A 72,089-nucleotide genomic window follows, 5' to 3' on the forward strand; every position below is an offset into this window, starting at 1 on the left:
GGATGAACTTTATCATGAATCATTTTTAATTAATGATGATTATTATAAACTTATTTTAATATCACATTGAATATTTTTCATTAAAACCTTAATTCATAGAAACAAAACTACAAAAGTCAAGATATATAAATGGATTACTAAACTTAGCTAGCCAATTAAGTTAGGTAGTCCATATAATTTCTTAGACCGCATTTCATTTTAGAGATAGATTTTAATTTGTAGGGAATTAATTAATCAGCCGCATGCTAAGAGATTAATGCATGAATCTGCCAACTACTATCAAAACTCTTACTAGTTCCCATAAGATTTTTCAACTCCTGAATTTATTATTTCATCTGAAATATTTTGAAAGAACAAAACAAAACGTCACTAAACATTGCCGCATTGTTTAGACTGATAAGGATAATAACCATTTGATGACGCGGTCTATATACTACGGAGTGTATGTAATTTAGGGACGGAGGGAGTATTGTACTCGTATCATTGACATCTATCAAAGTAAACTATTTCACCAGAAACTAACCCAACAATCCTACCAACTGTAACACACGCGTGTTATTACAACAGAAAAGGGGCAATAACTAAAACCTCATACGTAGTATACACTTATTCTGATTTTAGTAACTTACGAGTTAAGACAATTAGGGTCAATTACCCATAAATCATAGTCATCTAGGTCTAAATCGTCTAATGTGTCATAATGTTATGGCATATTGTAATTGCGTAATAGAGACATTGCTATACACACGATATGATATAGTTACAATCATAAGATGTGAAACGTTGACTACGACTCTAATGACAAATGAATGTTATATACTTCGAATAAAAGACAGTGATGTTGTCAATAGACACTTAATTATTTATGCTCCTTTCCCTTCAGCTTAATCTAGATGATGTAAATAATCCCGTTGTTTTACTAAGGAATATGTAATTTTTTTGCATTGTATTACACACATATAACTTTCTAGGTCAAAATGTATCAACTTTGACTATATCTTTGTGTAAATTTTTTTTGTATAGATAAAATAATCTATGATTTGATTAAACATCAATAATAAATATTGTTAGAAAAAGTATCAATTTTTTTTTAATACTTTTATTACTCGTACGTAATTATGTGTATACCATAAAAGTTATTTGAACAAAGGGAATACAGACTCTACAAAACTAATATGGATTAATTTAACTTGACTTGGGTTGAGCTTTTTCAAAATCATTGATTGATCTATTATTTACTCCCTCCGTCCCAAAAAGAACGACCCATTTGATCAAAACTTTGTCCCAAAAAGAATGACTCATTTGCATTAAAACACCTACCAATTTGCTACTCCCTCCGTCCCAAAAAGAACGACCCATTTGGGTTGATTACGCGGGTATTAAGGAAGTTAAGTAAAAATAAGTAAAAGTATATTGGAAAGATAAATTTACATAGGGTTTGTAAAAAAATAGAGAGAAAAAGTAATAAAATAACATGAAAAATCAAATTTTTATATGGGGAAGCTAATTTTGCACAAATATTGTAGCAAATTGGTGGCTGTTTTAATGCAAATGGGTCATTCTTTTTGGGACAAAGTTTTGGCCAAATGGGTCGTTTTTTTTGGGACAGAGGGAGTACAATATTTGTGCAAAATTAGCTTCCCCATATAAAAATTTGATTTTCTATGTTATTTTATTACTTTCTCTCTCTATTTTTTTACAAACCCCATGTAAATTTATCTTTCTAATATACTTTTACTTCTTTTTACTTAACTTCCTTAATACCCGCGTAATCAACCCAAATTGGTCGTTCTTTTTGGGACGGAGGGAGTATAAAAAAGCTACCTAATCAATAATGTATTCGTCCAAATATGACCTAAATGGCCGAAAGGACTTGATTTGCTGATGAATTAACTTTCTGTCTATCCTACTTAATGATCTAAATTTAAAATTTCAATTGTTTATGTTTTGTTCTCCTTGATCGCTAACTCAGCTTATATATTTATTTATGTGCATAGTAAACTTATTTATTGAACTTTTGTTTAACTAGACTCATATTATATTTTACAAAGGTTAACTATTTACTAAAACTTATTTAAGTAATGTGAAAATAAATAACATACATAACTCCGTCCCCTTTTGATAGTCCCTTATGAACATTTTTCACGGGAATTAATAAACACAAATAATAATAGTAAAAGTACATTGAAAAAGTAGATTAACATTGGGTATGCAAAAAAGTAGAGAGAGAAAGTAATAAAAGTACATGGGAAAACAAAATTTATATAGGAAAGTTAAATTTGCGCAAATATTGTTGCAAATTGGAGGGAATTTTGGTAAAAAATTAATATTAAGGAAATTTTGATTTTTACCACCTTCAAATAACGACTTACGACCAGCCCCGCCACCTAACCGCTACGACCAGCCCCCACCATCTAACCGCTACCAGCCCCCATCACCTAACCGCTAAGACCAACCTCACCACCTAACAGTTACCACCGCACCGCACATCCACAACCACCGCACCATTTCGACCCCCTTTCCACCAATTTCCGACCTCAAAACCCTAGCCACCACCTAACCGCTACGACCAACCCACCACCTAACCACTACCACCGCACCGCACCTGCCAAAGGACCCCTGAAACCCCCCAATCGCACCGCACAGCCACAGACACCGCATCGATTTCGACCCCCCTCTCCACCAATTTTCGACCTCAAAACCCTAGCCACCAAATTCCGACCACCCATACAGCCCCCCCTAATTCCAACAACTCTTAAAACCCTAGCCACCACCAATCCGCACTCCTAAAACCCTAACCACCACCTAATTCCGACCACCTCCCTAGTCTACACCAAATTCCGACCCCTCCCTTTCCCCCACACGAAATTCCGACCAACCACAGTGAGTTAATTTCGTTGTTGACTGGGTTGATATGGAAATCGGGGAAGATGAAGAAGAAACATCAAAAAGGTGGGCCCTACTAACGGATTCATGGACGGAATCCGTTAGTTGGTGGTAAAATCAAAGTTTTGGAATTTTTGTTGTTGGTAAAGTAAATCTTTTTTTTTTTGGAGTTGGTAAATTCAATTAAGTGGTTATTTGAAGGTGGTAAAAGTCAAAATTCCCTAATATTAATGGTTGTTGGAAAAAGCAAAATGGGGTGAATATTTTGGGACTAAAATTTGCCCATAAAGGACTATCAAAAGGGGACGGAGGGAGGGTACTACATTGATAAAAGGTATTGAATTAAATGGATGTTGATAGGTATATATGGGTCTTCAATTTAATACAGAGTAAAATTATTATATTTGTGTATAAACATCTATGCTGATGAAACATCACAATTCTATCCATCAACATCAAAACACTCGTCTATATCAAATAAGTAACATTAACTAACATTACAATTAACTATGTTAGTTGACAAATTAAGTACTGTGATAATTGATAAGAGAAAATTAATTAATGAATCAATCTCCCAACCGTTTGATTGAGATTTTAATAAATTTTATAATCTGATAGACACCCTTTGATTGAGATTGTTTGCCGAATTTCTTTCACAAGCTTCTTAAATTAATTCTATGAATCGAACTTAATTAAGTGAGCTGGAAAAAGAGGGTGGAAGTTTCATGTCCCTTTGCATGGAGGACATTAGGACAACGTACGTGTTGCATGATATAGTAATAATGAATATACTACCACTTCTTGTAGTAAATTTTTAATAAATACGAGTACATTATAATTAAGCAAGAAGCTGATAGAAGAATAGGTAGGTGTGATTAAAAATCGCTAATTAATGTTGCTAACTTTTTTTTTTTTTTGACAGGAATTAATGTTGCTAATTACTTGGCTCTACATGTGTCGTTTTAATTGTTTTAAGCTTGAACAGTTCATCGATTTTATTTTGACCATATTTAGTTGCAGTTGTGTAAATTTATAGGATCTTACTAATGAACACCCTGGGGCGTCATATTAATGTTTATTTCAAGTAAATATTTCTATTTTTTGTTATATTATCCAACACCCAGAAGATTCTGTAGCTTTAATTTTGTCTAAATAATATTGTGGGGTGTTGTTGAATTTTATACCATAAAATAACTACGAGTAGCTATTATAAATTTTAAATATGAACTTTTGATAGTACGTATAAGTGTTTAGTTAACCTTAGAAATGAATTTAATGATTAAAAATGAAATATGGACACGTGACCCTAAAAAATGAGGCAAAGAGTTTGAGATCATTTGTGTTTAGGCTACGTCCAGTATTGGACTGAGTTTTTCTAATCTATTTTGAATTGATTTCAAATTTAATTTAACATTAACATTATTGATACATTTGTTCTTAAAATAAATAACTCTCCCTCTCTCAAAGAAAATAAATATCAATTGATATATGTCATTAGTATTAATGTGTAATTTTTCATGAATGGGGATAAATACTATGAATAAATAAACAAATAAAATTGATTTAATATGATATGATGTGGTTTGATTTGATTAGACGATTAATACAATACACAAATTAATATATGTGGCGGGTCACACCTTGCATGTGACTAGCCATTATGGGTATTACCTCGTTAGTGTTATCTCATTAGTGTTACTTATAGGGGTTACTCAGCCACTGTTATAGAATTACTCGGTCAGTGTTATAAGGATTATTTTGTTCTTTTACAAGCAGCTACATAACGTAGTTAGCTGCACGTGCTATATAAAATAAGCAAATTAAATGCGTATTTCATATTTTCTTTAATAAACTGAATGGAACATATTTTTGTTATAATATCCGTATTTTTAACAAGTGCATGTCCATGAACACTTGTCAAGCTATCTCTTAGCTTAAACATTTCAAAAATAAAGAAATTAAATTTTTTTCTTTATGAACCACTCTTTCTTTTATGGTTTTATTTAATTTTGTTAGCCACAAAAACATACTTGGATCACAACAAGTGCCCATAAACTAATTTTGTATATACACGGAGTGCATAGTACATCTAACTAAATCAAGATTTATTATCAAAATGAGAATAAAATACCCATGGATACATCGTGTAACTAGATGCATATATATATATATATATATATATATATATATATATATATATATATATATATATATATATATATATATATATATATATATATATATATATATATATATATATATATAATCTATCACCATAAACAAACGTTCGAAAGACTGTATTGATATAATTGTATCATTTAATGCTGACAATCTTCAAATTAGGGATGAACTTAAATAGAAGCCTAAGCGGCTAAGCATATAGATTCCTTGATTTAAGGCAGTCCAACGTGTTTTACCTGCAAATAAAATACCTTATACAATAATAAATGTAACAATAATACTCAAGACCTAACTAATTAATGGCGGCTTTGATCTTAATTACTACAGTACGAGTATAAGTTTTTTCACCTAACTAATCAGCTACCATTGCTAAATTCCATAATGCTATGGGGTATATTTTTTTTTTTTTTTTTTTTTTTTTTTTTTTTTTTTTGCTATGGGGTATATAATGCGCTACTAATATTTTTCTTTAATAATTTTTTTTTTTTTTTTTTTTTTTTTTTTTTTTTTTTTTTTTTTGTTGAATAGATAATCCTTATTTTTTCCTGCTTTGATTTTACACTTTTAGGACCTGTTCTGATTTATTAAACTAAGTTTAACTGAATAATTTATGAGAGGAGGAAATTAGGAACTGAACTGAAGCTGAAGGGAACACACCCTTAGGGCCTGTTCTCATACGTTGAAATTTAGTTCAGTTCAATTCAGCTCATTTCAGTTCAACTCAGCTCATTTAAGTTCAGTTCAGCTCCTAAATTCCTTCTCTTATAAAATATTCATTTCACTTCAGTTCAGCTCAATTCATTTCAGTTCAGCTGAGTTCAGTCAATAAGAACAGACCCTTAGTGTCTTACAAAAAGATTCAAGATGAGAAGAATAAAGAATTGGATGAATTACGGTTAACGGTTTGAGTATTTTTTTTTTTTAATGGCTAGGTTTTTTTTAACTTAAGTCTTGCTCTAAAATTGTCTTTTTTTTATTACTTGTATATTTTTTAGAGGTGAAGTGGTGAACAGTTGAGTAATTAAGCTAAGTTTTATTTTCGACACAACACATAAGGCCTTCTCACCGTGAGTCTAGAAGTTAATTAATGTAAATCAACGCTTAAATTTTTTTTATTAATTGTAAAAGTCTTTAAATTAAAGGTATCTGAACCTCCTTTTCATTCTATTTACGAATACAAGTAGTAAAAAGGTATGGAGAAAAACTATAAATTTCTTGTCACTATTTATTCAAGGCATTACATTTAAAAAAAAAAAAAAAAAAAAAAAAATTCAAGGCATAGTGATTATGGTATTTTGGTGATTTGAAATTTAATTATGATAGCACTGGACCAATTAATCAATGTATCTCATTTGAAATTTAGAGGGAATTTATAAACTTATATGTAGCTTTCAAGGTCGTTTATGACCCTACTACTTAAATACCGAAACAAACAACTCGTACATGGTCTTATATGCATGACAATATGACATTGACACACAACACCACCACCATTGCGTAGTTCATGCCTAATATCATAAATTTTGCATGTGTAACTAACTCTTTCAATGACGTTAGAAATTATTCGTGAAAACTGGAAAAAGTTCTCTATGCCCTAATAAGCATCCTTTGTGAAATTTTGCAATTACCTCAACAAGCCTTCATTCATAATTGTAGTTGTTGTACTTTATACATGAAAATGATTTGATGCTTGCATGAGCTGTAATATTCGGTGAAAGATCTCATCATCATATTATTTTTAAACCTATATATCGTAAGATGTAATTTATATTTTTTATTACTTGATTCAGTAATACAGAGCATATTAATCCTGAATGCTCTAATAATATTGTGCATGATTAAATCGTACTAATCTTTATTTTCTCTCTCCTCAATCGCTCACATGCATGAGAATTCTTTGTATGAGTTGTCATTTGACAAATTAAAGACCAAATAAATTATCTAGCTAAGCTAGTCCATTTCAAACATCAATACAAGACCAAAATGACCAATTTCAATCCCAACCTATCCACAATTTGAACTACAAACTATAAAGTCAATCTCTCTAACTATAAATGGACATATAGTCCATGTTTTTTCAAAACTCCATAATTACATTGTCAATGACTATGAATATTGACTAAGGGCCTGTTCACATTTACTTAATTTCAGTTCAGTTCAGCTCCAATCAGTTCAGTTCAGTTCAGTTCAGCTCTAATCAGTTCAGTTCAGTTCTTAATTTCCCTCTCTCATAAAATATTCATTTCAGCTCAATTCAGTTCAGTTCCAATCAGTTCAGTTCAGTTCAGTTCAGCTCCAATCAGTTCAGTTCAGCCCAGCTCAGTTTAGTAAATGTGAACAGGCCCTAATTGGTATTCCTTGCTTTTTTTTTTTTTTTATAACAAAACGTATTATTAAAGAAAAACAGAATTACAACCTAATACTAACTAAAACAAAAACACTCAACAACCTACACACACTAAGTACCAGTACACGAAGATCGAAGAGAACCAAACATTGAAATGGTCTTGCAACAAACCAACAGCTGCAGAGCCCGGACCACCATAAGAACCGAACCAAGAGAAGCCAAATGAACCGAAGCACTCGAGATGAACCAAAAGCGAGATTACACAAAGTTTCGGGATATAACGGCACAAGATAACTAGTACGTGGCCTACTACATACTAGTTTGCTACCAAATGGCAGTTCGATCAAATTTGTGTGTCCATTATCATAACGTAGAAACATTTTAAATGGTAAAATAAATTGTCACAATATCTCAACCTCAGTTCAAATTAATCGTCACACATCATAGTAACTTATATGGTCGTCAATCAATTTAGGGCCTGTTCACATTTACTGAACTGAACTGAACTGATTGGAGCTGAACTGAACTGAACTGAACTGAATTGAGCTGAAATGAATATAATATGTGAGAGGGAAATTAAAAGCTAAACTGAACTGAACTGATTGGAGCTGAACTGAACTGATTGTAACTAAACTGAACTGAAATCTATTAATCCAAGAGTAGTTAAAAGTAAATTATTTTTACATTTTAGGCTTTTGTATGAGGTTACCAAAAAAAACTAGTTGTACTAGCTAGGGTGTGATACTGTAATGTAGCACAATCTTCATGAAAGAAAATTAAAACAGTTGGATTTATACACTTAAATTTTTTTTCGATTAAAATAGAGTAAGGGTCCGTTCTCATTGACTGAACTCAGCTGAACTGAACTGAACTCAGCTGAATTGAACTGAAATGAATATTTTATAAGAGAAGGAAATTAGGAGCTGAACTGAACTGAACTCAGCTGAACTGAACTGAATTTCAACATAAGAGAACATGTCCTAATAGCTACACATGATGACCACATTGATTAATATTTCAAATAGAGTAATAAAAATTTTTTTTTTCATTTTTTTTATTTTAATGATAGACTAATATGTGATAATTGCATACGCTTTTTTTTTTTTAATAAAGATTTGAGTCAACACATGCACATACACAACAATATTTGCACATTTCAAAACTCTGGCATACACCAATATACAAGAAATTTTTTTATCTGAGGTACTTGTTTAGATAAAGTTTTTACGGCGTTGTGATAAAAGATCAATGCATATGATTGTACGTGCAATGCCATTTCATACAATTGTCTAGCCCTTCACAATTCATCCATCAGAACGAAAAAAATCCAATATCCATATATAAATCGAATTTTTATATTTGAGTGCACTCAAGAAAATGCGAGAAGCACAAGTGTAACATGTAATACATGTAATTTGACATATTCATATCGTTTTTTTAACATTATACATACTTAGGGCCTGTTCTCTTACGTTGAAATTCAGTTCAGTTCAGTTCAATTCAATTCAGTTCAGTTCAGCTCAATTCAGTTCAGCTCCTAATTTCCTTCTCTTATAAAATATTCATTTCAGTTCAGTTCAGCTGATTTCAGTTCAGTTCAGCTGATTTCCGTTTAGTTCAGTTCAGTTCAGCTGAGTTCAGTCAATAAAAACAGGCCCTTAGCTTATATAATGAGCATTGTACACTCGTCTTGTCCATAGTTCAAGAGTTGCGTGATGACATTTGTTTTGGAGTCTTCTTAACTTGAAAAAAGGAATAATTAAATATTAAGTGATTGAGGACAAAGTTGGACCTTATCTCTAATAGCTCAATAACTTTGTTAGGGACAAAGTTGGTGACATTAAAAGAGGAGAGGTGTAGTTTGAACTCCTCACAAAATCCTTTCCTTCACTTCTACAAAATTTATGTCTCCAAAGTGTTTCAAAATGGACATAAAGTGTATCTAAATTAATTTGGAGAATGAAAAATGAGTGTAGATTAAAGGTGGTTATAAAGTTGGTACATTATTTTGTAGGGCAGTTTTATTGTCATGCATCAAATGAAGCTTAATAAACAATATTATTTGTAAGGTCATTTAGCTAGCTAGCTAAGCAGGTGGTGCCCTCAAAGTTAATATGATCTGATTTCATGTTATATTATCGATAGATGTTCTAAGAATAACTAATGCAGCATTGCAGCCTGTCTCAAAAAAAAAAAAAAAAAAAACAAAAAAAACTAATGCAATGTTGCAGTGGTTTCTGAAATTAGATTTAATGTGTTAAAATAGACCATTAGAATTTTATACGAAGTACGAAATGTCGAAATGTATGTTAAACTTGGTCAGGCAAAAAGTGTACTGTATTCTTTCTAGCTATAGATCTATAGTTTATTCCCTTAAAAAAAAAAAAAAAATCTATAGATTATTTACACAGTACATTGTAGAGCTGTCAATTCGGGTAAATGAACAGGGTAAGTTTGGGTCGGGTCAACTCATGTCGGGTTAATGTCGTAACCTATGCGGGTCGGGTTGGGTTATCGGGTTTGGGTCGGGTTTAGGTTGGGTTAACAGATCGAGTTACATTCGGGTCGGGTGAACAATAGATCGGGTTAAATTCAGGTTAAAACGGGTTAGGGTCATTCTCGGGTTTGAGTCGGGTTCGGTTAAAGTCGATAATTTGCGAGTTATATCAGGTCGGGTCATTCTCGGGTTTAAGTCGGGTTCGGTTCAAATCAATAATTTGCGGGTTATGTTTAGGTCGGGTCATTTTCAAGTCGAGTCATTCTTGGGTTCTAGTCAGGTTTGGTTCAAGTAAATAATTTGTGGGTTCAGTTCAAGTAAAGATAAAATACATTCAATATTAACATAGAGTAGTTTTAGCCTTATGAAGTTATGACTTAGTAGATTACATTTTATCTAGCATATATCTTTATTTAGCTAGTCAATATCTACAGTAATAAAGATGTATAAATAATAAGTCGAGTTGATTTCGAGTCAGGTCAATAACAAGTCGCATTGATTTCGGGTCGGGTTTGTAACAGATTGGGTTAAATTTAGTAAAAGGTCGGATTAAATTCGGGTCGGGCTAGGAACAGGTCGGGTTGAATTCAAGTCAGGTTAGTAACTGGTCGGATTAAATTTGGGTTTTGACGGGTTAAAATGGGTATGGGACAATTTCGGTTCAGGTCGGGGTCGATTTAGGTCAATAATTTACGGGTTATATTCGGGTCGGGTCATCTCTAGGTCGGTTCATGTTCGGGTTTCAAATACTCGGGTTAACTTGGGTCTAGGTTGGTTTCAGGTCAGGTCAGATCTGGTTCGGGTCACCATTTTTCCGGGTTCAGACGGGTCGGTTAATAATCGGGTTTGGGTCAGTATTTCGGGTTGGGTCAGCTTTTGACAGCTCTAAGTACACGTACTATGTATATTTGGAGATAAATTAAAACAGAAGTTTGAACAAAAAAATTAGCTAAAATAGAAACGAGTATTTCTACACTAGAAATATTTTATTGAAATACTCGAATGATTGAAAGAACATTATTATATACACAATACACCTAGATGTAAGGTGCATCCAAGATTACAATCATTTGATGATTGAAATATGAGCAAAAATTATCAAATTGAGTAATAAATACACTTGAATACAACTTATATGCGAGTGTATATGAAAATCTCCCAACACTTAAATCATGCATTTAATTTAAAGCAATAATTGAGAAGGTGAGATTTGTGAGAAGCTTCCTACACAAGTATCTCCAACTATATCGTTCAATTTAGCAGGTATCGTTGGACTTAGACATAACCTGTATATTGAGACATGTATTTGGCTATGTTCGACTATGCTACTGTAACTTTCAAGAGACAACATAAATAATCATATTATACTCCCTCCGTCCCCGGAAGAACGACCCATTTGGGTTGATTTCGCGGGTATTAATAAAATTAAATAAAAAGAAGTAAAAGTACATTGGAAAGATAAATTTACATGGGGTTTATAAAAAAGTAGAAAGAAATACTCCCTCCGTCCCAAAAAGAACGACCCATTTGGGTTGATTACGCGGGTATTAAGGAAGTTAAGTAAAAAGAAGTAAAAGTATATTGAAAAGATAAATTTACATGGGGTTTGTAAAAAAAATAGAGAGAGAAAGTAATAAAATAACATGGAAAATCAAATTTTTATATGGGGAAGCTAATTTTGCACAAATATTGTAGCAATTTGGTGGGTGGTTTAATGCAAATGGGTCATTCTTTTTGGGACAAAGTTTTGGCCAAATGGATCGTTCTTTTTGGGACGGAGGGTAGTAATAAAAGTACATGGAAAAACAAAATTTTATATGGAAAAGCTAATTTTGCACAAATATTGTTGCAAATTGGTGGATTAATGCTAATGGGTCATTCTTTCTGGGACTAAAATTAGGTCAAATGGGTCGTTCTTTCAGGGACGGAGGGAGTACATGCATGGTGCACTAAAAAAAATGTACAAAAGGGTGTTTTAAAATCCGTAATTAACCTCTTGGATCAATCTATGTAATACTCCATCTTAATTTAAAAAAAATATCCGGGTTATAAACATTGATTTGAGTAGAATATTAAAGAACGAAAGGTGTAAAATAAAGGGGAGATCTCCTTTTGGTAATCTTGATAATTTGGATTTGTCCGGCCTAGGCATCAACTATTCTTTCTTCACTTAATAAGGCAAGAATTTTTATGGAGGACCATATCACTAACATTTAGGCACAATAAAAATAAAGAAAGTGATGTTTGTTCTTGAAGATTGATATGTTACCAATAAATTACTGATTCCTCAATACCTTTTGTTCTTTGGAATAGCAAAAAGGGTTATACAATGACAAGATAGTAACACAAAGAGTGCCTCTTTATTTTTTTTGTCTACAGAAACGTAAATTACACTGATATATCACATTCAGATTAGATGATAATTAATCTAATTTATTACTAGTTAGATTATTATGGAACATTGATCTACTTCATTCGTATAATTATTGGGTCAACTCGCCGTTTGGGCTTGGTCAGCTTTGGCCCTAGCCATAATTTGGTTATCCACTTCGGCTGCACTTCAAGGTTGGACAGGCCGGGTTCATTATAGTAAAGTCGGTTATAATTGTAAAAGTTAAAACCAATGTTGTTGTATGATCAAATATCAAAACCTAAACGCTTTTAGATTATAGTAACAAACGATGGGATTAATCCTTAACTTTACTTTATATGGTTAGTCACTAATTACTGTTAAGATTTGGAAGACCCAATTTTAGATACTAAAACAGAACTTGCACAAATACACTTTTTAAAGTGAAAAATAAATATAATAAAGCAAAAGTTTCCTAATGTAATACTGTGATCTTTCAGCAATGCCACTAGCTATATACCTTACCCCTTGTTGGATGAAATCTTACAATGAAAAACTCTACACTTTGTTTAATTATCTTTATCTTATTTTACTTATCACTATGTTCTCCCAAAACAGCAACCCAATTTTAATTAGAAGCAGCAGAGCATAGATACCATACCTACATGTCACTTAATAAACTCGGTACATAAGTCGTAGTCACTGGCTGATGGCCTTGAGCTACCTCTACGGCGAAAGTTTTCACATAGAGTCCTCATCCTATTCAGAGCAAGACGTCCTCATCAAGAAGATCCTTATCATGCATGATCCAGATGGACGCGAACTTGATTCAGAGATGTTGCTTCGAGTCATTGAAACAATCATGCATCGCGCTACTGCATCACAAGTAAATTTTAGCTCTCTTCTTTCTAGCAATTTCTTTCAGTGGTTAAGATAACTTACACCTGCTTATTTTAGGACTAAGGCTTTGTTGTTGTTGTTGTACTGCTTGCCAAATTAATTATTCATGTGTCCACTTAATTAGTTTACTTCTTTTGCTGCCACACATTTGTGCCTATGCTGTATCAAGAAACATTAAACATAGACATTAACAATACTAAGCATATATGACTGTTAGTTCCATCATCCAAATGACGCACAGAAAGGGCGAAAAGAGCTAAAAAAAAAAACTTATGATACATTGATACAAGTATAGCTGTAACTAAGCCTGGTGTCACGGGCAGGTGTTTGTTCAGCAGCAGGATCCCCTAGATCTGATTACCGCGGTAGAAGAATCACAAGATCTACTAGAAGATTCAATATATAAGATATCAAGCGAGGTTTTTCTCTTCAAACTCACATCTCCTCACCTTCTTTACTTCCTACGTCCCAAAATGAACTATGCACTTCCTATTTATGGGTGTTGCAAAAAGAACTCACATTTCACTTTTCCACTTCCTAGTGTGAAGTTCAATTTGGGGCGAAGGGAATCCTGTTATTTAGGTGATTAACGTGGTGAATATACAAAATGACAGATACTCTGCAAGTGCTATGGAGATGAAAATGTGCACGAAAGAACATTAAGTGTATTTGACTTACTTGGGAACTATAGATGGGATGCAAAACTGCTTCTAGCTCTTTCAGCTTTAGCAACAGTCTTTGGCGAATTCTGGATCATAATGCAGTCGCAGAACAAGAATCTGTTAGCTGCGTCGATTGCATTACTTAAGCATTTTCCAGACAGCAACATTTTTGAGCCAATCTTTAAAGCATTGACCTCATTAGTTAAAACAATAGTAGAAGTCATTAGGCGTGTTTCACAGTTTGAAGGTCTACCAATAACCCATGTAGAACTGCAGGGTGATACTGTTACAACAACAAAATCGTTAATGTATGTTGCTGCTTATTGGATCATCAGGAGCATTATTGTCAGCATTTCTATCGTCACAAATTTGAGAGCCATCGAAGATGATCAAGTGCACCCTCTTTCCTTTCAGTTATGCAGTTCATATTTATTTCTACCAGCGCTTATATTTCAAGTTTTGCAACAAGAATATACAGAAAAAAACATTCTATGCCAAACTTTTGGAAAATAAGACTGACTGTTAAGCCTGATTTTTGACTTCAGGGATCCATATTCAATATCAAGTGCTGTATGGGAGATCGCAAGCTTAAGAAGCAAGATTAACGGCATTGGCTCTCAGCTTAGAACACAGGTAGATGCCTGCCAACAACAGACAGGTATGTAAATTAGTAGTTACAAGTATGAAATAGTCTCTAGAATACATTCAGTAAGAAATTGACTGTCAATTAGAATATATGTAAATTAGTAATTACAAGTATAAAATAGTCAAATTGATAGTGTAATTTAAACTAATAGTGTGACAACTAGATCCAGACCGAGGTAGTACTCTTATCTTAATGACTATTGGTCCATTATCTGGCTCAAAATGCAGAGCAGAAGATGCACAGGAAGCTTATGAATGAATTACAGGAGCCGCACATTGATAACCAAGAGATCCTTCGGATGTTGTTTGGACTGAGGAATAACTTTCCACTAAAGCAATCATCTTTGCAAGCAAAGGTTTCCTATCTTTTAAATTACTATTCCCAAAATTTCAGCAAAAGAAAAATATATTCTTCTTGTACCTTAGACTTGCTGGTGATCTATATTCTATGTAGTCTAAGTAACCAAGAATATATGTAATATGACCACATAAGATTAAACTTAATAATGAAACTTATCATGCATACTAATCCAAGCTGAGACCAAGAGTATTCAGAAGATACAGGTACACAAACATCATAGAGAGTATTGATTTATTATGAACGAAAAGAATTGAAAGATTACAAATCATAATTTTAAGTTAATTACAAGAAAAGGTTCAGAGAGCTACTTCAAAATTTTCATGATAACCTGAGGATAACTTAATTAACTTTCAACTAAAGACTAACTGTTATATTTCGTATTTAGCTTCTTTGTGGGCTAAAGCAGCAGTGAAAATCCAAGAGTTAAGAGAATAAATGTCCTCCATTCTTGTACTTACTGCTACTTGATCGGAGCAATATAATATCAACTATTTTCCAAGGGATTTCAATAGGGTTTTACCTTCTTGTGACAGGTTGGAATCACCTCACTGAAGAACAAGGTGGTTGTTCTGCTGTTTTCAAAGCCAGAACTCCTGCCCGTACATGAATTGTTTTTACTGGTTCAGCAGACATACGATCATCCTCTACATGATAAGCAAGATAGAAGCTATGATATCCTGTGGATCCCCATATCAACTTCCGAAAATTGGAGCAACAATGAAGTCACCATCTTCAATATTTTATCAAACTCCTTGCCATGGTACTCAATTCGACAACCTTGGTTACTCAGCTCAACTACAATCTACTATGCAAAAAAGGAATGGAAATTCGATGAAAAGCCTATTATGGTTGCCTTGGACCCTACAGGTATGATAACTAATATCGATGCTGCTGACATGGTATGGATTTGGGGTGCCGAAGCATACCCCTTTTCAGCTTCAATAGAACAGGAACTGTGGAGAACAGAAAAATGGAACCTGAGACTCTTACTCGACAGTATTGACCCTTTGTTCACCATGTGGGTATGATCTTTGCTCTGAAATTTTGAACGCTGTTCTGATATGATTGCTGTTAACTTGAACACTGACTGTGATCTAATAATAATGTCAGGTAGAAAAAGGAAGAACAATTTGCATTTACGGAAGCAGTAAGCTTGAGTGGGTAAGACAGTTTAGTGCAGAGATTAAAGATATTCAAAGCTTAGGTGCACAACTTGAGGTGATTTATGTTGGTAAGACAAATCAAAGTGTTCTAATAAGCAACATAGTCTCTTCCATAGAGAAAGAGAAGCTAAGTCACTCTCTTACTGTGTCCAAGATATCTTTGTTTTGGAAGCGCCTTGAAAGTATCAGACGATCAAAACTCAGGCTCCAACAGACCAGTACTGACACTGAAAATATTCTAGGAGAGGTAGAAGCATTGCTAGATACCTGTAAAGATGATCACGATGAAGAGTGGATGATATTTGGTAGGGGTTCTTCAGCAGATATTGTAAAGCTTCATGGTAACGAATGGACTCAGTTCTTGAGTAAATTCTCAACCTGGAAAAAGTATCTGCCAGAAATTGGTTTGGTAGATGCAATTAGACTTTCTCAGGAACCACCCCCAACTGAGCCATGCTCCCACTCAAGAATGACTAGATACAATAAAGAGCTTATGGAAGAAACTGTCATTTGTGGTAAGTGCAAGCGTCCAATGGAGAAGCTTATTGCCTATGATGTGGTGTAGGTTTTCCAAATAAGGATGATCGACTTTCTAACTGCTGTGGAAGTAACAATATTTGAAACTCCGTATTTAGGAAGATGTAGCTAATAAAAACCCACTCCGTATTGTTTAAGGTTAATTCAGTTCAATGTCTTGTCAAACATTCATTGCTACTAAAACCATAGATAGCTAACTAAGAATCATCCCCACAGATTCGATGAAGCCCATGAAGGTAGAATAGCTCCAAGCTGTTTCAAAAGGCAGCAATAAAGCCAATGCAGAGTAAAATTTCTATTTGTGCTTAGGTAATAGCTTAAAATACCTAGCTATACATACCTGGTAATATAGTAGATAGTGCAGACAACACAGTCCAGGTTTTTCCTGCTGCTTCAGCAGTACAGCTGTACAGCTGATGCATTCTTCATCCGCCTTTCTTCTGATAAAATGGTGATCATGCCATCAGTAGTAATTGGTGCATGAAACTAAATAACAAGCATGCTGAATGATACACTCTTCTAATAGAACTATGGACATTACAGATCATGTGATAAGATCCATATTTTTAGACAATGATTTAGACCAGCAGTAATTGAAAAACATTATCTTTTATCGCATACATGGATCCTTAATTAGGACTCTCATCACTAAATAGTACTTGTATCAGTTGTATGTCAGTTCATCCTCGGATTAAAGTAACATTGAGCAAGGATTTTATAAATGCTAGCAAAGATATTGTTTGAATGATCCTAAGGCTACTTTTTAATCAGTAAAAAGCTACAGCATAATAGACATCAAAAGCGCAAGCAAGCATGAGGTTTCAGAAAGCAATAAGATCCTTGTAGCAGCTAAGGCAGGGTAGATGATCCTCAGGGAACGGATTTTTAGTCCACTCTGATCTCAAGAACACTTATTTTAAGTAATTTTCAGCATAACTAGAAACATTTTCGGTTTCCTTACAAAAACAGATGGACATGTTGGGTGAAATTACTGAAATATGCTAGGATGGGAGAATCTTCTCTGCAGTTCACCTAAGTACCCTAGCAAATTTTCGTCTAAAACGGAGATAATTCACCACCACATAAAAAAATGAGTTAGCCTCAATAATTAGGTTCCTCTGAATATTCAACACTAATATTGGGCAAAGCCAATGGTCATGGAACAGGATATGCATGTTGTATTGCAATTTGACAAAAGAAACAGTACAATATTAATATGCAAAGCGTACTTTTAAGTGTACATAATATATCACAATTAGAAGCATAATACAGCAGCTTTAGAGATTGATCCTCGACATAAGAAATTCTCTTTTCAGTTATCTTCTCAGCTTTTTCGTTCTATAACCTAAATTAAATATAGCATGCTCATAACAAAAGGTAACCCACTATTATTGTGTATTTATTATGATCAAAAGCATGTTTTCTGATTATGCGTCTCCTAAGAGGAAAGAGTTGCTGCTTTGGAGATTCTAGTGTCATATTACAAGAAATATGCTGAAAAACCTATATGAAGTCTTTTGTTCAGGCTAAATAGTACAATTAAATTATGTGAAAGTTGTGATCAGTTAGATTTTCAGAATAAAGAGTCCTAGATTTCTCACAGTATAACCATCAAATTACAAACAAAAAGGGGAAATGGGTGTTCAAGACGAATCTATCTCAGGCAACAATAGTACCAAAACCATTCGAGTTTCCTAGCATAAGAATCTTCAGACTATCTATATTTAAAGCAAGGACAACTTACAAAGCCAGTCAAGTTCTTATCATAAAATTCTTAACCTTGCCAGTTGATCAAAAGTTTTGACTCTGTAACAAGCAAGGTAGTAGGTTCATTTGACCTTTATTCCAAAAACTAACCATCAGATGAAACTATAAAAGGTATAGAAGGAGAAATATAAAATCAGCAGCTCATTTATTAACATCCCATTTAAGCCAAAACAATGGCAAGTTCTACTGTACCTGGCAGGAAACATCGATTCAGGGGTGATAGACATTTGTTCTCGGCTTCTGATGACACAACAATGTTGAACCAACTTCGAGCCACACATTCCCCTGATGGCCGTGATATTGATGTGAAACCTCTACTTCACATTATTGAGGACATTTTTTACCGTGCTGCACCCACCGTCCCTGGCTCTCCTCAGGTACAGAATTTCATGTTATGCAACTCCATATATTATATTATCTGTGATACACATAAAGTTGGCTGCTTTGATTATAGAATTGTCTGCAATTGAACATGCAACAGGAAGATCAAGCACACATGGATGCTCTAGATGACAAGGCATTTCAAGCTGGCTATGGAGAGCTGATAGAACTATTGGCATTCACTATAAACAAAATCTCTAACGAGGTTAGTTAAAATCTCAAAAGCTGTTTAGCTAGAAACAAGAAAATCTCATATATTATGCAGATAACGAAAAGAGCAGCATATAGCAATGTATTAAAACATAGAGGATCCATATTGGAATTTGCTAAATAATTCGATTAAGTGTATCAGAACCAGTGGGTCTGCTCTTATAAAAACAAACTAGAATAAGACATCAACCGATAAGGATAAACCTAATATGGAGTAATATTCTTATTGCAGATAATTTGCAAGTGTTCTGGAAGTGGAGATGCACATTCAACAACTCTATCAATATTCAACATGGTCTCAAACTACTCTTGGGATGCAAAAGTGGCCCTTGCTCTCGCAGCCTTTGCTACATATTATGGTGATTTCTGGTTAATTGCCCAACTCTACACTGTAAACTCATTGGCAAAATCTGTTGCAATCCTTAAGCAACTTCCCGAGATAATGGAACACCCAGATAGCCTCAAACCCAAGTTTGAAGCAATTGGCAATTTAATCAGAGCCATGGTAAACGTTACCAAATGTATCGTGGAATTCAAGGAGCTCCCACCACAGTACATAACTGCAGATACACCGGTATATGAAAGTGCTGATGCTTTGATCCCGACAGCTGCTTACTGGATCATCAGGAGTATACTGGCCTGTGCATCACAAATTGCTGGTCTAATAAGCATGAGTAACGAGTATGTGATCCTCCCCTTGCTTTCATGAGTCCAATCTGTAACAACTACTCGATCATGATTTGAACATTTCTTAAGCTTTTATTAGAAGGAACATGCTAATTTATGCTCTCTTTTAGGATGAAGTAATTGAGGAAACCTACCATAATATCTATTTTAGATATGATGCTTATAAGCCATCATTGAAAAATCTATGAAGAGAACTATACATGCAGATAAACTATTCAGGAAGTGCTAAACAAGTCAGCAGACATTCAAACTTATAACAACATTTTGTTACCTGAAATCATACTTCACAGTTTTTGTTTTATCCATTTTTGCGTTTCATCTTGAAACTTCACAAGCAGTCAATATGCTAAAATAATGCTTGGATAAAATCAGGTATATATCGTCAACAACAGAGGCTTGGGAGCTGTCAAGCTTAGCTCATAAGGTCAGCAGCATATATGAGCATCTACGAAAGCAGCTAGATCTCTGCTACCAACACATTGGTAAGCTAAAGCTACATACTATATCTAAGTAATCTAATAGATATTACCTTTCACCAATTGTTGAGTAATATGCATTGAAACAATCACAATGCACATAAGGTATACTATGTACATATTATGCATGATTGCATGTACTCTGCACGACTAATTAAATTTTCTTGTGCAATGTAGATGAAAAGAAACACATAGAAGCATACCAGTTGCTTATTCGCACATTTGAGACACCCCATCTTGACAATATGAAAATTCTCAGGCTTCTGATTTATTCCAAGGACGATCAACTGCCCCTTTGGGATGGTTCTGCACATAAAAGGGTTTGCTTACTGTTTACTCCTCTGCTCCTATCTGTTGTTGCTATAACTAAACTTTATTTTACACAAAAGATTGCGAAGTTTATGATTAAGGTTACGAATTGAGCAGTTTATAGCTGAAAAAAGACTAGCTTAGCATTGCATTGACCTCAACACATTCCCATACAGGTAAGCATAGATGTATTGAGGAGAAGAAATGTTCTACTACTAATTACAGACCTGGACTTATCTCATGAAGAACTTTCAATTCTTGATCAAATGTACCAAGAATCAAGGCAACACCCAGCAAGGGTGGAAAGTCAATATGAAGTAGTGTGGCTCCCGGTGGTCGACAGATCTTCCCCTTGGGATGATGAAAAACAAAAAAAGTTTGAAACTCTACGATCAATGATGCCTTGGTACACTCTGTATCACCCTTCATTGATTGACCCTGCAGTTCTTAGGTACATAAAGGAGGTGTGGCACTTCAGCAAGAAACCCATGCTTGTCGTCCTGGATCCACAAGGTCGAGTCACTAACCCCAATGCTCTATACATGATGTGGATTTGGGGGAGTCTGGCATTTCCTTTCACCAGAACAAGGGAAGAAGCTCTTTGGGCAGAAGAGAAATGGAGGCTCGATTTGTTGGCAGATGCCATTGAACCAATGATCTTCCAATGGGTATGACAGTCCAATGCTTCCTTTTCTTAAATTCATGGTTTATCATTGTTTATAATAATGCTTATATTATAGTTCTATACTGTACAAGCAAAACCTCAACTTACAGATATATGACATGATTGACCAGCATCTATTATGCATGTACAATTGCATTTTTTATCAAGCAGATAAAAATGTAATGTAAAAGTGTAACGAATAGTCAGTCATGCAAACAATAAAGATTGAAGGATAGCTGTTAGTTTAATGCAGGACACCAAAAGCAAAGCTAATGTTGTAAGAGCATGAAATCTTCTTTTTTAATCAGCTCATGAGTCCTACTTTGTAACAGATGCAAGAACAGAAATATATATGTTTGTACGGAGGAGAAGACGTGGAATGGATAAAGAAATTTACGGCCAAACTGCATGAAACTGCACAGGCTGCTCAAATTCCACTCGAGATGTTATATGTTGGTAAAAGCAACCTCAAGGAAAAAATCCGTAAGATTAATGATGAGATTACTGCACAGGGCTTTAGCCATGTACTGCCTGATGTAACTCTAGTGTGGTACTTCTGGGTGCGTCTAGAGAGCATGTGGCACTCCAAGGTGCAACAAGGAAAGACGGTGCAGGATGACCCCATTATGCAAGAGATAGTAACAATGATGAGCTTTGATGCAGGTGATCAGGGGTGGGCTTTGATCAGCAAGGGGGCAACAGAGATGACCAAAGCAAAGGGTGAGACCATCATGATGTGCTTGAATAATTTTGATGAGTGGAAAGAAGATGTCCCGGCAAAAGGCTTTGTGCAAGCAATAATCGATTATTTGCAAAAGAACCAAACACCACACCACTGCAACCGTCTCATTCTACCAGGCACAACAGGAAGCGTTCCAGATAAGGTTGTTTGTGCAGAATGTGGCCGTGCCATGGAGAAATTTACCATGTATCGCTGCTGCACTGACTAGGAGATCCCACATAGTCACATAGTAAGTCTTCCACAATAAGAATGCATATTACAAGAATAAAATGAACCTAACCATATTTCCATTGTAACTTGTCATAGTCTGATGTTGTAAACCTAGTAAAACAGTTTGTAACATAGTCATACTTGAACGTTTGATGTAGTAATACAGCTGATATAGTCTGATGTAACATAGAAAGTTGCAAGAAAATAAGAATGTATTAATGTCTCAACTAATTCCGAGTTTTCGATGTAGTTGTTTGTTTTACCAACTTTAATCTTCTTCATACATTCAAATGTTGAGCTACACTGCTAATCCACAGAAATCTTTGATACAGACTCAGGAAAAACCCACCCTTCTCAAGTCTGAATCTCTCATACTGTCATTCAACTTATCAAATTGCAGTGATATTTCATTCCAATTTATTCAGTAGTCCAATATTTAGGTCCAATATCAAAGTCTGAATCACTGCATCGTTGAAACTTGATCAGAATCAACATTTCCATCATTCATTCCCCAATCATTTAATTAAATACACATTAAATCTTTATGATATCAATTCCTCCAATATTCAAATTATCCATCTCAAGTGAATTACTTACAAAATAAATTATTATTGTTTTTCACATTCGGAGTGATGCACATTTTGTAAAGTTCAATTCAACTTCAATAGCATCAAATCCAACATTTCAAAACAAAGTTCAAAACTTTCAAGAATATTAATAATATATTCAACAAAACTTACTTACAGCTTCAATAAAAATAATAAAATAAAATAAAGAAAATTGCATCAAAAAACTTGAACTTCAATGTATTCAAAAAATTAAAATTGAAAGTATTGAAAATGTACCAGTAGACAGGTAACGCGATGAAAGTAAAGAGATTAATAGATTAATCCATTCATCGAGCTGTTTAAGACTGGCAATTTTAATCAATTTATGCTTCGGAAACTAGAACACTTCTCATTTACAGGGAGAGAGTTCACCATATGAAGCAACAATGAATTCAATATTAGTTAGAAATTTAAATGTCGCAAATTCGAACTTCAAAATTGCAAACTACGAATCAAGAATTTAATCGCAGTTGCTAAAGATTTGAAATAAATCAAATCGAAGTTGAAATTGCAGGATTGTTTATATATGCTCCCCTTGACACGTTCATCGGAATCGAAAAAAGCCGATTAACGCAACGCCTCGTGAAGCAAATTTGCAGAAAATTGATTGATGAATAATAAAATAAAATGCAGGAACATGTTGATAGTAATTGAAAAAAAGATGAGAAACAAAAAAACGAGGGAGGTCGAAGACGATAAATTAGGGTTTCGTCAAAGATGATTTGGGTAAAGAAAGATTGGTTTGGGGTTTTATAAGAGAGGTTGGGAATAAGGGTTAGAAGACGATAGGAAAATATGGGCCTTCTCTGATGATCACGGCCCAATCTTGAAAGTTAATGAATTTTTTTCCTATTTTTTAAGGTAAGGAGACGAAATAATAATACAATACTTTAAGAAAACAGATGTTAGGGGCCGTTTGGTTTATACAGGGTAAAGATAATGGAATGACCAAGGGAAAGAAAAAGAATGGAATGAACAAAGGAAAAGGAAAACAATGGAATGACAATACATTAAATTTTCTATGTTGTTTGTTTTGACAACAAAAGGAAACACTGTCACCAATCCAACCACCACATAAGTACCTAATTGCTTTACTTCCCACCTTTTTTCAGCCACCCCACCACTCGTCTCACCCTCCCCTACCACTCGCCACCCTTCGCCGCACCTCTCTTGCCCCTCGAAACCTTAGTGGCTAAGGTTTTGAGGGTGGTGGGAATGCCAAGCAACGTTTTTACGAAGAGAAAGAAATTGTTTCTAGGGTTTTGCGGGTTTGGGGGAGGTTTTTCCGGGTAGAGAAGAATTTTGCGGTCGCGGCGTGCGGCAGGGAGGTGCGGCAAAGGGAGGGGGATTGCCGATGGTGCAGTGGCTAGGTTTTCCGATGGTTTCTGTATGAAGTAGGATGGTGGTATGGTGTTGTTGGGTGGATAGGGAATGAGAATAGAAATACCTAGGGGTGGGGAATCAACTTGGAAGGAATTGGGGGAATGGTGAGAGTAAAGATAAGGGGGAAAAAAAGCCTAACAAACAGCAACAAAGGGAATGAGAGCAGTTGATTCTCATTTCCTTTAATGAATACCCCCAGCTAAACGGCCCCTTAGTGAGTTACGAGTACCTTCATGTTTTATTTATTTATTTTTTTTTTTTAAAAAAGTACCAATTTATGTTTTAGTTTTTTTAAAAAAAAGTACCTTCATGTTTATCAAAGGGTACTTTGTATTTAGGTAAAGAGAAAAACCAATAACTTAAGTTGATTGTTGTTATTTTATCAGTTCTTACCTTATTATTCCTCTCTTTCCCTTGTTTTCTGTCTCCTTTTTCAACCTTCAATTTCAATAGTGTAAAGTATGCCTGTGCAACATTAAACAAGTCATAACTAATGAGAGAAGGACAGTTCACTTACACTTTAGGGTTAACCTAGCTCTTTTATTTCCCCCTTTTGTTTTAGGTTTTCGTTTAATATTTTGACAAAATGCAATAGTGAGGTTAGTGAAGTCGAACTAGCTTGAAAATAAAGGTAGGTGGGAGGAAGAAAAAACTGAACAAGAGGAAGAAGAAGAAGAAGAATGTGGAAAGAAGAAGATGAACATAAAGAAGGTGGAGTGAATAAAAATTGATGAATAGGTTTTAACAACGACACGACGTCAATCCCAAAACTTACCCCTTAGCTTGTCATAATGGCCCACAAACAATAACACTATACTTTGCATGTTTTAAAATCATCAAGCACAAATTTCAATGCAACTTAATTACAGAAAATGTCATTTCATAAATGAAATTTGTTTGAATTTGTAATAAATCAGGTCTTGCTCCTATACTTCGCGTAAAGGATAAGGAGATCCCCATCCTAAATATATAATACTCCCTCCGTCCCCTTTTGATAGTTTCTTATGGACAAATTTTAGTCCCAAGATGTTCACCCCATTTGCTTTTTCCAACAACCATTAATATTAATTTTTTACCAAATTTTCCTCCAATTTGCAACATGTGCAAATTTAAATTTTCCATGTAAATTTTGTTTTCCCATGTACTTTTATTATTTTTCTCTCTCTACTTTTTTGCATACCCAATGTCAATTTACCTTTTCAATGTAATTTTACTATTCTTATTTATGTTTATTAATTCCCGTGAAAAATGCCCATAAGGGACTATCAAAAGGGGACGGAGGTATTATTAATTTGAATTTGATTTCATGATTTCAAGTTATGAGGTTATAGTCTTAAACCCTTATTACTTAATCAAGCATTGTTAAGTAGTGGATGAAATGGTTTAATTAGTAGTGCATGACAAAAATGGTGTAGACCATGTAGTTAATGAGTCAAATTATACATGCTTAAGATTGAAATGACACGTATATGCATACAAAATGGTGTAGGCCATGTATTTAATATGATTGGAAACGTATATGCATGCTTAGTGTTGGAATGATATATATTTCCAAACTGTACTCTTGTATCGAAATTCGTCGACATCATTATCTTTTAGGTTTAATTGGTAAGATTCTTATACCCTACTAATTTTGGGGTACAAATCTTGCTATTTAAAAGTGTTTGGAAGACAAAAGTGGATATCTCTATTATTGCTTCCCCTCCCCCACTTCAATTCCAACACCTAATAACTTGCAAATTTTGGACAAATAAACCGTGAAGGTTGTAGACCATAGTCTAAGCTTTTCTCACCATTTAAACAAAATTAGTATGGTTTAATGACTATAACCGGTTGGTGTTGAAAATGTATATGTCTATATGACATGGGATTTATTAAATGACAGAATTTCCTTATGAAAATTATTATCAAACACTTAAAAGTGTATTAATTAATTAATAAATAAGTTAATCAGGTTATATTTGATCATAACTCAACATTCAAGAGCAATCAAAGTTTGATGAACTAGACATTGAAATTTCTTAAGTCTATGACATTTTATCGAAAAAGATTAACAGGAAGCCCTTATAGCTCAGTGGTAGAGCGCCAGTCTTGTAAACTGGAGGTCCGTAGTTCGATCCTGCGTGAGGGCATATTTTCTAAATCCTCTTCTTTTTATTTTTGCACCCTCTCTCTTTCCCAAATTCACTTCCCCTCCCAAATCAATAAACCCTTGCTACAAAACTTTGCCCTAATTCCCTCTCTTCTAAATCTGTTCTCCCAAAAATTAAAACAAATCAAAGAACCCAATTCAAAGGTTATACTTCAGCATGCTCAAATTCCCAGAATTTTTCATCCTAAATCCCTAAAAAACTCAATCTTTTTAAGCATTTTCTACATTATTTCTCTCTTACCCAGAATACATGGCTCGGCTGTTGCGAGAACTAATTCGCAGACCATCTTCCACCAGAATCATTGCAACATTAACCCATCAAAACCCCACAAATCTCTCTCCTCCATTGTTGTTTAACCAATCATTTCTTCTTGGTCAAACCAAGTTTGACCATGGAGATGGGTTAAACCCTAGCAATCAGGGTTTAATGGAAGTTACCCATTTCAGCAAATCGCAGATTTACCCGAGTTTTTCACTTGGGTATTTTTTGGACCCGATTTCGCCACCTGGGTTGGGGTCTGAGGACCCGGGAATGATGTGGGCTGATAGTGTGAAGAAGAAGAGGAAGAAGAAGATGAACAAGCATAAGTACAAGAAGCTCAGGAAACGTCTTCGTCGAAAGACTAAGACTTGATCAGGTTATCCCTCCTCCGTTGTTGTTTGAACAATTATTTAAGTTACTTTGTTTTTGGTTGTTTGTTCTTGTGATTGTACAACTTCGTGCTATGGCATTGTATGTATAAACTGTTCTGAAAGTTGGATGCAGCTATTTGCAAGCATTTTTATGTGTTTTTATTGTATTTTGGAACTTTATGAGATTTTGATGTAGTATGGTATAACATAGGTGGTAGGAGTGGTGTTAGCTTGAAGGGTGGAACGTTGCTGTAGTTTTGTTGTTAGTTGTTTGTTTAATTGTTTGAAATGAATACGAGGTTGATGCTACATTGCGAGAATGATTATAGTTTGGGTGTAGCAACATTTTTAGCTGCTTGATCGCTGGTGCTTTATTTTGTAAGATGTAACTTTTGTCACTGCCGGTACATTTTCAGTCAAGGGATAGTATTCGGGATCTTTTTTTCTTGTCTAGCAACAGAGCAATTTAAAGCTGCGTACCCGTGAATAGAATTGATGTCCCAATATTTGCACACCAATATGGCAATATGTGCCTGCTTATGCTCCTTTTGTACACTGCTACTCTACCCTTTATCATGATATTGTTATTGTTTGGCATACAAATTTTGATGATCATTAGGGCAATAGCAATAAGAGGTTTGTGGAGAGGTTTGTGGGAACAATTTAGAGGTTTGTTGACAAACCTCTTGTTGTTGGGTAGAGGTTTGTTTTGGAGGGGTTTGTAAACACAAACCGGTTTGATTTGCTTACTTGGCAAAAATGTGAAGCTTTTATCTATTTTTTTTTCAAGGAAAAAAAGTTGTAGGGCCCACTATATGAACCTTTGAACAAGTTTGTTTATTGTTGATGAAAGGTTTGTTAAGTGTGAGGTTTGTATGATGATGATGTGGCAAGTAAACAAACCTCTTAGTGTCATATGGACTAAGATGCAGTCTGACATTATCATCTGGGCCTTCCTGAATATAGTTGTATGACTAAGAGCTATTGCTTTAAACCTCTAAGTTAGGTACTGCATTGGATATGTTGCCAAGCAGGACTTATTTCAATTATCCATCTTTAAAACTTTAACTTAGTAGTTCAATAGTCAACACACCTAAGTGGAACAAAAGAAAGTCTTGGAACTTTGACGGCATCAAAGTGGATTTTGAAGCAGACATGATTATGGGGTTAGGCTGGATTTTCCTATCTGTTTTTAAAGTTGTAACCTCCTTTGATTATCCTATTGGCTATCTACCTATTTAATGAGGTATTAAGAGTATTTTGTGACGCTGCTAGGATGTATATTTTTGTCACTGCATTGTATGTTTTAGGGTACATTTTTTGTGGAGGGACTTGACTAGAAGGAGTTAAGAAGGATATGAAGTATATGGATTTGCATGAACATGAGGCATTTGATCGTAAGAGATAAAGGAGGAAGATTTGTGTGGATGAGTATATAGAATAATCATTTTTGGTTCATGTAGCCGATGCCACTTATGGGATTAAGGCTTTGATTGATTGATAGTATGCAGGATTTTTTCTTGTGTCCTATAAGGCTGTAATAGAGAATTCTATAACCATGCTATTTGTGAGAAAATTCAATTGCACATTGATTCTTGCCTTTCAGTGCTCTACTTGGTTATCATGTGTTGGTATACGAAGTATCAATTTTGATTTTATTGGATGCTGCTACCCTACCTAAACCTTTATCATGATATTTTTTGTATTCTGTCTCATCTGATACAGATTTTGGTGGTCATAGAATTTATGTAGATTAAGTTTTTCCAACATTATCATATGGGCCTTCCCGAACTTAGTTTTATAAGAGATATCACTCTTATCTTCTAAGTTAGTTAGAACAGTAAACCTGCTGTTGGAAAAAAAAAATATTTCCCTATTGTTCACCTTTTAAACTGAGTTATTAGCCCAATAGTCAACACACCTAAGAGGAACAAAAGACAGTCTTGAAACTTTGATGGCATCAAAGTGGAGTGAAGCAAACAGAATTATAATATTTCAGGTTAGACTTTCCTACCTGCTTTCAAAGTTGTAACTTCAGTCGATTTTGCAATTGTGGAGATAATTTGACTATTTCAGTGGCCAAGTAAAGTAAAGTTTTCCACTTAAATTAGTGTCTATTTGAGGACAAAAATAGCTGAGATTATTGATTAGGTGGATAATTTGCCTATCTATTTGCCATACAACTATACAAGGAGGTATTAGGTGTATGTTATGTGATTGGAAGAAGTCCAAAGTCCATGTAAAAAGGCTGCCACTTGTACATGGAGCCTCAACTTGGAATTCTGTATATGCTGTTGCAGTGTTGCCCTAATGAAGCTGTTGTTCTTCATGATCGGATGCTATACAGTTTCAAATTCCTTTATTCATAAATGTGGCTGTTGTGATTCCCAAACACGTGTCTACTAAGTACTCGATACATCTTATTGTAATGAATATAATCAAGTGTGAATGTCTTTCTTTTCCCCTTGGAATTTCTTTCATAATTATCATTTTTTTTGACTCCTTGAATTTCTCTTACATTGATTCATTCTTCTATGAATGTCAATTCTTATGTGTGAACCTTTTTGCACAAGACTTAGATTGGAGGGAGAGTTACACTTTTAGCTGCTCTTTGTTTCAAAATTAACCTTGATTGATCTATTTTGCCTTCCAAGAAGAACTAGTGTGAGTAGTATCTGCAAATCCCTGCTGAATTTTCACTAACCAAATACCTTTGGTAAAAACTCTTTTATGAGAATTTCATTTTAATAAGTCTTTGGTTATCAACAAAGGCATTTATTTATACCAACCCGTTTCCATTGCCAAAGTATTGTTAATGATGTAAGTCAATTGCTAGTAGCAATTTTATGCAGCAGCTAAGAGGCGAAATTAATTGCTCTACTCTCTAATGATGTCCAAAAACCTCTGCAATTCTATGAGGATTGTGTATCTAGTATTCTAGTATAACCTGTACACAAGTGGCATCACTTGCAACTCATTTTTCTTTTTCATGTCCTTAATGTCACTTAAAAGTCGTCTCCATGCATTGTCTATCTATGGCATAGGGCTCTTCTGATGTCAGAAATTTTCAAGAGTCCTCAAGACCAATAACTCAATGCTTCCCAAATGGGTGATAAGCGATTAACTTTTGATGATCATGGTAGGTGTGATGGGAATAGAGGATTCACTAACAATTCCTAGGTTTTGTACAATTCAATGACGCTATATTTTTCTTGGAGGTTTTCTCATGTACTGTGATGAAGGAAATTTGATAAATCTTGTGTGTGTTTGATTGACAAGAATTATACTTCTGAAGTTCTGAGTCCCTGAGCAGTCAGGGTTGCCGTCAGTCTGTAGGGCATGATAGTGGTGATTCCTTTTAATTTTTCTTTTATTAGCTAGCTATTGAACACGTGGGAACGGTGTAGTGCTCAGTATGCACTGTTATGGGATTAGAATATTTGATAGTGTGAACTGCTGTGATCAATTTGTCCTCATAATGAGCAATCAGTCCATCTGGGTTCCAATTTTCTAGAAGCAGTCTTTCTATAAGTTTTGACTGTCAGGATTCAAGTTGGAAGTTGGGTTGCTACTGTAAAAGCAACATTCTGATGTTAATTAGACTAATTGAACAAATACAACCTGCTTTGTTTTACGATGATACCTTTAAAGCTTTCCTCTCTGCAGTGTTACTGTTAACCATCCTCAATTCTGATGCTAAATATACAACTTCAGACATATTCAATCTTTTACATAGTAACATTAACTTCTCTACCCCTACTAATTGAGCTCTCTACTTTTTTCTATAAGATTACCTCAATAGTTTGATTTTGACTCTTTTCTTGTAAACAACCTCGTGGACTGTCAATGCAAACTTTGGTATCTTATCCATTACTTGCTCAGTGAAAGCTGGAGCATTCTAAGTTCTTTTGGCTAGATTTTCTTGGAAATGCTTTGAAAGTTCTGACTTCACCTGTATATTAGTAAAATTTTAGTTTATGATTTCCTCCCTACTAGACTTATGGGATTAAGGCTTTGATTGATTTCCTCCCTACTCAATCTTAATAGCAATGTAAGCTAATTTAGTAGCAAAAGTAAATGCTAATTGCTGACTAATTGATTTAAATTATGTGGCCTATCCTGTACCAGACACTGCCAGATTTCCTAATTCTGTTCACAATGCTTTTGTGGGTATAATTGCCAACATTTTTAATTTCCAGTGACCCGGGGTTCCTCTTTAGAGCCTTGATATTCTAACTACTTTTTCTTGTGTTGGGTCTCTTATGAAATTACTTAAGTTTTTTATTTTTTTTTTATTATTATTTTTTTTTATTTTTTATTTTTTAATTATTTTTTTAAATTTTTTTTATTTTTTTATTATTTATTTATTTTAATAATTCATCACTTAAAATTTGCAATGGAATTGTATGTCTACTCAACTACTACATCCTATTGCTGTCAGGCTCCTTCCATTTATATGTTTGAAATCGTTTCCTGTTACAGGCTTTTCAGACTATGTTTTTCAAGCTTATCTTGCGATTGCACCCAGTAACTCGAGCATATAATTATATAAGAAGATAGTTTTGTACTTTACATTGTAACTTTTAGTTGAGGAAGGAACTTCTGCTGGATATTCCTATTCTGAAGTATATCTAATATTCTAATGAAGAATTTTAGATCCTTTATTTTATTGTTGTGATTTTGTCCTTAGTACATCAATTGATGAAACTTTTGATTATTAATTGATAATTTAAAGGATATTCCTAGTGAATTTTGTACTTATGGGCCAATTTTTTGCATTTCTGAACTTGTTCAATTGGTAACTTTTCTTGCAAGGTCTTTATACACTGTTATATCCATGTCGTGCATTTCTTGCCATGAAATAACAAATCTTGAAACTATTGTCGATTTCTGATTATCTCAATGATAGGAAAATTTTGGAATGTTCTTTGTTATTTCTATGAGGTCTGCAGAAAGACTACTATATGTCTGCATGAGCTCATTGTAATTTTCTATGTTTCTCTCCAGGTTTCTATGTATATTAATGTTGAACTGCAACCTACATATGGTGTTTCCAGTAGGGTTACTTTGCTGAGCTTCACTTCATTTTTGGTGGTATTTTGGAATTCTTGGCTGCAGCATGCCAGACACATGCATTCTCGGCCGAGCTTCTCTTATGTTTCTGCACCTCCTTGTGGACATGGATTCACACTTAACATTTCAAGCCTGTAACCCATTGTTGGCTTGAAAATTATAGTGTTTATTCTGTTTTCTTATAATTTCAGGTGAAGACTTAATAGGAAATAAACTAGGGTATACACATCTCATCTTCAAATTTTTGGTGAAACATGCTGATTTTTGAGGAATTTCAATTTCTGAGTTGTTTTTCAAGATGTTCTTCTCATGCCCCCTTTTGGTTTTCGAAAATTATTTGATCAAACGTCTATTGTGCTTATTTTTGGACAGATTTTTCACTTCAACCTTTTGTGGGACAAAGTGAACTCAAAAGTTGTAGTCTTTAAATTGTGAAAGGAGATGTTGAGCCAACTAGGCCAATCTGTAGAAATTTATATTGCTAGAATTTCATATGACCTGAGGGTGGAGGGCACTAGGGCAGCACCCTCAACCGTGTTACGTGAAGTAGCTGGGGTTGCTGTAGGCTAAGGAGTGTATGTTAAGAAATAGACCACATGACCGTAGTGTCAATCATGTAAGGAAAGCTACATTTTTGTCGGATTGTAAATTATGCTGGACGGTGGCATATGTGCAGACACCTCGTCGCTTCACTGACTAGAACAAGACTATCTAGTTGAATGCTTCACAACGCGTCGTTAAATCATTTTACTAAGGGCTTGTTTGGCATCATTTTTGGTTTTCAGTTTCCTGTTTTTTTGAAAACTAAAAACCAAAAACAGGAAACAAGAAAAAGGTGTTTTCACTTTTTTGTTGTCAGTTTTCAAAATTATCATGATTTTAATAAGTCTAAATATTTTTTGATCCATTATGTAACATATGTAATATACTTTTAAAAAACAAAAAACCAAAAAACAGAAAACCACAACGATGCCAAACGGACCCTAAGGTAGCTAATATCCACACGGAAATGTAACACTTCGTATAAAGTTTTTTTGTCGATTAAGAAGAATACTACATTGAAAAGCTTGAGTAGTCGATCGAATACTTATCCTGTATTGATTTACAGCTGCTGTTTACTTTTTTCTTGATGGCTCAAACCTCGGTCCCCGCTCGTACTTTTCATGATGAATTTGATGGTAGAACTTCTATTTTTTCGTACATCTGTGATGCCAAATATTGGACCTTCATGACATTTCATTTTCGGAACGATTATGCTAGATAATCTTAATCTTCCCAGATAATATGAACATGATACATTTTATAAACAACATAATCAGATACATTCTCTATTTGTTTTAGATTGAAACTCAAGTCCCCAACACATTTCTGTTACAAGCTTAACGCCTTAACCCAACATGGTTTTGTCCCTTAATCTACTCACAAGTTTACTCCCGCTGTTCCCTATTGAGCTTCTTGCTTAAAATCTTTTTGTGCAACGGAAAAAGTTTAAGTATAGTGAACAAAAAGAAACTGAAAGAGTATATCGTTTGATCTTAAAATTAAGAGATGTGCATTGACTCAACCACTATGCGTCTATGCTAAAATTAAATGTGAGGTTAATTAGTGTGTGGAGTTGTGGACCAGTGAAATACATTATAGCCTTTATAGGTTTTTGATCGATTAGTTATGCATCGCAATCTATCAATACTTTATACTTGGAAATATTGGTTTGATATTAAGCATTTCACAAACAATATCATACTATCATGCTAGAAAAACTCCAATTCAAATATTCAACCTCATGGTTTGAAATTAAATGATGGGTTAGGTTTCTATCACTCTTATTCAACTCATCTTATAAGCAATGTAGAGTAATAGAGTGTAAGACTAAGAACTTGTTCTCTATAACTTATTTCATAAACTTACTAACTATAAATTCTTGTTAGAATTAGAATATATTATACCATACTAGAGATATCTCGTTCAAATTTAACATGAATTTTTAATTTTTGTTGAACACCTTATTTCAAGTGGAAACAAAGAGTTCTAAAAGATAATTGAAGTAATTAAAGAGAGTACAAGATGAAGCATCTTCTTTAACAATTGTTATTATCCTTTTAATACCATCTCCATTTCACAATACATGCAATATTTTAACTTAAATCCCGTTTTATGTAACAATTTTTATGTTGTCCTTTACCTAGTTGCACACGAGTTATAAATCTTACGAAGTATTATATAAGGTTTACATGTCAGAAGTGATATTGGGCAAACTCGGTAAGACAATAAAAAAAGAAGGGGCAATCCTAGCGGGATGGATCAAGTAGTACGAGTATCATACTTTTCTAATATTCGCTAATCTTTCTATATGTTGTTCATAAGATTGAAATTAGAATTAAACTTTGACAGCCTTTAATAATTTATGAATATAAAAATAAAAATAACATTATTTTTACGTGAGTCCCTATGATAGATTGTTTGTTTAAATGTGTATTTTCATAATATTTGACAACACAATTTTTATTTGTATATAAAATTAATGACATTAGTGGAATAGTGGTCAACAATAACCGTGTAAATTGCAAACAAAACGATCTTTAAGAACGAAACAAAAATAACTATTTGTAAGCAAACAAATAAATTTTTATAAGAGCACAGAACAAACAATAAATCATGATTATATACTTTGAATGTAGTGTAACACATAGAAGATCGTGTATCATTTGCTTCCAATAACTAGATAAAATAGACACGGCAAGTCGGCAATACATGATATAAGCCACTAATTCGTAGAGCTTGGAAGTTGGAATTATATATGAAGAGTATAAACTTAGTACTTGGTATTGTTTTACAGCTGCTTTTCACCATTTTTTTATGCAGTTTTTGTGATGGGATCCCAGTTTTAGGCCCCAGCTGCCTCCTCCTATTGACTTTACTGGATAATTCTAAACGTATAGAGCTAAATTGGGTTGTTTCTTTCTCAGGATGTAATAAGATAAATCTACGTTGTATATTTATGGCTTTATGCCCCATATAATGGTAATTACATACCAACCAGCTAGGTGGTAATTGGTGCATGTTTGATTCATGCCAACGACAATTATTGGCTTGGGGTGATTCTCAAAACATGAGATTAAATATTAAAATATAAAATGAATACCTTAAAAAGTTACATGATTTAACTGGCGTTATTATTGAATAAAAAAATAAACACATTATCGAATGAGTTGTTTAATGCAGGTAATTAATAAGCGATTACTCTCGTTTGGAAGTCCAAACTCTCCTTCTCATCGATGGATGTGATACACTTCAATTTAATAAAACCGCTTTGTTTTAATCTGTGTGGTTTTAATCTCTATATACATTGCCACATCAGAGACCAGGATAAATTTAATTTTGGACTGACCTATTGTAATTGCATGCATGTTTTGCATGGTTTAATAAAATCGCCCATTGTCGTACGTACATTAAAAGATATGATAAGTTTTGAGTTCAATTCCCAAAAATTATGGACCTTAGCTTCTTTCATCTACTGATGATGATTTGGGGTCGTTGGTTTGGAATCTTTGGGTCGCTATCTGCAGATTTTAGTTAAATTCTTGTTAGCTTGAGAATTACGAGTAATAATTTATAACCCATAGTTTTGGCTTTGACTACTGACTCCAAGCTACGATATGGAGTACTCCACTACTCCATACTCTTATTTTTTTTAATTGAAAGTACTCCATACTGAATAAGTGTATGTTAGTTTACTTCTTCATTTTGAAATTCCGAAAAATACTACAGTAGTCACATACACCTTTTTTTTTTTGTTCCAACCGATTCACCTTTGGGCTAATTAGGATTTGATGATCAGTTCTGGGTGGTTAGTTTCCAATCCCCTACCAATTGTTTTTTGCGGGGGATCGAACACGAATCTTTCCTACCATGTGTAATCTCAATCATCACTACACCAACAATTAATTGGTACATATGCTAATTTGTGATGTCTAGTTTAATTATCATAATTCTTAATATATGGATTGTATATTTTGGCCAAATCTTCAAATTCATCAACGCACAAAAGAGACATGCATGTATTATATACAGTATAAATGGTACTTGTACATTCTATCAGTAAAATTATGGTCAATTTTTAGAGATTAAGATAATGTGACTATGTTTTTTAACACATAAGCTTCTTTTACATTTTGTTTTTTATGTATAAAATCATGATTACATACATATAAAGTAAAAAATAAAAAAATAATGTAGCTACTAGCTAGCCCTTGGAGGTATCAATAATGTACATGGTAAAATTAAAATATACGAAGTACTTCATACTAATAAACAAGGTTTGGTAAAGTCGATTGGATATAATTCACCTTGTAACCTTTAGACTGTGATTGAATCCTTCCAGATATATCAAATACTTCATATAAAGCTATATGTGAGACATGCATGATTACAAGCAAGTAATTGTCTCAGGTTTGTTTGGTAATCAAGAACAACATTGCATTGGAGTGACTTCAACATTTTGAATCAAAAGTGTATGGGATGATATGTAGGCAAGGCTGATATCCTGAAGAAACACGTGATCAAACCTAGAATAATTGCAAAAAATACGCTGATATGTATCAGAAAGTAAACATATATATCAGCCTGTCGGAATTCGGCACGTGGCAACAGAAACTTGACACTTGGCTCAAGAAGCTTTGCATGGTTGAGAGCCACCTGTCAAGGGAAGTCATTATAAATAGTAGGTAAGACCTCATTAATGAGGGCATTAATTACTCTCTCTCTCTCTACTTTCTCTCTCATACTTATCTTCCTTTCTTCTTAAACACGTTCTGACTTTATCATCGGAGTGGTTATCCCCGGATCACCCCGGGGTTAGCTAACTTCTTCTCATTGTGTAGGTTCTCAGCTTGCCGATAGGAGTATCAGGATCTCAGGCCCGAGTTCTTGGGAGATCAGATCCAGACAGAAACAATTTGGCGCTAGAAGGAGGGGGTGTTTGATCACTTCTATCGCCTAAGAACCTCACACAAAAAAAAAATAGCAACAATCATGGCCAGAAATAGTGAAACACCAGCGGCAAGAAAAGTAGTAAACCAGTTGATAGAACAACCTCAGGTAGAGATAGAGGATGAAACTCATACCTTGGAGGATAACCAGTTTCATATACCGTTAACACCCTCTGGAGGTGGAGGGGAGGCAGAGGATCCTATGGCAGCATTCACACCAGATGAATTGGAGACAGCAGCAAGGGTGATGAGTGCAATGAGTAAGAAAAGGAAGGAGGCTGAGACAGCACAGGCTGAAAGGGGGGCCGCTCAGGCCGATAGGGGAACACCACACAACAATCAGGGAGAGCAACATAATCAGTTGGTAACCTCACCCAGGAGACCCCGACATGAGTCGCCGATAGGAACGCATACTATGTCACGGCGGGTTGAACAATCCTCAAGTCATACCGTTAGTACAAGGACCCAACAGCAGAGAAGTTCACAGGTAGACGGGCAGGCAGTGCGAACTGTGGTTCAGTTAAGGGCATCTCCGTTTGCACAGCATATTCTAGACCAGCCGATGGAAAAGGTAAAAATGCCGACTTGTAGGTATGATGGAAGGGGAGACCCGGCTAGGTTTATAACGTCCTATGAGGGACACATGATGTTGTATACCAATCCAGATGCAGTTTGGTGTAAGGTCTTTCCGACTATTTTAATTGGGGCTGCGGCCGATTGGTTTAATAACCTTGGAGTTGGAACGGTGGATAGTTTCGAAAGACTGACCGAGATGTTTGTGGGTCAGTATGTCAGCAATAGTGTGCGGCAGAGAACTTCTGGAGAACTGATGGCCATAGAACAGAGGCCAGATGAATCTTTGAGGGATTTCATTAGGCGATTTAATAATGAGGCAAACACAATCCCAAAGCTGCAACAAGAAATAGCTGTGATGGCTTTGATGAATGACTTGGTTGATTCTGATTTCAAGCGTTATCTTACAAGGAAAAATTTGCCGACATTGGCAGCAACGTTTAACAAAGCTCATGATTGCATAAAAAGTGAAGAGTTGATGAAAACAAGTGGTAGAAATGCAGTTGTCGGAAGAGGGCAAAGTCATCACGAAGGAACATCATCTGGAAGTAGAAGGCCGAGAGCCTCTGCCCCAGGAAGGGGGGGGGGGAAACCGGCAGGATCCAAGGGCGTCAAGGCCACCAATGAGATACAGTTCTTATACTCCTTTGAATACACCGAGAGCAGCAATTTATTCGGTGAATCGGAATAGAGAAGGGTGGTCAAGGCCGATTCAAATGAAGGCAGGGCCAAGGGATGTGAAGAAATATTGCATGTTTCATAGAGATGTGGGGCATTATACAGAGGAATGTACACAGCTGAAGGATAACATTGAGGAGCTGATTAGGAAGGGGCATTTAACACAATACCAGCTGAATACAGGCAGGAATCAACAATCGGCTCAGCCAATTGAGAGGCAACAGATAGAGGCAAGACCGGAAAGGGTGCAAGGAGGAGTAGTCCGGCAAGGAGATGTAGGGATGCCGCCGTTATCTACTGGAAGGGGAGTAGATGTGATAACAGGAGGGCCAATACATGGAGGACCAGTTAGTGGAGCGAAGAAACATTTGGCTGAACACCGTCATCTAGTTTGTGCCTTGGATGTGGACAATCGTCCTTGGCCAGCTGCAATACCTGAAATAGTGTTCACAAAAGAGGATGCAAGGGGTGTAGTGTTCCCTCATGATGATCCATTAATTTTAATAACTAAAATAAATGGAGCTGACATCAAAAGAGTGCTTTTTGATGGAGGTAGTTCAGCAAATGTGTTGTTTGTGCAAGCTTTCAATGAAATGAATATAGGGAGACAATATCTAAAGCCGGTATCATACCCTGTCATTGGGTTTAATGGGTCTACAGTAAGGCCAGAAGGAAGCGTAGTGCTACCAGTTAGGCTGGGTGATGGGCCACAGGCAAGGGATGTGATGGCAGAGTTTCTGGTGGTAGATGTTAAATCAGCCTACAATGCATTTATCGGCAGACCGATAATACATGATATGCAAGCCGTTGTGTCAACTTATCATCTGGCAATAGCTTATGTGTCAAACATGGGAGCTGTAGAAAAGGTGTATGGAGGCCAAGTGATGTCGAAGTCTTGCTATGTGACTGCTTTGAAGAATCCAGTTGGCAGTGGTCAGGTGCCGTGCAATCCGGTAAGAGAGGGTGAGCCAACAGTTCAAGACTTAACGATGAAAAATTTTGATACGAGGCCGGAAGAGACCCCAAGGCCGTTACCAGGAGGAGAGACTATTCAGGTTGAGCTACAACCAGGTGATTCGAGTAGGACAGTAAGGGTTGGGGCCGATATGGACGTAGATACGAGATGTCATCTGATAAGCTTGTTGCGTGAGAATGCAGATGTCTTCGCATTTTCAGCAAGTGAAATGCCGGGAATACATCCGGAAGTGATGGAGCATAAGTTGAATGTGGATAGTAAGTTCAGGCCGATAAGGCAGAAGAAGTGCAACTTTTCAACAGAAAAGATAGAGGCAATTCAGGCCGAGGTGAACAAACTCTTAGCGGCAGGGTTCATTGAGCCTTGCACGTATCCGGAATGGATGGCGAATGTGGTGATGGTGAGAAAGCCGACAGGGAAGTGGCGAATGTGTGTAGATTTTACAGATTTGAATAAGGCCTGCCCCAAGGATTGCTACCCATTACCCCGGATAGATTGGCTAGTTGACTCAACTTCTGGCCATGCTATGCTTAGCTTCTTGGATGCATTCTCGGGTTATCATCAGGTCAGCCTGCACAAGGCCGACAGGGCAAAAACAACTTTTATAACGGATGCTGGTGTGTATTGTTACAAGGCAATGCCGTTTGGGCTGAAGAATGCAGGAGCGACATATCAGAAGTTGGTGGATAAGATATTTGAGAAGCAAAAGGGCCAAAATGTTGAAGTGTATGTGGATGATACAATAGTAAAAAGTAAGGAGAAAGAAGACCATATAGCAGATTTGAGGGAAACATTTGAGACGCTGTGAAAATATCAGATGAAGTTGAACCCAGAGAAGTGTGTGTTTGGGGTTAGATCAAGGAAGTTTTTAGGCTTTATGGTTAGTGAACGGGGAATAGATGCAAATCCAGATAAGGTGAATGCAGTGCTTCAGATGAAACAGTTGAAAACCATTCGTGATATACAGAGGTTGACTGGCAGAATGGCGGGGTTAACTAGATTCATCAGCAAATCGGCTGATAAGGCACTTCCGTTCTTCATGGTCTTACGGAAGAATAAGACATTTGAATGGGGAAAAGAACAAAGTGATGCTCTGGAAGTGGTAAGAAATCATCTTAGATCTCTTCCCACGATAGCCAGACCTGAGAAGGGAGAATTGCTGCAGTTATATATCTCGGCATCACCAAAAACGGTGGCAGCCGTTCTGCTGGTGGAGAGGAAGAAGCAACAGATGCCAATATACTTTGTTAGCCATGTTTTGAATGCGGCCGAACGCAGATATCAAGTAATAGAAAAAATAGCACTAGCAGTGGTGATGGCAGCCAGGAAGTTAAGGCCTTATTTTGATGCACATCCAATAGATGTATTAACAAATCATCCGTTGGAAAAGTCATTGCATAAAATGGATACATCAAGCAGGTTACTAACGTGGGCAGTAGAATTGTCGGAGTATGAAATAAGTTACAGGCCAAGAACGTCAATCAAGGCCCAAGCATTGTCAGATTTTATTGTTGAGACGACATATACAGATGAAGAGGAGGAGTTAGGAACATGGCAGGCATTAGTTGATGGTTCGGCCACAGCAACAGGGGCAGGGGCCGGAATTGTGATAACGTCGCCAGATGGGAAGATATTTGAATATGCCATAAAGTTTAAATTCAAAGCTACGAATAATGAGGCCGAATACGAAGCTGCAATAGCTGGAATTCAGTTGTCAATAGCAGTAGAGGCAAAACGGTTGGTTTTAACAACTGATTCCTAGTTAGTGTCAAGCCAGTACAGTGGAGAGTATGAAACACGAGAGCCAGCTATGGTGAGATACCTGGAAAAGATGAAGCAGTTAACGGCACAGCTGCAGTACTTTGAGATTAAGTTGGTCCCGAGAGTAAAAAATACTCAAGCAGATGCCTTGGCAAGGTTGGCGAGTTTGAGCTTTAACGACCTGGAGAGAACAGTCATGGTGGAGGTCTTAAAGCAGAAGAGCATAGACGGAGGGTCAGAAGAGGTGTTGTGTGTTGACAACGGCACTCAGTGGTATGATAAGATACTGGCATACCTTCTTTATGGGGCACTGCCGATGGATAAGGGAGAATAAAAAAAGTTGCGAAAGGACAATGTTTGGTTTATCATACACCAGGGTCAGTTGTACAAAAGGGGATTCTTATTACCGTTACAGAGATGCATAACGGACTTTGAATCTGCAAGGTTGATCGAAGAGTTGCATGAGGGCAGTTGTGGTAATCATCTCGGTGCAAGAGCTCTATCCAGGAAAGCAAAGAGAAGAGGGTATTACTGGCCGACGATGAATGCAGATGCTGTAGCTTATGTTAAAAAGTGTGAAAAGTGCCAAAAATTCACCCCAGTTATCAACCTGCCTCCAAATGATCTGACGCCGATATTGAATCCGATCCCTTTTGCACAATGGGGGTTGGATATAGTTGGACCGTTTCCATCAGCCACGGGTGGAAGGAAATTTCTGATAGTGGGGATAGACTACTTTACGAAATGGATTGAGGCAGAACCAGTGGCAAAGATAACGGCATCGGAGGTGAAGAAGATCATATGGAAAAATATTTTCACAAGATTTGGACTGCCTTTGGCAATGGTTTTTGATCATGGAACCCAGTTTGATTGTAAGCCAGTCAAAGATCTTTTGACGATGTACAAAGTAAAATTTTCTTATGCAACAGTATGCCATCCGTAGTCTAACGGCCAGGCAGAGGCAGCAAATAAGCAAATCATAACGGCAATTAAAAAGAAGATTGAAGATGCAAAGGGTTTGTGGGTAGATTTGTTACCAGAAATACTATGGGCAAATAGGACTACTGTAAGAGAAGAAACAGGTGAGTCGCCTTACACTTTAGTATTTGGTACAGAAGCAGTGATACCGGCAGAGGTAGGATTGCCGACATTCAGAATTCAACATTACTGTGAAGATCAAAATGATTTGCTCTTGCGACAGCAGTTAGACTTTCTGCCAGAGCTTAGAGAAAAAGCAGCAGTTAAATCAGCTGCATATAAAGAAAGAATGTCAAGGGCTTACAATAGAAGGGTATCTTATCGGCCGTTAAGCGCAGGAGATCTGGTTCTGCGAAGAACAGCGGCAACAGGAAAAGGGAATGAAGATGGAAAGTTGACAGCAAGTTGGGAAGGACCTTATCGGATTAGAGATGTCGTCATCCAGGGATCATTCTATCTGGAAACTTTGGATGGGGCACCACTAAAAAATGTATGGAACTCGGCTGTGCTAAAGAAGTACTATGTATAAAATGTATGAACTTTTTCAAATATGAGAAGCTGATTTGATATCAGTGATGAATGAAAGAATATTCAGACATGTGTTGAAAATAGGCATCCTCCATTTAACAGAACATAGTTAAATGGGACGGACAGCTCAAAACCGCTTCCGTGAAGTTAATGAATCTACAACCTGATCAGTTGTACACATTAACTCACGAGGTTGCTGGTTCAAAATATAATACCGGCAAAATCAATTCGAGTATACGCCGATATGAGGCGTAGCTCAGAAAGTGATCGCCGAGAGGGTACCTAACTGGCTAAAACAACAAAGCAGTAGGTGACCAATGTTGTACTCTGGACCAGTAACACATATCATAGTGTCTTAGTGTACATAATTCCTATAGGAAATATGTACACTAGGGGGAGTAAAGAGTTAGATATCGTGTACTAATAGTCTTTAAATGATAGTTGTTGATGCCGCTATAACGCCGATATCACTAAGTATGTTGGATGTTGTAAGAAGTTGTTAAGTAGTTGTTAAAAATTCTCATTTTATTCTCGTTTTTTCAACAATCTGGTTATGATAACTGTGCAGTTGTTTTAATGAAGTGTGCAAATAAGTGGTATGTAAGTAATAGAGGTAAATGAATTTGTAGAAAAGATACAAGTTGATAACAGTTAATAAGTAATAAAACATAATGGACTACGTTGATAAGTTTACATGACAGTGAAATTGACAATCGACAGGCATCACCACAAAAAAGGGGGATATGCCGATAAAACAGCATTGTCAAAATAAGTGTTAAGACACAAACACAAAAGACGACATATGATAGATTACAGCTGATAAGGCCCAATTATGCAAGACCCACAAGAAGATGTCGGTGATGACTGCCCGCCCCTTCAAGCTTGTGCATTCTCAGGAACTGGAGAGTTCAAAATGCTGGGATCATTGGGGCCGTCATCAGCACTTGGCACCAGATTGTACAGGTCCTTGATAACTTGTTATTTGGTACGATTTTAGGGTACTTTTGAACCTTTTTTTTCGTGATTATTCGACATCAAAGTTCATTATTTATCCTATTTTTATACAAATTTTGTACCATCCATACTTCACGGGTTGTTTGTGTTTTTGATGTAATGTAGCTATTTTTAGCACCATATATGGATGTGATCAATCATGAGTGAACAAGGAGAACGGAAAGCTTGGTTGATAGAGCAATAGAGGAAGAAGGATGAGTGCCTTAAAGAGAAATGGAAAGCTTTGAAGGATTGTTTGCACAAGGGTCAACTTCAAATGACTCTAACTTTTGTTCTACTCAACATTTTGAAGTGATTCAAATTGAAGAATAAAGTTCATCTCAAGAGCTTTCCAACGACTGGTCACATGCCTTATTCCGATGAGTAACGAAGAAGTTATGACCTTCCGAAAATAAGCTGTTTCGCCAGAAAAGGGCTGCACGTCCGTGCCAATAAGTGGCACGTCCGTGCAGGTCCCTGCACGTCCGTGCCAATAAGTGGCACGTCCGTGCAAGGTCAGGCAGTAGCTACTGCTCGTATTTTAACAGGTCTGCACGTCCGTGCAACCTTTGACACGTCCGTGCCGACCTGTAGACGGGTCGTTTTTCTCGTTTTCTCCGTCCTTTCTATTTGGGGTAATATAAATACCTTCTTAGCTCCGATTGTAAAAGGGAGAGATTCTTAGTGTAATTTTAGCTTAGGTTAGGGTTTTTAGAGAGAGAAACTCTCATTTTTTAGAGAGAGAAAGTGGGAAAAACTTGTTGAAAGCTTGGAATATGAAGAATTGAAGGAAGGAGACTTGAAGATTTGATTATTTCTTGCAATATCAATGAGAATTTCTTACTCTCTCTCTTATTTTATTGATTTAATTGTTTATTTTTGTATCTTTTCTAGTTTTATTACTTGTTTATGTTAATTTAGTGTTTGAATTCATGTTCTTAGTTGTTAATTCCTTAGTTTTGCAATTTATAATGTTTTGTGAGTAGTTTATTTACTTGGGATGGTTGAAACCATTAATGAATTCACAAAATACTTATTTGCATGTGTTGATTTAGCCAATGTGAGATGTTAATTAGTTGAGCTTAAGTGGTTTCTTTGTTAGTTCTTGTAAGTGGCCATTTCTAGAACTATTTATCTAAGCTTTCTCAACGAAGGATCGAGAGATGAACTTGAGTTAGCTCCATTATGCTTAATTGACTTGAAATGCCATGAAAATAGGAATTTCTAGTCAAGGGAATGTTTATGTCATTGTGATTATGTTTTAACACTTGCTTTATGCTTTGTAACCACGAGAGTAGGTTGTATTCATGATTCAAGTAATCCCTCTAGCTTGTATGTTAAATTGTAGTTTGTGAATGACTTAATTGGTGGATACCTTCCCAAGATCCTTTTTATATTATTGTTTGTAGTTTTTCTTTATAACTCAAAACCCAAAAAAAACTTGTCTTAGCTTATCACAAATCAATATTTGTTAGTGCTCCCCTTAGTCCTTGTGGGATCGACCCTAACTTGTCCTTTCTACCCATTAGAGAGACCAAGTAAGGACTTATTCTTTGGTAGGCTCGACGACGGCCTATCAGTCCTCTTCTGAGAATTGCTGCGCTTCAAAGCCGGAAGGTATCTTGTAAGCCTCGTCATTGAAAGCTTTCTCAACCTTAGCCCAATCTTCCTTCTTCCAACCGGCAGCATGAGCAATGCATCTCTGAGCAGCAGTCCAGCCACCGTCAAAACGATCCTAGAGTTTAGAACAGAATTCGTTGGAGGCTAGATAACGGCCGACTGCTCTTTGGCGAATACCAGGCTTGTCGGCTTCCATCTGTTGAACCTTTTCTTCAAGGCTTTTGATCTTAGCTCTGGCATCGCTGAGATCTTTCTCAATTGAAGGAAGGCGCTCGATGGCCTTATTCTTCTCAGTGATCTGAGTCTTCAGACTCTGTACTTCCAGCTCAAGACCAGCGACCTTTTCGGCCTTAATCTTCAGTTCCGCCATCTCCTTGTCATCTCTCTCTTTTGCCTTCTTCAAATCATCTAAGGCCTTCTCAGCGTTATCAATGATTTCCTGCATGGCGCTTTAGCTAAAGGAAGCTTGATGATGCTTCTCTTGGTAGTATCGGTACATCTCAACAAGTTCCGTTCTAGACATGACGGCCTGGGTGTAAAAGAAATGCTTAAGTTAGAAATATATACTGAATATGAGAAGCATATAACAAAAAAGTATGTGTAAAAAAAAGCCGATAACAAAAAATAGGTGTACCTTCATCATGTTGTGCATGTGTGCGGCAGCAAGGGGGCCGATTGGGCCAGCAGGCCTGTCCATCGGCAGAGTTAGGTTGCTCAAAAGCCGATAACCAAGTGTCCCACCTTGCATTGGGTCATCGGTGATCATGGATTCATTCCGACCGACATCCATGTTGGGTTGCCAACGGTCTCCGGAATGACCATCAGGAACAGCGAAGCCTTTTAAAACTTCATCTGGAAACCTACCAGAAACCCTTTCGATCCATTGGTTGGACCGGTAAGTCAGAGCCGGTATGCTTGAATCCGAGCCAACGGCAGTAGGAGCAACGGTGGTGGTTGGCTGAAGCTGACGAGGAGACTCGGCAACAGTGAGATCCTCGATCTTAATCCCTTGAATCACCTTCTTAACGATGGCTTCAGGGCTCTTAGTTTTTGTGGTAGAAGGAGCCTTCTCGGTCTCCAATTTATCCTTCTTCTTCTCACCTCGCCCTTCAGGCTGCCTAGGCCTAGAAATCACAACACCGCCACCTCGCCGATTGGCAAGTGATGTCGTCTTTCTCTTTTTGGCATTATCATCAGCCATGATTTCAGCTCTTCTTTTAGCGCTGACAACAGGAGCATGGCCACAAATAGTAGCTAGGGTATCGTAAGGACTTGAAGCCTTAGGACATCGCCTGATAACTTTCTTCCTGTCAGCCGACAGACCAAGTTGCTTGTTGTCCAACTTATCTATACCTGAGAACAAAGAATAAGAAGTTTAGTTAGTTAGAGATAAACAATGTTATAAATGAAACAAAAAGTAGGAAATTGACAAAATAAATAGTACCATAATGGTCAGTCCAACAGAGACCGACACGGGATAACGGCCCGTTGCCCAGAATGTAACTCACATTCGGCACCCACACCTTAGGAACTAGACGAACCTTGCCGTCACCATCATCAAATTCTGAGATGTCAAAATGATTGACAGCTCTTTGCTCGTGTTTACCGAGATCCCTCTTGGGGATTGAATCAAAACGAGGACGAGGCCTGAAGAAGGTTCTCCTCAAAGGAAAGTCCTCTAGGACCGACATGAAGAAAAATCCGACTTGCCAACCCTTACAGCTAGATAGCTTTGGGTGAACAGTGTATTTATGGGGTTGAGTGTATAAAGACCACCACCCATCTGATTGACCATCCCTCTTCTAGGTGATCAGTCGTCTAAAAACGTTAAGGGTTAGAGGGTAGTTCCGATATAGCATAACCCAAACAGTAGCAATAACAGCCCGAATGGTGGGAGGGGTCAATTGAACTAAACAAACATTCCAGGCCTTCAAAATTTTAGCAGCAAAAGAATGTAAAGGAAAACGGAGGCCAAAATCAAAAATTTTCATATAAACGGCCACAGAGCCTGCTGGACAATCTAACACTGAAGCTCCAGAAGGGGGAATTGACAGCTCATACCCATCAGGTAGGTTGAAAAACTTTTTAGCACGACGGCAGTAATCTTTTTCAATTGTCGTTTTCCTAAAATCCTCATTTATTTTTGCCTTTGCAACCTTCCCATCACTAGGGAGAACAATAGGCTGTCGGAATTCAGCCCCATCCGTTTCGGAGTTGTAACCCTCATCCAGATTTTCCTCCTGGATAACCTCCGCAGTCATGTCAACAATATCTTCCCTACTCTCAGTGTTGACACTACCTTCTTGGGTTTCGTCATCTCCTAAAACCGAGTTAACGGCTGAATTATGAATGGGAGATGCCGGACCTTCCTGAGGGTTTACAGATGTCTGCTTCATCTTCTTCTTCAGAAGAACTCACGACTTGACCTTGCCCAGGTCTTTTACTAGCTTCAGCTGCCTTAGCGGCTTCAGCTGCCTTAGCGGCTTTGGCAGCCTTAGCAGCCTCACGTGCAGCAGCTTCAGGCTGATAACTGGTTCTCTTTACCCTTGGCATAGTGTTTATATATATATTGCCGACGTTAGTGCCGTATTGATTAAAATACCGTTTCCCAGCAAAGCTGCGTAAGTGATAACGAACACTAACATGCTCAACGTCAAGAATTTCAGTGTCGGCAGGAATATCAAGGTTAGTAGGATAGTAAGCTTGTTCGCGGTGAGCAATAGTTCTATGTAGCATAAAAGCACGTTTTTCTTCTTCTGAAGATAACACCTCAAAGGGGTAGTCTATATTATCGGAAAGGGAAGAAGAATTACCCTGATTACTACCGATTTCTTTACCTAAGGATTGTCTAATTAAACGACGCCTAGCAGTGCTAAGATTAGGGAAGTTTTCTTCAACGCTATTTTCAGACATTTAATTTAAAAACAAGAAATAAAAACCAGCATGCAAAATTAGGAGTTAGGGTTCGACAGTACCTTCGTCAAAAACTACTGATTTGATGCCTTTTATCGCAAACAAATGGCACAGAAGGAAAGCACGCTGAGAATGCTGAAATGCGCAGACTGATTTTAGGGAGAAAAATTAAAAAGCTCTGATCGAAATAGAGTTAGCTCTGAATGAAAAATTGGAAGAAATGAAAAGTAAAGAAGAAAATGGCGGAATTTTGATCTAAAGGGAGGAAACTGAAAAGTCAGTTGAAGTGAAAGGCGGTTCAGAAATCTAACGGCTCAGAATCAATAATCGTTTTCAAAAAGTAACGGTGGGATTTGCAACACGTGTATTTAATTTTAACAATTTCCCGCTCAAAAAAAAAAAAAAAAAAAAAAAAAAAAAAAAAAGGAAACGAAAAACGGTTACACTTCCACTTATATGAATTAGACCTTGTCTGCTATCGGCACACAAGGTCACTTGGGGGGGGAAAACGGAGTTTTTCGTTCCCAAAGTTTATAACAAGTAGACCTTGTCTGCTATCGGCACACAAGGTCACTTGGGGGGGAAAACGGAGTTTATGAGTAATGTAATAGATGGAGTATAACGGAGTGTAAAATTAAGTTAAAAATTCAATAGATGGAGTATAACGGAGTGTAAAATTAAGTTAAAAATTCTGAGATAATACAAATGTATATACCAGGGAATTCCAATATAATAATAGTATTAGATCATACAAGACGTCATCCTAAATATTACAAAAACAGGAAGCCTATGTGCTGGAATCTTCTCAGCAAAAGAATATAGAGCTTAAGGAGCAGGAACAGATCCAGTTGAAATCACACCACCAAGCCAAAGCAAAGTCTCTAAGGTATCCTCAAATTAAACTTCATCCACTGTAATACCTGGGTGCAAACCAAATGGGCATAACAAACTGGAGCAACAACAAGGATAGCAGTAATGCTTCATTGGTACACAATGCTTGACAGAGTGCAAGAAACATTATACTATGCAAAAATCTCAAAATGAAATGAACACTTTTCCCACTTTGATTGTAGAATGAGAAGTGGAACCCAAAGTTTGCTCAGCTAAATCAACTGAGAACGATGATATATGATCATGCGTCCTCACTTGGGGGGCTAATTGTATGGGATGATATGTAGGCAAGGCCGATATCCTGAAGAAACACGTGATCAAACCTAGAATAATTGCAAAAAATACGCTATATGTATCAGAAAGTAAACATATCGGCCTGTCGGAATTCGGCACGTGGCAACAGAAACTTGACACTTGGCTCAAGAAGCTTTGCATGGTTGAGAGCCACCTGTCAAGGGAAGTCATTATAAATAGTAGGTAAGACCTCATTAATGAGGGCATTAATTACTCTCTCTCTCTCTCTACTTTCTCTCTCATACTTATCTTCCTTTCTTCTTAAACACGTTCTGACTTTATCATCGGAGTGGTTATCCCCGGATCACCCCGGGGTTAGCTAACTTCTTCTCATTGTGTAGGTTCTCAGCTTGCCGATAGGAGTATCAGGATCTCAGGCCCGAGTTCATGGGAGATCAGATCCAGACAGAAACAAAAAGCTATCAAAATATCCATTTGAATTACCGTTAAAATTTTTATTACTAGTGATAGTTAGTTTGTACCGAACACATTTATTAAACCAATACTTTGACAATTACTCTAATTTCTACATTATCTAATGATTTACGGCTAATATCTTTTTTCACAGATAAAACCATCTACTCAAACGTCCTTATTAATTAGAATGGAGTTTTGCTATTGTTTCCCCTCAAGTAGAATGCATTTCAATTTGCTTAGAATTAAACCTTTTTTTTTTTTTTTAGTAAGGCAAGTACGAGTACATTAGGAGTATTTTCAATTCGATTTGTTTTTAAAGCATCTTAGGATCAAATGATTCCAAAAGAGCTCCTCCTTAAAATTCTTTTTGTGGAATTGGGATCTCAATACACGGTTTCTTTATAAGTTTTTATTAATTTATACAAGGATTATATTCTTTCCTTCTTTGCTTTATTCCAAAAGAAATTAAAATATAAAAATAGCAACAATAGTTTCAAGTTTCAAGTTTCCAACGTGGCCTCTTTCTTTGCCCAATCCGTATATTGTATACTTGTATTTATTAATTAGCAAGTAGAAATAAATTCTTTACGATAATGAAACATTACATGGTCAAAGTAGAGCTAATTTTTTTTTTTTTTTTTTTTTAGCCATAACCATTTAATTTTTTATATTATATACATTTTTATTTTATTAGATAGCCAAAGTAGACCTAGTATTAGATGATAAGCATAATGCTGTTTTAATTTTAATTTAATATTTGTAACTCTAATCACGTTTTAATACTCCGTATTTAGGAGGGATAATGTATTTTTATACAGGCTTAAAACAAAAAAGTAAAGGGAATTGATTTCTTAAAAAGTAAAGGGAATATGTATAAGTCGAGAGGAGACCGGTAGTTAGTGCGCGCGCACCTTGACTAGATATTTTCTTGGCAAGCCACACCTTGACTAGATATTGTTCCTTAAAGTAGCTGATTTATTCAATTTTGATTATTTTTTTTATTAAGTTTTAATTACATTTTAGGTAATAGAAGAAGAGGAATTATCATAGGGAAAGCTATGGTAATACATAAACCTTTTTTTTTTTTTTTTTGACAAGAATACGAGTTGCACTTATATTCAGAGAAGGTTCTTCATTGAAGGCTTTGTGGCTTGTACGAGTCCAACCTCCTTAATTACTTTTTTACGAGTCCAACCTCCTTAATTTTTTTTTAAACACTATTAGATATAAATAATTATTGTCTTAAAGAAAAGATTAGATTGAGGTTTAAATCTTGCCCACATACTTTTTGATCTAATAACTGCCAAGATTATATTCGTAATAAATTTAATTTGTACTAGTGTAAAAAAAAGAGTGAATCAGTCGATTCAAACGAGGTCCCTCTTATACTTTTGAATAAGTCATTGGGCGTAATAAGCACATCTCAATAATAGAATTCCACTAGCGATTGAGCACACCTCAATACATATGTACTTTTATTTGTGTTTTCATTATCAAGGGAAAAGTCTAACTAGATTGGGAAAATGGGATATAATGCATGATTGCTAGCTTGATCTACAAAAAAATCTCACACACATTGATTTACTTGAACTTTATTTTGAAACAAAAGTGAAAGTTGTTGCATCTCATACTTTGGATGCATGCTTAATGCAAGTAGCTAAAGGTATTATTGTAACTCCAAGTTACATAATTCGCCACGTTACGTTAGTTTTCAAGTATATGAGAGGTACGGAAATTTTATCAAAATAGAAATAATAATGCCCTAAACTAAGCGCAATAAGAGAGAAGTCTGTTTTCCTCTTTTGTTTTTGTCCTTTAATTTAAATGACCTTTCCTTTTTTAGCTTCACTTTTATGCCTTTTTTCAATTTTTCTCCTTGTGTTGTTGCTCTTGCTAGAGTTGTATTTATTTTGTCGATTTGATCGGTGTCATTCATTGTATTGGAGCCTTGTATTGGCTTACAAAATTGCTTGTAAATTGAAATTTAAGACAAATTTTTTAGTCACATAATTCAATGTTAAGCAAGTTGAGAATTACTATTTTATAACATCTTTCTCCAAAAAAAAAAAAAAAAAAAAAAATTTATGTACAAGTATTAAGAAAATGATATTTAGATATAGAAGGCTTGTCAAAGCTCATAGAATTGAATGAATCCAACTATCCATGGCGGCATGGCCCGAATACATTAGGGTGTATGATTACAATAAATTACAATAATTATGTGTTTGCTGGCCTAAAAGTTAAAATGTGAGTATTATATTATGACAAATTTATGTGTTTGTTATTAATATTACTACGTCCGTTAATTATTGTGTGCAACAAAGAAATATATTATTGCTCATAAATAATACCCTTTGTTTCATATAATGATTGACGGAGGTAGTACATCAAAATGGATCATAATTATCATTTTTTTTTTCCTTAAAGATATTTTGTGCAATAATAAATAATGAGATGTTATACCAATACTTCCTCTGTTTCATTTTGATTGTCTAACTAGTGTGTGACTCCGGGCTTTGCTCCGGGTGATATTTTGAATAATTTCATTTTTATATTAGAAGCTTTAAAAGACTTATTAATTTATTTAACATGAGTAAATTAGAATACAATGACAATAATAATTTATTTTGGATTTTTTGGTTTTTATTCAACATTCTAATACATGTATGTATTTATATATAAATTCTGATTAATAAAGCATGAATTAATTCTAGCTTAGATGGTAAAGCATTTGGTTTCCATTTAATGAGGTTTGGGGTTCAAATCTCTTTGTATGCATTTTTAATTAACATTGTTGGATGATGATGTGGCATGATGCTAAAGGTTGTTGAATGATGACATGACACTATACAGGTGTAAGAAAGGAAACACGTGGCACATACACAATTTTATAAACGCCTTTTAATATATAGTATAGATATGAAATTATTGAATATCAATTTGGCTAATTTACCGATTTTATTTTTAACATTCTAAAGGAATTATAATAATTGGCCTCATCTTTAAGGTATGCACTTAATTTTAAGTAATGGGGACAAGTAGCTTTTTAATAAAAGGCCGTATATATTTGTTAGTTGAAACAAGTGGGCAAGTTGAGAAACTATGATATTTGTTATAATTGTAGTTGGCGGGATTGAGTTCGAGATATGTTGATATGATTTTGGTGGTCACCCTTTTTTACTTCTTTATTTGTCTAATCTCACCATTATCTCTTCATACTCTAGCTTCTTCACTTTCTTTTTATAAAGTGATTAATAAAGTAAGTTAAATTATAATATGCTTGTTTAGGATATTTTACGGAGATGAATAGTAAATTCGTTGGTTTTTTGTCTATGTTGATAAATATCTAGTCTAACACACGAGTTACACGACCGTTACCACGTTAATATCTATGGTGGAGTATTGATGATCACAAAAACAAGAATTGTTAGGAGATGTATTATATTATATCACTAATAGTGTCTTTAGTGATAATGAGTTTAGTCAATTACCTCAGGCATATATGACTGGCTTGGTTTTCACCAAGCTCGAGTTTATTGTCAAGTTCGTTAAAGTATTGAGTGGAAATAGATAACTGAAGTCACTCTCAAGTACGTTGATATTACTAAAAAAGATTTGAATTAGGAAGACTCATAGAACTTTCTCGTTTTTTTTTTTTTTTTTTTTTTTGTCTTATGAATTATATATAATAACCAGATTCATAGCTAGCATAGTACAAGTAATACTACGTATTTGAAGATGATATATGAACAAAGAGAATATTAATTAGATTTGACCTATAGTCGACCCCAGACTATATTGATCTAAATACAAAAAACTTCAACATGAAATGGATTTGATCAATGAAATTGAGAGATGTTATTATACATACTGTATATACTAAGCGTAATTACTTTTGTCGGTGATGTTTTGACAATGAAGGAACTTACTATTAGCCACTGCTACAGAGAAGCTAATCGAGCTGCTGATTGGTTAGCTAATTATGGAGTCACGGCTACAGAGAAATTAGTCATCTTTAAGGCGGCCCCGGAGGATTTTCGAGCCGTTTTATTGGAGAACTTACGGGGAGTTACAAGGGCTAGGATGATCCCAACCGAAGCCACTTGATGCTGAATAAGGCCTGCTTTATGTGTCTTCATTAGCAGCCTTGGTCTTGTTTTCTTTTTTCTTTCTTTTTATTTTTTGTTGTTTCTGTTTTGTTTTAGCTGTTTTATATTTTCTAGTTTTTTGTTCTAGGTTCTTCTATCTTTTTGGGGCTTGCCCCTCGTGTTCACCAAAAAAAAAAAAAAAAAAATTTGCAAAAAAAAAAAAAAAAAAATGATGAAAGAAAGGATTAATTGTCACAAATCTTTCGCCCTCATCTTCATGGAAGTATATCTTAGACCTCGGCCAGACATATATGTTTATAAACTATCTACCCTTGGGTGTCACACAAATACTATATTCATTAACTTTGGAAAAGACATCTAGATAGCTTTAGAGGTGTCAAAAATTAACCCGATCTGAAAAAATCATGCATATTTATAGTTTGACTCAAATTTAAAATATACAAATAATCTGACCTCACCGAATCTGACCCACACACCTGAATTAGCACCTCTATGAGACTGAAATTATGTCTAAATTTGTAAAGTAGTATAATCAACTGATCCACTAACATGGTTGGGCCTCAGTCATTAGCTTAAACTTTTGGTTGAGTTGGTCCACTAACATGGTATCGGAGTCAGCGTAACACAAAAGTCACGGGTTCGAATCTCATCCACCCCTCCTTCAAAGTGATATTAATTCGCACTAGGTATGGGTGAGCCTGTGTTGTATCCACATTCCAAGCCCAAAAGGGCCCCTCATGTGAGGGGAATAATAGAGTATAAAACATATTCCCGAGCCTCAACCATAAGCTTAAACTTTTGGTTGAGATGATCCTCTAACATGTCAAAAGTCTAAATGATGCGACTAAAAAAATGGTAGAAATAGTGAGTACGAACATGAGACTATTTCGTATGTTAGTATGTATATGGTGTCACTGCACCATGTGACTTTAAGAAAGTCATCTCAATATCTCATAATCAATTAATCTCAAAATTGTAGTCACCCCACTCACCCATAGATATAAGTCATATAACCGACTAACCGTGCAACCATCTCAATCAACAAGTTGTAGAACACAAACTATTGCGTTAGTCTAGACTGATCAAATGTTTCGTCAATTTAACGGATTTATGGTATCCTCTATTGTGTCTATAATATTCTTTATTGGGTTAATGATATCCTCTATGGGCTATATGATATCATGGCTGGATGATATCCTCTATTGGGTATATGATATCATTTATAATTGTGTCTATTTATTGGCTGGATATCCTCTTAGCTATCATTTATAATTGTGTCTATAATTATAGGCTGGATGATATTCTATATGATGATATCTCTAACAAACTGTACTGTAGTATTTTCAACCAAAGATAAATGGTACTCCCTCCGTGTTTTTTTAAGTGATACATATTGACCGGCACATAGTTTTAGGCAATTTAATTGACTTAAATAAAATAAGAGGTAAGTGGGGTAGTGGAGTATTAAAAAATTGTTAAAGAAAGATAGTGGAGTTAATAGTTTATTGAAAAGTAATATATGTGAGAGGAAAGATATAATAAAAAAGTAGTAGTGGGTTTGGGTGGGGACCATGAGAGGAGAGAGATATAATATTTTAATGTATTGTTTTGCCAAAAAAAGGAAATGTATCTCTTAAAAAAACACGGTCGGAAATGGAAAATGTATCACTTAAAAAAACACGGAGGGAGGACATACATATCCACTATCATATACTATATATCCTATAACAAACAATACATATCCTACAACAAAACTGTACGTATCTTCTATTAAATAACACATATCCTCCAACAAGTTGTACGTATCCTATATCAAATAATTAATATCTTAATCAAATAATGCATATCATATATACTTGACGCACGAATTGTTTGGTGCGACTTACCACACCCAATATCTTCTCTTTGTATAAAAGGAGTGAGTGTCTGTGTGTGTATATATATATATATGATCACTGAGTATCGACCTATCATAAGAAATACGGAGTATTTCGTAATTAATTTATATGTTTATCGGGTAATTACTTGACTAACCATTGCTCCTCTGTCGTTATTACCAATGCCTAGATATATCAAAAATATTTGCGTGGACCTGGTCCACAATAATATTATTGTGGACCCGAGGTTGATACACTCGCAACTGACATTATATTAAACATTGTGACCCTTGTTTTTAACATAGTAACCTTATTTTTAACATAGTAACTTTTATTAAAAGTTGTATAACGTTTAATACTAGTATTATGAACTTGAAGTATGACGTTATGACCCTAATTGTAACATAGTGACCTTTATTATTTATATTGACCTTATAAAATATTTCATTAAAAAAATTAACCTCTTATAACCTATATAATACCAAAATGACTTTTATTTTCAATATAGTGACCTTCATTTTATTGTAGTGACTTCTTTTTTTAATTAAAAAACAACCATAATTTCTCTAATGTTAGTGGTCCACAATAAATTAGTGTGAACTAGATCTATTTAAGAGAAGTTGTTGACTAACTGAATCACAATTATAGTTAAACCAAATCATTTCACTAAAATTAGGTGAGTTAGTCCATTTAAATTCAGATATAAGTTGTGCTTAATTGAAATATCATACTTTCATTAAAATAAAACTTCAACGTACGTAACAACTATTATTAAATTTTATAAAGCTTGAAAAATTAACTAACCATTCACAAGTCACAAGGTCTAACTAAACAGTTAGCGACTAAACGGTATGGATATACGGTAATGTTGATTTCTTAGATTCTGTCGAACCTTTAGCAAGGAGTATGGATCATGTCGGTATGGTACTTGATTCAAGCAAATTTAATCATAAGTATATACAAATTGAGGTATGTAATATATCCGAGTACTATATACTTGTCATATCTTTTAAATTTGGTATTAGAGATTCAATAATTACAGTCCGATAAAGAACCCTCTTATCATTCTCTAACTGTCAATACACCTAATTTATTAACTCATGTTAAGTTGACTTGTGTGAAGTTTCAATTCGATATACTCTATGCATTTGGGTATAAATAGTGCGGGTATTCTATCATGTGGCTAAAACAACTACACTTTACTTCTTTTGAAGCAATAATTACTAGGAGTCACTTACTCCAATAAACCACACAAATAGCAACATACACTTTAATTCTTCTTTTTATTGACTTCCTAATTTGTCATAACACTTTTTGTCAATCAAATCTACAAGAAGTTACTGATAATCACTCGTTACAAATGTTTTGCTAAAGAAGGAAACAAGGACGAATTGAAGACGATCCTTCGAGTAGCATAATGGTTAGTTGGAGCTAGCTCATCACATATATAGTAATATGAATGATTGATTTTAATTTGATGATATTTCTTGTCCCACATTAATGATGAATATAATTATTAAGCTATTTTTAAAAATAAAAGTGTTCTCTAATAATGAGATCAATATTTGTACTAAAAAAAGTACTTTGTATGTACAAACCTAAAATCGCCTTGCTGCTCTATTACTACCACTAATAATCTACTATCACTCAATGATTAGTTCAAATAATTCAAATCAAGAAATATAAAGGGTATCTAATTTCAATTCACAATTAGGATGAATTTAAAATATACAAATAAGTTTGACAAATGAAATATATATACTTCGTATATATTATTAGCATTCTATGACTCCGTAGTAAAGTTTTTATTTTTTTTATTTTTTTTTAAAATACAGAGTAGCATTTGTTTTACGATTATAAATACATTTTTTTCAAGGATAAATGTCTAAATTAATAATGTATAATCTAAAATGTACTGTAAAAATAATAATTTTAAATTGCACATCAAGATGAATCAAACAATATCTCAAAAGTCACAAGTATAGTTCACATTTTTCATAATTTTCAAATGATAAACTTCCTCACGCCTACTGACACACAACTTTGGTCGTTCTTTTTTTTTCTTCTTCTTTTTTTTGACAACAAGAAAACACCAGAAGAAAATCAGCCCTTCCTAGCCTTCAAGGCCAGATTATGGGCTTATGCTATTATACATCTACTAGTCTTTTTAATCATCAGTAAAGCTAAGAAATCGGCAATACTCTTGATGTCACCTGGTCATTAATATATTTAACTCTTAATTACTAAAAATAATAAAAAGTTGGTATTTAAAAGTACAAATTGATACGTTTCTAACTAAATTCCACATAACTATTATCATTTTACATACGTAAATTATAGTTGAAAATAAATAAAGGAGAGCATGTGAATAAAATGACAATTCAAATGCGATAACAAACATAAAAGATTGAAAAAATAATCTATTTTTTTAATAAAAATATAAAATCCGATTATTACACGGGCCGACGAAGGGGCCTGATATTCATAGAAGGTGATAATTAGCGAAAGCTGTAAACATAGTGGTGTACGGGTGTACGGGCAGCTAGCTTTAATCAAACGCGTCGTACAAGGTCTCCGAGAATAATATTGGTATTGCACGACACTTTAGCAAGCCGCGCGCTATATCTCGGCCCTACTCACCAAAACTTCATCGAAGCTGCTTTTGCTAGTTGCTACCACTTCAATTCCCCAACAACTTGCACACTATTACTTTTTTAGTACTTTTTCTTATCATCCTTAGTAGACTAACTACCGTACCACTTTTTTTATGCTTATCCAAATTATCACTACAACCAACTCCAAATAGTACAAATCAGTACATTTTGTATAGCACCACATTCACATAATATAAATAAATTTATGACCACGAAGAGTATTACTATTTTAAACTCGACATGATCATTACATTAAGCCTAAATGTAGATATAGAGTAGCCCATCACCTACCCTTATCATACGTTGGCATTATTAACAACATATATGCAAAGCATACATTCTTATTGGATCCTCTTCTAAATATCTTGTTTCTGGAAAACAGAGTATTCCTCGGGGTTAAGGTAATAATATCAAGATGTCATAAGGCTAGGTCTAATGAGTGTCCGAATTTCCCTCAGCTATGCGTGCCTTGCTGTCCGAGAACTAGGCCTGCGAAAGAGAGAGAAGGTTAACTGCCCCGGGGTGTGACCCGGGAAAGCCCCTCCGATGCTTAAGTCAGCGAATGTACTTTCTAGAGAGATAAAGTAGAGAGAGAAAGAGTACTTTAGAGAGAGAAAGTAGAGAGAGAAAGTAGAGAGAGAAAGTTAGAGAATCAGAAAAAAGTTACCATCACTAATGATTAGAGAGCTATTTATAGATATACTTTCAGGTGGCAGAAGTTGTACTTAGTTGGACAGATTAGGGGTAAATCCGTACTTTGCTCTGATTAATGATGGGCTGGATCATGAAGGGGTATTTTCATAATTTCAGGTCAATGGGCTTAGGACAATGGATTTGGCCCAAACATATCTAATAATCGACTCAATTACCTCATCGATTATTAGCTAGGTTGCTACTAAATAATCAAATGGATTTATGCACTCTATAAATCTAAAGTATAAAATGATTGCTTTTAGGTTAATGTTCAAGTTTAACTACGTCAAAAGTATTAAAGTCACCTCAGTCTCTTAATGTTGTTTCCGTTTTCCTTTTTTGCGTTCCTAATAAATTTCCTAGGCAATGTGTACTTGTTAGTTTGTTGTTACACACTATGCAATTATGCTTAATTTATTTTGACATGCATGGTGCTCTCCAAATAAAAAAATCAATTCAATCGAGCTAAAGTACGTTCCTATGAGTACATGTTATACATAGCTCATAATGTTTAATATGTTCGACTTGATTATAGGTTTGGCACAAATCTACTTGGATTCATTCGATCTTAGGTTCGTTGACTTCTAATATATATAAATAATTTCGGGTCAGGCTGCAATTATGATTAAATTGCTTTTAATTGATTTTAGAGATATTTTAGGTCAAATTAGAGCCTTAAGGGTCTGTTCACATTTACTAAACTGAATTGATTGGAGTTGAACTTAATTGAAATGATTGTAGTATGAGTGAAGGAAATTAGGAACTAGACTGAACTGAACTGATTGAAGCTGAACTAAAGTGAAATGGACTGAAATTAAGCTGAAATGAACATGTCTTAATTCGAATCAGTTTTACTACGTGTAATTGGGGTTTTGATCCGAGTGTAAAAAGAAAACATGAGCATGAGTAAATTTGGTAAATTTATCAGTATTCACACAAATCAACGCAAAGCACAACGCAGTCATAGACATACATAGTGCATGCAACCTGACATCCCATCTTTTCCAAAAATTGTCAACGTACCAACTTGCATACATGTACTCTCTCCTCCACGCTGGCACTCTCCTTACAACGCACCCCTCCACTTTCTATTTATACCCCCTTCTTTCTCCTCTCTTCAAACCGTCTACTTTTCTTTTCAAATTTTCCATTTCCACAAATAAAAATCAAATTAAAAAAAAATGAAGCTCAAAACTCGCTTCTGCTTCTGCACTTCCACCGTCGCCGGCGACGACTCCAACAACTTTCCGGCGACAACTTCCTCCTCTTCCTCTACCTCACCCGGAAGTAACACTAGCCTACAAAGTCACCTCTCCCTTCAAACCCTGCCATCTGTCCCTTCCCTTCAATACTACTCTCTCCTCGACGTCTCCGCTTCCGTCACCGTTACCCACTCTCTCTCATGTACTCTCTCACTACCTTCCTCCATCTCTTCACTTTCTCTCTCCTCCGCATCATCTCTCCTCTACGTGTCCTCCGGCCACCAGATCAACGTCTACGACTCCTCCACTCTCTCTCTCCTCGAAACGTTTAACTCCGACGGGACTTCCGCCGGCGCCGTTAAGTCCGTCTCATTTTCCGACGGAAAAATATTCTCCGCTCACCAGGATGGCAAAATCCGGGTGTGGAAGTTAACCGCGAGTAAGAAGCATAAGATGGTTTCTACTTTACCCACTTTAAGTGACCGGTTACGCCGGTACCCGGTTCCGAAGAATCACGTGAAAGTCAGGCGACATAAGACCAAGTTATGGGTTGAACACAACGACGCCGTTTCGAGCTTGGCTGTTACCAATGGAAAGATATACTCAGTTTCTTGGGATAAAACGTTGAAAGTGTGGGGCCCAAAGAGTTTACGGTGTTACGAGTCTGTAACGGCGCATGAGGATGCGATTAACGCCGTGGTTGTTTCGGGTGACGGAACGGTTTATACCGGGTCGGCTGATGGTCGGATTCGGGTTTGGGCTAAGAAAGCCGGGTCGGAGAAGAAGCATTCAGGGATTGCCACGTTGGAGAAACATAAATCAGCTGTAAATGCGTTAGCGTTGAATTCTGACGGTTCGATTTTATTCTCCGGTGCTTGTGACCGTTCGATATTGGTTTGGGAAAGAGAAGATAGTGCTAAGTATATGGTGGTTAGTGGGGCCCTTAGAGGTCACAATGGGGCGATCTTGTGTTTGATCAACGTCTCGGATTTTCTGATCAGTGGTTCGGCTGATCGGACGGTCAGGATTTGGAGACGTGGGTTTGAAGGGAAATTCTGTTGTTTGAGCGTTTTGACTGGGCATAGTAAGCCTGTTAAGTCATTAGCTGCGAAAATGGAGGGTGAAGATGGGATTTCGGTGTTTAGTGGTGGCCTTAATGGGGAAATTAAAGTTTGGAGTCTTAAAATCAATTACTCGGGTAGTCACGACTTGTGACAATAGTATTGAATCTCGTATACATTATTATTATCTTATACGGTACTGTATCATATACGACGCTATCGTAGGAGGGAAAAAAAATTATTGGTAAATAGTTTTTAGATATGGAGAATGATGTGATTGGTTCAATATTAATTTATTTTTTTTGGTGGGGGAGCGGGTGTTTTGGACATGGCGCTATGAAAGTTTGATGCTAGTACAAGTTAATTTGTTTGTAATTTTGAGTACGTTTATTTTCCCTTTTTTTTTAGTAGGGATGATGGATATATTTTTGTATTTATTGGCTACTTTAAATTGTTAATGGAATGATAGCTATGTTAATTCATGAATTGAATTTTTTTAATGTCATTTTGTGCTTGGTTGGAAGTGGTTCATGCATAATAAAAGAATAAAAATGGAAGCCATATATACTTTTCTTGATGAGGGGACTCTTGGAAGATTATATATGTAAGGATGTAAACCAATTGACATACAAATCTTTTATGTATTATCCTTTAATAACCATTTATAGATTGTTCAATCAAATAAACAAAAAGCTATTAGCTCACTTGATAAGATTCGAACCCTAATTCTTTAGAATTTTAGATAAGTGTCTTTTTTAAAGCATAAGAAAAGTGTCTTACTTTAAAAAAAAAGGTCTTATCTTATTAGATCTTAAAGGTTTAGTATTACCAAATGATAGTACTTGGAGACAATCAGACGAAGATCCCTTTACCCCATCATATAGTTTCACGTAATTAAACTATAACTATTGGGCTAAAAACTACTTCTCCGTGTAAACCATATGGAAGGAAGATAAAAATACTTTAAATCTCAAACTCGGGTAATCGGGTATACACTCTAAATATTAATTATATAACTTGATCATGTTCACCATGCTCGAGCTTATCGAGTTTGGAAGTTTCACATTCGGTTCAAGCTGGAATCAAATGAGTAGTAGATAGTCCGGTACTTGGGCAGAATTGATTATTGAGTTACGTTGAATTCCAACAGTCCAAAGTAGCAAGTTATAACCGACCAAATAAAACTATTTGACTCTAGTTAAAGTCATCTGCTCAACTTGCATGCATTAGTTTGATTGTTAAGCTAAGGTTTCAAGGTTCAGTTAGTGTTCTTAAGGCCTTATTTTCAATACAATTAGTAAAATAATTATTAATAACAAGGGCACGCAGTAATATTATTGTTTATGTTTGTTGCTATGACTATCATTGTCACTAACTATGAAAATTAATAAGAGTATATATTACCTCTGTTTTATATTAGATGTTAGTCGTATGTTACTTTGAGGTATTTATAAAACGTACAAAAATAATACTCAAATGTTTAGTTTAAAGTTTAGTTTTTCTAGTATAGGATATTAATTAATCAAATTATTCATCATTTCATCCATTTAAAAAAATACAAAGTAACTTTTTTTTTTTTTTTTTTTTTCACTCCGTAATGTAGTAATTAATACCGATACTTAGTAAAAGTATCTCTTCTTGACAAGACTCGATCATAAAACGAACAATGAGATGTCTTTGAAATCAGGTTTAAGCACTATTGCATTAATAGTCTCTTGTACGTGTACAACATGCATGACAGCATGACTTTTAGTCCCCTGAAAATACCGCATAAAAATACATGTTATGTGCGCTTATAAAAGGAAACCATGAGTTCTTCATTAAATCTAAGTAAATTCTCAAAATCTAAGTATATACCAGCCAATGAGGATATCACTCAGCCAATAAAAACCGGATATTATATTGCCAATAAAAGATATCATGTAGGGGATATCATCCCGCCAATTGAAGATATCAAAAATCCGCATTTTATCAGTTCGGACTGACGCAATACATTTTCTTATAACAATACTTTTTGTGAACAACCGTTTTTGCTTAATATAGTTTGGTCTGACTCTTATTGATCAATTCCTTTCACTTTGGACTCCCAAATTCTAAAATTTATTTAGTCATAAACTACTACTCCCTAGCTTATTCAAAAAGGTGATAACTTAACTCAGACAATCTAACAAAAAAATATTTCGTATATACCTAGTTATTTTACGATATTTACTGCATTTTTATTTATACAATTATCGACAACTAATTTAAAGTTATAACTACATATCAATCAAGATATTATGTTCACAATAAACAAATTGGAACGACTCGACGATCCACCAAAATCACATAAAATACTAGTGAGGAAATGCATTTTTAGAGTTTAATTTGATCTGCAAAAAACAAATGTTATAATTAATATGATAAGTAATAAGTATATGTGATTGACAATAATATTGTGACTACAAATTAAATTCCGGATAGAGAATAAAAACACAGCCTGTAACAATTTATCGCATTATGCATGACTTAGGATAGCAACGACCCAAGACGTGTATGCTCTACTAGAATAGTCCTGAAATGCAAATGATGATGCTTGGAAATTTTAGAGGTTCGTTGGTCTTTGATGTCACATACACATACAGTACATGTGAATAGTACCTCGAGGAAGACGACCAATTTAATTCCGCCCACAGATTTTCAATGTATAAATTATAAAATAAAGTCATATTCAATTCATTTATTAATTCATGAATATTCCATCAATTTTATTGAATCCCTAAAATTGCACATGCATGAATACTTGTTGATTATCATTACTAATCGTGATTAGTGTATGAAACTGGATTAGTTATATATTTATGTATATTATTCGATCCGTTCCTATTGCTGAGTAATGCAGTACTAATCAAATTTTCTTGCTCAATTTATATTAGCCAACTTGGATATATGAGAATTGAAGCCATCTTAGCTAGTAGGGAAATTTCACGGCATGACCTATACATATACATATATACTTTATCCATATTTTGATACATACGTACAGAGAAAAAACATATTCTGTATAATGTCCTAATCACGATTAATGCTTTGACAAAACAATACTTATCCAAATGTTATGTTTGGTGAAGTTGTGACCGGGTTAATTATTTAAAATTCAATTGCTATGTATTACTACTTTTCAACTTTTAGATCGAATAACATCCATTATCCACTACTAATAATAATCAAGAATAAATTACGGCTGCTGTCACAATTAATTTTGTCGAACAATCTCATAACTTCGAAACATAACATACTATGCTTATTAAATGGGCTAGTTGTGTCGAAACAATAGTTAGACAATAATTAGATCTGTAATTGTTAGAATCATGCGAATGCGATGACCTAATTAATAGTACTAAGCTAGCTAGCTAGCAGCGGCATTGCAACTTGCGGGTGTGAAAATTATAGATGAATTATTCAGTTATTAATTTATGCGTACTTTTTATATGTCAACTTGCATAATAAGTTAAGGCCTAATTACATTGCCACATTGGTCTAAGATTTGAAAACGTAATAAGAAGATTTCATACATTACATTATAACATCACAGTTTGTCAACTAAGACTTTCTGACCACAAAAGCATATTATCATAATTCACAATTTAAGCATAAGAGGCAGTTTTTTTTTTTTTAACATAGAATTCTATATATTTTTGCATTTTTTTTGAATTATTGTAGCAAATTAAACATAGTTTTAGACATACGGTACATTATAAGCATGGTTAGAACATTTGAAGCTATTCCGATAGTATCTATAACTTCTTCGCTGGGCATAACCCCCAACGTAACCTAGAGTAACTAGATAGACATTAATGATATTGTTCTTCCCGTCAAAAAAAATGATACTATTTCGAATTAAAATATTCAAAAAGATTGATCAAGTTATTGTGAGATTCTTTTATACAATACTTATAAATTTGTCCACATTTTACCTTACTAAATAAAGGTGATATGAGGCATTGAACGAGACCATAAAAGTGTAGATATTGGTCCACTAACAAACATATACAAGTAGTATTAACGATACTATTGTAGAAATGAGGATGTTTACAAGGAATGAATAATAAAAGCTAAACAACCAAATTCTATTTAAATAATTAATTACTCAAATTAAACCACCTCCTATTAAAATTTAAGGTGAGCAAGAGAGCAAGTATATACTAATTAAACTTAATGAGATGATTCTATTAATTTAAGAGACAGAATTGAATGTTTTACAAGGAATACAGCCAAATTTTAATAAATTAAACTTAAATCAGTAAATTAAATCACTGCACCTCTTTTACATGTTACACACATTTGGCCCTTTTTCATGCATGATAAGCTAAATATAAACCAAAAGATCTACCTAAATACAAAATAAATCTAATTATAAGAAGTTGTTCGTATTACTTGTTCCATAGCCATGGCATCCCACCTTAAATCAATCGAAAAAGTATATTAATTATCAAATTATATATAGAGTATAAATTTACAAATTGTAACCAGCCCTAATCGTGCGTGCTTACGCTGCCTAATTGACCCCTTAATCAAACATAGATACTGCTAAAAATCACCTAATTCCAATACTACATTATCTTAGTGCGTAATTAACAAAAAGTAACTAACCTTATCGTTAATCAGTTTATTAATCATTATCAGAACAAAGCTTAGGAGTTAGGATTAGCAACTTGCATGTTCCATAATTTGTCATTACATGCATACAATATCCGTAATGCATGCACTATTAGTGTGATCAAATTAAGCAGCAATAACTTTATTCATAAGTAAACTTAGAGTGATTATTAATTAGTTAATTGATGAAAAGTGAGTGAGTGACATAATTAAATAATCCAAGTCAAATAAATAATGTAGTAACTAGGATATGTGTGTACGTACCATCTGCGACGAAACTGTGTCGTACTAGCTAGCAAACGTTATTACAGATTGGTGCTTTTAATTTATTATTTCTACCAGCTAAACATTAATGTTTTATTGACTTAATTAAATTTAATACTTCCACTTGTAGAACTAATAAATTCACTAATTTCCAATAATTAGCTGGAATTAAGCTTATTGGTAAGTTCCCATTGAAAATTAAAGAACCGTCTGTCCAATTGAGAAACAAAGTTGGTTATACGATAATAAGCAATTGATGTTGAATTTATATGATATGTGACTCTAATCCAAACGTAACACAGTACATGTATATAGTTTATGTTGTTGCATACGTGTCAAACAGTGCTACTCCCTCCGTCCCATTAGTACATGCCTGTATTTCTTTTTGGGTGATCAAAATTAAGTGTCTATTTCTATTTAATATTGAGTTTAGCTTCACATTTTCATATATATATATATATATATATATATATATATATATATATATATATATATATGTATATATATATATGTATATATATATATGTATATATGTATATGTGTATATATGTATATGTATATATGTATATGTGTATATGTATATATGTATATGTGTATATGTATGTATTATGCTGTCTTAATTAATATCAGGTTGTTGTTCTCAAAAAAATAAAAATAAATAAATAAATTATCAGGTTGTATATATCATTGTCCTTTACAGGTTGTAACAGAGTTTTAGACCTTTAATCAAAGCTGATCTCTTATGAGTGCTTATAAGTAGATAGAGTTGTGATTCTATATCAACAATATAGGTTTTGGTAGATACAATAGTTATCAAACTAATTAACATTTAATTAATGAAGATCCGCCACACCAATGAGTTTAATCTATGGCTTACTTGAATATCATCTGTCTAGCACATTTAATTAATTTAATCAATGTATTACTTATATCAACTTAGCCAATCAGATGGATTAGCATATATTCATGTTAACAAGTTCTAATATTGTCGCATAAGGGTCAAGTTCTATGAGCTTCAGTACAAGTGCAACTAATTTGCCAATTAATTTGTATATCTATCCACCTCTTTTTATCTCCCAATAAACTTATGTATTAAAAAAATATAAAAGTAAATAAAAGATAAAAGCTACTCGTATGATTTATTAACAAAAAAGGTACACTAATTTAAGTTGAAATCTTACAAAAATACATTTATTATTTAAAAAAGTCACATGCACCAATTAACTTATTTAATTAAATTATTCTTTGAATTTTATATACAATGAAGATGTTTACTTATTCTATTACAAAGTACTATGTATTTAAAGCCAATTACCCTAAGACATACTAATACTACTTGTATGACTTTGAAACTTCAAATTCAATTTAAAGCACTCCTTAGCTGTTTGAAAGAGACATAAAACCATAAAGTGCAATTGAATAATCATCCGGGGTTTCAAAATTATTTAAAATGATATTGTACACATTCAACAAGTTATTAAGGCAAGGAAAAACATAAGAAAACAACATTATCAACCAAAATCATAACTATATAAAATTGACTAATAATATATAATACATGCTGTATAATATATGTGTTTTTAAAATTATGTTGTTTATTATCTTTATCAAATATTAGAAAGTTTTGTGCAAATTATAATGTCGTTCTATTGTTAAAATTAATACTTCGTATACTTGAATGATAACTTTAATAATGATCCCATAATATTAAAATTTAAACTATCTATCTAGCTAATTGAATAATGAAAATTGACACAATTTCTTGGGAGACTATATTTTTTTTTTTTTTTTTTTTTGACGAGAAGATTAAAGATTTCATTTATAAAATAGCAAAACGGCACTTACAATCAATTTTTGAGAAATTTAAAATTCTAACAAAAATATATAAAACCCTAAAAATAACATTGCAGAATCGATTGATAATAGCCTTAACAAAAAACTTCATCTGAAGCAATACAATATGTGAGTTCGCTCTAATTCGGCATAAGATCTGCAGATGCATAATTTTTAGGATGAATAATATACTTCCGTGGTCTTCTAAACTCCGGTAGAAATTGCGAAACCTTCGATCTTCATTCTTCAATAAACAAGTAATAAAAATCCCTATCATGAACACCATCTTAAGGAGGTATCTTTTTATTGAAAGCAATTAAAGAGAAATTGGGGCTTTCCACCGGTAAAAACCAATGGAAGCCCCTACAAAATTCACAAATTAAAATCAAGAATGAAGGAGATGAAAAGAAGTAGGGAAGAATTGAAGAAAAAACAAAGAAAAAACTCTAGCAAAAGAGGCTAGGAAAAAACCCTCCCAAGGGAAACCCTAGAGGGAACAATCTCTCTCTCTTGTGAGACTATAAACCTCTCTTAATTTGACATACATATAAACATAATCCAATTAAAATTAATCTTGAATTATCAATGGGTTTAGGTGTGGATAAGCCTAATAAATTAATAGAAGTATCGCAATCATCTTTTCTTATTTTATAATTTTATTCTATACAAGGCAACTTATGTATGAGGTTATTTATTAGTTTTAACGAACTTATATATGAGTTTTACCTCAAATTTATAGAATACACATCTATATTAATGACTAGATTAGACTGTGTATATTTCCAACCCATTGATTAGACCTACATGTTCCTTCTTCTTTGGTTGGTTAAATATTGCACCTAACTAGGCAGGATTAGACATGACTACATGAGCTAATGACGACCCTTCCATTTGCTAGGTAGTAATGGTATTCGCTCAGCAATGCACAAAAATAATACTCCGTATACATTCAAAGTTGATGAATTTTTGGCACAAAAAAAAAAAAAAGATGAATTTTTGATGATTTTTTACTTTAGTGAAGTAGATATACATATCTTCATAAATATTTTTAACCTAAACACAAAAGTTTATGTTTTTTTTTTTTAATTTTTTTTTTGGGATGTTTTTAAAAAATTATATCAAGTAAAGTTTTTTTTTTTTTTTTTTTAATAAAAATGTCACATTGTTGATGAATGAAAAAAAGAAAATATGACTTGTCTAAAATTGCTTTTGAAGAATAATGGAGTGGGCCAATTCGACAACAAAAGGGAAACACTTTCTACTGTATTTGGTCCAAATGAGGCCCATTTTCTTTAATTGGTTCATACAGTACTATGATAACGAGCTTCGTGGGAGCTGAGGACAAAATAAAGTTGACTATCCTTTCGTGTTTACTTAAATTGACCTTTATCCATTTACATTCAATAGATTTTATTTCATCGTTTCCTCATATACGAAAGTATACTAATTAATTAATTGACCTTTTGTTTTCCTACCTAAATTAGTCTAGGAGGAGGGAGTAATATCTATAGCATGGGTAATTTTTCATCAGCTATTATTTTGTATAATTGAAAAGATTTATTAGTAACTTAGACTAATTATATGGCGACGGATTATTTATCTTGGTATATTCCATGTCGAAAAGACTTACGATAGCTTAACAATGCATGATAGAGGTGTAAATTATTCGAGTCACTAGTATAATGGTCGCACTTGACTTAGCTTTGATCTTACGTTGAAGTCTTATTCAGAGCATATGTCTAGCATAAAGGCTACTTCAAGAATAAATGAAGTTAATTGAACAAATTAATGGATCATCATATCATATGTCTAGCATAACTCCAAGTCTCCAAAGTGCAATAGAGGTTGCCAACCTAGACCAGACACGAGCCTTCTTAAATGCGTAGATAAAAGAGTTTAAGTGAGAAGATGATATACAAATACATACTTCATATAATCTATGCAAAGTCTTAGATGGTTAATAATTGGCTTAAATGGTTAAATAATCATCCTTCTTATTAGAGGTTAGGCGTTTGAATTGATGTTGGTTGATTGGGTGACGTGGCATAATGATAACGTTTATTGGGTATGGTGATGTGGCATAATGAGAGGTAAAGCGGGTGACATGACGTAATGAAAGGGATTTATGTGGCACACAGACGTTTTTTTTACCGATTCGAAAATTTTGGATATCTGATATATCAAATTGGATATCCGATTTAGCCACAAGGCATTAATGGACACCCAAGACCCAATCTTAACTTCAAAGAAATAAGGCCTAGAGATTAAAGGGCTACTTGGCCCCCATCCAAAACCAACCTTAGACCCATTTGTGTCTTCTTCTCCCAAACAAGAACAATTAATCTGGAATTCATCTTCTCCAAATAATCTGAATAGAGAGAGAAAAAATAGAGGAGAGAGAAAATGGTGAAAATGGGTACATTCTTCGCGATGTCATTGGGTGCTTTCGCCTTCTGGCAATCTATGGACAAAGTTCATGTTTGGATCGCTCTTCATCAAGATGAAAAGGTATACCCTTTTTCTGCTTTCAAAAATTTGATCTTGTTTTCTCGAAACCCTAAATTCATACTTACTGCTTATTATTAGTAGCTTTAATATTGTCTGTCCAACTTCAATTATATCAAATTAGTTTTTATCATGGAAATTGGAAGTTTAATTTTTAATTTGCATTTGGTGATTTAGCTGGGAATGTAGTAGGAATTCAATAAAAGAGTTGGAAAAATATGAAAATTTTGTTCGGAGAATCGAAATTAGATTCCTATTTAGATTTGAAAAGTATTAATTGTTTAGGGTAATCATATAAATGATGTTTGCCCATTCTATTGGAGATCGATCAGTTTGATTCTGTTCTTTTTCATCCCTTAATTAGGGATTTTTCTCTGTTCGTTTGTCACTAGTTACTATCTTCATTCAATTTTAGTTGTCGCGTCACTAGTTTAAATTACAATGCCAACATGATTATTACTTTGGGACGGAGGGTGTAAATTGCTGGGCAATTATAAGCAATATTATTCATCTGGACTTCATAATCCTACTTCATGACTTCATGTTGTTTAGGGAGGATATTTAGTGTTAAAATCAGGTTATTTTACCCTAGTGGAAGTCATGTATAAATTGGATGTCATGTCCTTGTGTTTGAGTTAAGTTGGATGTTGTGTCCTTGTGATTGAAGTGTCGAAAAGGTAGAATTGTTGCTGGTATAACTGAGATCGGACCCCTTTCCTCCAAAATTAAGATAGAAATGTTGCTTGGAGAATGATGTTTTTGGGTTTAGGAATAAAATTTTAAGTATTGATTTTATATATGATATGTTGGCTGGTTAAGTAATTAGAGCTCTTTTCGCTTAATCTGTGCATTTTACTTACCAATTTTACTCTATGATGTTGTTGGTTTGCTTCAGTGAATTTCTAGTAGTAGACTGTTGTTTAGTCTTGGCAAATGGCAATTGGTTTCCTTGCCTTTTCCCATAATCTCTTTTGAACCACCTGTAGCGGCTAAGCGGGCAGTTAGATACTTGTATGAAATGTTGTGTTAGACTTAGCAGCTGGGTTCTGTGTTTCTTGTAAGTACTAGATTGATTGATATGTGATCCAGTTTATTTGGATGTTGGTTTAATATTAATCATATACTGTCGTGCTCTGATTTTTCCTGCTTCTGTAGCATATTTTACTTTTCTGTTACCTTAAATCTAGTGAATGGTGTTCTGATTGGTATTGAGATTTGAATCTCTTGATTGGCTTGAATGATAAGAACAAAAGTTAAATGCATGAGGAGCTGAAGGTAAACCTTGTGATGAGTGTAGCAAAGCCAGAAAGTAATAAATTGGCCAAGTTTTGCTTTAGTTTAGGTGGAGTGATTTGGGGTAAAAACGTAAGAGAAAAAATATCATTTTCTACTCTTTATAATCGAATAAGATAATAGTTAGGAACTTAGGGTGGATGGAGGCACTGTACTTCATTACCCTTTAGAGAGAGAGAGAGCATACTGTTGATGGCTGTGCAGGCTGTCTAATAACATGTAAAGCTAGCTATATGGTATTGCCTGATTATAACCTATAGGTCAATGGAAAATGCTCAATAAGGCCTTTAGCTGATCTACAAGTACTACGACCGCCCTGCCACCCTTTTTGTTCATTAAAAGTTCTAAGAGTGCTAAATATGTAGTTTTTGAACCAATCAATTTTTTTTATGGCTGAGAGATTTTGAGGCTTTGATCTTGTATGTAAACTAAAGGAAGCTTCTGGTTTGTTTTTGCAGAGAGAACGAGAGGAGAAGGAAATGGAGATCAGGAGAGTGAGAGAAGAGCTCATGCAACAAGCCAAGCA

At 34.8% G+C, this 72,089-nt stretch overlaps 3 protein-coding genes, 2 long non-coding RNA genes and 2 other non-coding genes across 7 annotated transcripts in view; 6 read left to right on the top strand and 1 right to left on the bottom strand.

The window, feature by feature from the left end:
* Nucleotides 1-12,882: 12,882 nt before the first annotated feature.
* LOC145602273 (protein SIEVE ELEMENT OCCLUSION C-like) lies at nucleotides 12,883-17,209 on the top strand. Its single transcript, XM_081658455.1, has 7 exons — nucleotides 12,883-13,147; nucleotides 13,485-13,580; nucleotides 13,776-14,236; nucleotides 14,369-14,481; nucleotides 14,697-14,824; nucleotides 15,363-15,851; nucleotides 15,940-17,209. The coding sequence occupies exons 1-7, from the start codon at nucleotides 12,971-12,973 to the stop codon at nucleotides 16,555-16,557; spliced, it is 2,082 nt and encodes a 693-aa protein (XP_081514581.1). The 5' UTR covers nucleotides 12,883-12,970; the 3' UTR covers nucleotides 16,558-17,209.
* Nucleotides 17,210-18,339: 1,130 nt separating this feature from the next.
* LOC145601317 (protein SIEVE ELEMENT OCCLUSION B-like) lies at nucleotides 18,340-22,232 on the top strand. The gene is made up of 7 exons (XM_081657316.1): nucleotides 18,340-18,673; nucleotides 18,778-18,882; nucleotides 19,120-19,568; nucleotides 19,947-20,056; nucleotides 20,228-20,370; nucleotides 20,536-21,027; nucleotides 21,356-22,232. Exons 1-7 carry the CDS (start codon nucleotides 18,470-18,472, stop codon nucleotides 21,971-21,973), a joined length of 2,121 nt encoding a protein of 706 aa, XP_081513442.1. The 5' UTR covers nucleotides 18,340-18,469; the 3' UTR covers nucleotides 21,974-22,232.
* A 580-nt stretch (nucleotides 22,233-22,812) lies between these two features.
* On the bottom strand, nucleotides 22,813-22,968 carry LOC145603322 (small nucleolar RNA snoR137). Its single transcript, XR_014104834.1, has one exon. It is a non-coding gene; the product is annotated as a small nucleolar RNA snoR137 (small nucleolar RNA).
* Nucleotides 22,969-26,026: 3,058 nt separating this feature from the next.
* TRNAT-UGU (transfer RNA threonine (anticodon UGU)) lies at nucleotides 26,027-26,098 on the top strand. Its single transcript has one exon. It is a non-coding gene; the product is annotated as a tRNA-Thr (tRNA).
* On the top strand, nucleotides 26,037-32,121 carry LOC145602804 (uncharacterized). The gene is made up of 2 exons (XR_014104621.1): nucleotides 26,037-26,756; nucleotides 31,759-32,121. It is a non-coding gene; the product is annotated as an uncharacterized LOC145602804 (long non-coding RNA).
* A 27,781-nt stretch (nucleotides 32,122-59,902) lies between these two features.
* On the top strand, nucleotides 59,903-61,516 carry LOC145601360 (protein JINGUBANG-like). Its single transcript, XM_081657370.1, has one exon. It carries the CDS (start codon nucleotides 59,949-59,951, stop codon nucleotides 61,182-61,184), a length of 1,236 nt encoding a protein of 411 aa, XP_081513496.1. The 5' UTR covers nucleotides 59,903-59,948; the 3' UTR covers nucleotides 61,185-61,516.
* Nucleotides 61,517-70,131: 8,615 nt separating this feature from the next.
* LOC145602877 (uncharacterized) overlaps nucleotides 70,132-72,089 on the top strand; it is a 2,161-nt gene continuing 203 nt past the window's right edge. The window contains exons 1-2 of the long non-coding RNA XR_014104633.1: nucleotides 70,132-70,273; nucleotides 72,022-72,089. The exon at nucleotides 72,022-72,089 is cut by the window's right edge and continues 203 nt beyond it. This is a non-coding gene — a long non-coding RNA (uncharacterized LOC145602877). The remainder of the gene's footprint in view (nucleotides 70,274-72,021) is intronic.

The sequence above is a fragment of the Chenopodium album genome, chromosome 21, assembly GCF_948465745.1.
Source record: "Chenopodium album chromosome 21, dcCheAlbu1.1, whole genome shotgun sequence".
Lineage (NCBI taxonomy): Eukaryota > Viridiplantae > Streptophyta > Magnoliopsida > Caryophyllales > Amaranthaceae > Chenopodium > Chenopodium album.

Bases quoted from the DNA above. Each gene is read 5' to 3' on its own strand.
- LOC145602273 (XM_081658455.1), top strand. From the start codon at position 12,971: ATGGCCTTGAGCTACCTCTACGGCGAAAGTTTTCACATAGAGTCCTCA. The intron at 14,237-14,368 runs GTTATGCAGTTC...TTTTGACTTCAG, and splicing joins GTGCACCCTCTTTCCTTTCA to GGATCCATATTCAATATCAA. The intron at 15,852-15,939 runs GTATGATCTTTG...TAATAATGTCAG, and splicing joins ACCCTTTGTTCACCATGTGG to GTAGAAAAAGGAAGAACAAT.
- LOC145601317 (XM_081657316.1), top strand. From the start codon at position 18,470: ATGGCAAGTTCTACTGTACCTGGCAGGAAACATCGATTCAGGGGTGAT. The intron at 19,569-19,946 runs GTATGTGATCCT...GGATAAAATCAG, and splicing joins CTAATAAGCATGAGTAACGA to GTATATATCGTCAACAACAG. The intron at 20,057-20,227 runs GTAAGCTAAAGC...TGTGCAATGTAG, and splicing joins TCTCTGCTACCAACACATTG to ATGAAAAGAAACACATAGAA.
- LOC145601360 (XM_081657370.1), top strand. From the start codon at position 59,949: ATGAAGCTCAAAACTCGCTTCTGCTTCTGCACTTCCACCGTCGCCGGC.